Below are 72,089 nucleotides of genomic sequence, written 5' to 3' on the forward strand. Positions count from 1 at the left end.
ACTCATTCATATGTAATTAATGAATTAAATCACTTTCATCCGAGTTAATTATCATAATCAATCCTTAAATTCATCAATTAATGTTAATGATTTGCAGTTCCGGCTTCACAGCCAGAACTCACCCTTGGAACAGACGCAGCAACTGCTGCGCCTTTTCCAAAAGGCGCAGTCCTGCTGCGCCTGTTCCAGGTTGATTTCTGTCTCTGAACTTCCGTTCTGCCTTGACCTAATTAATTAGCTTATGTATAATTAACTATTAACCGTATTATCACCTAATAATCTGTTCGTTAATTTATTTATTCTTTCTTTTCCATATTATCCGTTTTAGAAGTATTTTCGACATAAATCACTAAACCCGATGTAATTATTGTAATTTTTATTAATGTAATTTTCCTTTATTGTATTTATCATTGTACTTTGTATCACTTGTATGTTTTCACATGTAATTGAACCTTAAATCCCTACTTCGACCTAATTGCATGTTAAATTAATTGTTCACCGACTTAGTTTAATTCTCACATGCTAGGATCAAAACTTGAATGTTGCATTGCATGCATATAATCGACGATATATCAAGTATGAATAACTTCTCTAATCATTAGTAGAGGCCGCTATCGAGGCGGGCGGGATTAGGTGTTCGATCAAAATAGCTTCCTAATACGTACCCTCACCCCTTACTCCAGATCTCTGTGAACATCTGTGTTCATTGGTATCCACGAGAGTCATTCTAGACATAGAATGCTAAGGGTAACGAGTTCTTGGTGTTCATGTCTCTACTTTGTGTCTTGACATGACCCGAGGTATTCGAACGGTTCCAATTTCCCATAAAAATTGGTGGCGACTCCACAAATGCAAACGCTTGTTCTCTTCCTTCCCAAGCGCCCCCGTGGGCCCGCGTCCACAAATTCCAACGCAATACTACATGGCTGGGGCTACTTATGACGCCCCCTATAACAATAGTCTTGCCCCCCATGTTTTCATTTGAAACAAAATCCTTCACGCAGACCCCTATTTTTCTTCCCTATTCACAATACACATGATCTAAAACAATCTCATCCCTTAAAAGATCGATCCTTATCTTCGAAACTTCTCTCAAATTTATCCAACCAAGTGAAAAACTAAACCCCTACTTCTAGAAAAATCCACAATCCAATGGAAACTAACCCTTACTCTCGACAATATTGTTAGAATTAAGATTTTAATTTAATTTGGATTGATGGGGTCAAGATTAAGTTTATCAGTATGATCTTTTGAGGTTTCTTGTTATTATTCATGTTACCTATATGTTTTTATACAAACGATATTTTGCTGATAAATAACCTTGTTTATTATCACTTTCCTCGTTAAACTCATCACCCTTCCACAAATGCACCCTCCCTCCACTCCACTAATTTACCCGCAAAATAAAACATCAGCCACTGTGATTAGTTCTTACTACTCGAAACAACCTACAATCCATTACCACTATCACTACCTTTCTGCTACGTTTTACATCTAAGAAGTCATAAATCACATTCACCTCCATGAAACATCAATCTTTACTCCAGATGATATTTATGGATCCTCATCTCCCTTATCGAAAACAATTTATTTCTCTTTCAACAAAAAAAAGTTTAAGAAACAATCTTCCCTCTTATCTCTCTCCATTTCCCTTCCTAGTCTTTTTCTCATCTCTTCCCCTACCTCCATTCCAAATACTCAAACAAAGTGTTTGGATACTATGTTTGTAAACTGAATAAGTTTGAATATTATATATATACACGAACTTTGCTATTTATTTCATTTTGCATATATAAAACTTACTACCTCCATCTTATTTTCATTGTCCTTTTTTCTTCAAATTTTATTATCTCATAATTATTATCTCCTTTTCTAGATCTAGTAAGGAAAAACTTTAGTCAACCAACTCGTCACAATCAACCTCATTCCCACTCGAAACAACCTTTAGCCCACTACTTAATCCCTTCGTTTCACACATAAAACGGTCTAAAATGCAAAGTTTTCATCTCTCTCTTGAAAAGTCCATCTAACTAACAGAAAACTAACCGCTACTTTCTGAACTTCATCATTTTTACATCCCATAAAGATTAAGTTGAACATGACAAAAAAATGTAGAAACTTAGGTTTTGTTTGATAACAACAGATTGAACATGTTTTTAGCATTTTGAGAGTTTTTACCCTATTTAAATAACAAATGTGCTATTTTGAGTGTTGATCATCGACATATTGAAATAGTAGATTGTGGTGTAATTTCCTATTTTACATTATGACCATTAATTAGTATATTATAAGAAAATAAAAATTGAGTTTTTTTAATCTCTGAGAAAATTAAAGATCAAACTTTATCTTTATCATATTTATAATTAATATTCTTCACTTAAAATATATAAATTTAAGCAAGTTCAAATAAGTTAGCTAAAAGTTATAAATCACAAATTGTACGAAGCAGTATAATCATTTTTTTATTAATATGAAATAAATGTCATAAACTTCATGAGAATATTAATGCGGTAGAGAACTATAGAAGATTTCGCAAGTACGTGACCCCCTTTTAGGTTTAAATTTTTTCATTTATTTTTATATTTTTGCCTAAAGGTGGTTAAAGCATCGTATTATGCATGACGAATATGTCTTACCCTTCCCCAATTCGTATCTCTCCCTAAATTATAGCGATGATGTGCTTAATTTACACAAAAAAAAAATTATATAGCATCAACAATAATTAGTTTGCTCCATATAATTGAATAGTACCGTTTTTTATGCATTTAAATTTGTCAGAAGAAAAACTTGAGAGAGACGGTCTTTACTATGTTAGGGAAATGCTACTCTTACCCTTTTATGTGTTTTTCATGACTTTTTTTTAATGTTGATAGTTGCTTGAACTGAATCTTAACCTTATACATATTTCTATAATAAGTGTATCTAAGTTACCTTCAAGCCTCATTCAAATCTATTTTATTACTCGTGGTACCATTTTTACTTTAAATTGTAAAACAATCGCACAATAAAGTTTTTCAAAACATTTACTCATTTGTCATAATATTATATTTCGATTCGCAAATTAGCAGCAACTTTCTTTATCTTTTAATACTCCTTGAAAAATAGATATCAAACTTTGTACTTATCAATAATTTGTGAATATCTTATTTAAATTTTGATTATCATACTTTTATATAATGACAAATGAATGTAAATAATAAATTATCAATAGAAGTTGAAGTGTATTGTGAGAGAAGTAACTTTAAAATTAGTAGGAGAAATACATATGATCATTTGAAAAATAAACATTGTATTATGTATAATTAAATATGACATTAGCAATAACAAAAGACGTAGGGGCATATTTCAGCGTTCATTTTACTCTTTACATGAGTAAATTCCATGCAGTACGTATTATGCATGTACATTTGTCACAACACAGTTCGGCCTAGTGCCTTTTAGCCTCATAATACCTCATTTTTTTTAATCGGAAGTTGTTATAAAATTGGATAATATAAATATATCAAAGGTTTTTTTCCTTCTAATTTAATAAAAAGAGAACAAATACTAATGAATAATTTTTTAATATTAATAAATTGTAGATAATTAATCTATTTTCTCTTTCTAATAATAAAATTGTAAAATAATTAATTAATTCTCATTTCTAATAGGAAAATCATATTCCTAATTATAATAGAAAAATTTCAAATAATTATTATCTACTAATTCTAATAGTATAATTAGGGAAAAAAAGGCATAATAAATTGTTAATTTATTTCCTAATTCTAATAGGAAAATTGTAAAATAATTAATTAATTCTCATTTCTAATAGGAAAGTTATATTCCTAATTATAATAGAAAAATTGGAAATAATTAATTATATCCTAATTCTAATGTTAATAGTATAATTAGAAAAAAAAAGCCTCCTTTAGTTATATACTAGATTTAATGCCCGTGTGATGCACGGGCCTATATGTATTTTTTTCATAGAATGTGCTTGTATATAACTGACACTTCAATATATTAACACAAACTATTTTTGTATTAATCAAACTTCTATTATTATTAAACAATAAAAGCTAAAATCATAAATATGAAGATAATAGTGTTTTTCTACCAAATTAATCTGTTTGACTTAGGTTTAAGTGAAGGATAAGACCAATTACAACACATTTATAATTTATACGTAAATATTTTAAGCTTTACTCGACATAATAATATTAAAACATCTAAATATAAATGTGTCTTTAATTTTTTTTTAGGACTCTCGGTCAAGTTCTTAGGGTAGCTAACTCACAGAATAAAGAAGGCTCATAAGCATCACTACATAAGCAATTTAGATTACTATATTGTCAAACTTACTTAGAAAATACAACGATCAAATTTAAATGAAACCAATATTTTTGTTTCTTTACCAAGTACTCCATCCATCTCATTTTTATTGTTTTCATTTTTCTAAAATTTATCCTATTTTTATTGTTTCCTTACTTAATTTAGTATGATGTCACTCTTATTCTGAATTAGAGGGGTTGATGCCACTCTTATTCTTAATTAGAGAGGTAGAGTAGTAATGTTATCTTATTTGTTAAATCATTCACAAAAAGGAAAGTAGGGCAATAAAAGTCCCCTTAATTTATTTAGGGGTTTTCTAACATGAATGTTTCACAAAAAGGGAAGTAGTACAATAAAAATGGGATGGAAAAATATAATAAATACTATTGAAATACATACCATAAGAAGCGTAGAGAATACAAAATGTCTATCTGAAAAGTCATGTACCGCTAATTTGAAGTTAAGTGGGAGAATGACTCTCGTAAAGCCAAACCAAGTACATAGATTACGGTACATATATAGCACAATGAACTTCAAAACAGTATACTACCATTAATTATAGGTATAAAGTGTCGAAAAAAAAAATACGTAGCTCCTTAATTAGTTTCTAAGAATAATAATAATTAATAGCGATAATTCATTTCTTTTTAGTTGTATCATTTGTATATGCTTCTCACACCCAAAAAAAAAATCATTTGTATATGCTACTACAATTTCAAGGTGCTTCGCAGACTTGCTCGTCTAAAAAATACTCCAAATTATATATTAACATATCGGTTGGCAGGGTCAATTCTTATACTTATGAACAATATTTAATACTGGACTCTCGAAAAAAGCTTCATTTACTAACTATCCGACACACAATTGCATCGACAATGTTGTTACCAAGCAAGAGCTGTTTGTGAAGTTTCGACTTGAATAAAGCAAATATTTCCTGCAAAATAAAAAAAAAAGTTATTAATAACACACCAATAAATGTATAAGCAACCTCTCGAAGTTTGTCAATTATTACTCCGTACTTTCATAATTTTTAATGAATTTTTTCTCAACAATATATACAACGGCAAAATAATCACAGATTTAATATACTCTGTAATAGGAGTATATTAACGAATGAAGTACAACACATTTGTACAATGTATTTGTTGATCAATCAAATAATACGTAGTAACTAATAACTATCATCATCTTAAATTACCTCGGTGATGTACACAACAACTTATATGGTTGAGTTTGCGCACACGTTCTACACATACATTAAAAATTGGTTGTTAATATACCTTTTAGAACGTCAAAACATTAACAAAACCCTATAAAATTACCTTTGTGAGAGATTCAAGCTTTCTCCGTGCCATGATACCTATAAATGAATAAAAATAGGATGTTAAGTTAAACATCAAAATCTAGATAAAAAGAGATCGACACTTAAAATAACAAAATAATACATGCACGAAGTATTGTACTTAAACATTCACATATATGAGAAAACTAAAGACAAATAAAGATAAAAATACTGGTGGTTGAAAATCAAATTAATATATATGGTACTCCGCGTGAGTTATTTTGATGCAAATCAAATTGTTACCAAAGTCCTATTATTTGTGTACTACTAAAGTACCTTGAACAAAAGAGACTTGCAAGGAAAGCACCAAGACTCCTTTTATGACTGACTATGTGCAGTAGTCAGTATCTTGTAGACTTTCTTTAACGTATTCGAACCATGTTTATCTATATTTATTTAATTGCTAAATTAGAAATTAGGTAGTTTTAAAACGTGGAGTCTTCAGAATCGCTTGAAAAAAACTTCCTTTAATAATATAGATAGATATATATTGATTGATTGATTGATTTGGACCACACAACCACATTAACTCACCATATAATTAAATGTGGGTCATACAAACACTTATCAAAAATAAAAATAAGAAAAATTATTGTAAATTGACAGAAAAGGAAATAGGGAAGTTTATTCAGAATTGGAAGGGTAGTAAATATAAAAAATCGATTTTGTGGCTAATTATATACACAAATTCCTATTTTCTTGTGAACTTTTGATGGACCCTTTTCCAATATGCATGGGCTTTATCATCAGATTGGTTATTACTCCGTAGTAGTTAGTGAAGATTAATTTTGACCCCAACGTACTAGAATTACTATAACGTAGCACATCAAGTACATGGAGTCAAGCCTAAACTACGAACTAAAAAAAGTTCAACGTAAAGAAAAGAAAAGAGAAGGATGTATGATTTGGAAGTGACGCAAATGGACTGTCATGCCCGCATAATGTGGTTACGGCCCAATGAGGGCCCATTTCACATATTGTCGAGGTAGGTATACGGTGTCGTCTACTTCTCATTCAGATAAACCATATCTTTAAGTCACGCTCACCCATTATAAAAAGTTCTCACCAATATCCAATATCCAACACAAATTCTTGTTTTAGACGGACACTTTTAGTCTTATTTGTCAGACGGATAAAATGTTGCCATTTTTTAAGAAAATGTAACCAATTAATTTACAAAATGTTATAACAAGAGGTGTCATTTTTTACCCTGAAAATGATGTGAACAATAATGGTAACATGTTATCAAAAAATAACAATATTTTATTGTAAAATGATGACATGTTACCCGTCTTATTTCAGACCAAAAGCAATGGTCTTAAGAAAAACGGACCGGGTCCACTTCAACACTTTTATTTTAATTAATCTGATTTATATTAATTTGTTATTTTCTTGCAAAATTATTTTACTAATTTAACTGATCAATTAATCTAGGTATACCTATGACCCACTTCATAGATCATGGTACTTCCGCTCTAATTTTCTTTCCTTTTAAATAAAGGCTTCTATTTTTTTTTTTTTTTTTATAAAAATCTAGGCCAAAACGGAGATAACATTGTGAAACAAAGAAAGTATATTTGGTATGTATCAATCTAATTTGATCTATTAGTTCTTGAAATTTGTCACATTAATGTTCAATTCAAGCTCGATCAATTGAGTTTGAGCCGGAGGGCAACTTGTGCACTAAAACGAGATTTTGGTTGTTTTGTTATGTAAAGTGACTCGATTGAACACTCGAAATGGTTGTTTAAAAGTGACTAAAACGAAAGGAAAACAAGGATATGACGTGAGCGAGATCACGAAGCAAGCTCAAGACTCGGAATTTCGTTCAAGATCACTAAGCATGAACTAATTTCTCCTGAACACTAAGTAAGGAGGGATTTTCCGCACTAAGCAAGAAGAATTTAAGTAGAAAACTCAGTTTTCAAACTCATAAATTTAATTCAACTCAATCTGATTTTCTCATTAGGGTTGCTTGGTTTATATAGACCAAGCAATACAATTTTATCCATCCATCATACATACATCTAAGGGCCATAAATGGCCTGCCAGAAGGCAATAGAAACGGCCAAAAGGCCTTACACCATTCTGAAACAAAGCTGAAAAATAAAGTATAAAGTAAACTAGTAGGACAACCCTTCTTTGTTTGCTTGCTCTTGCTTATTTAATTATAGAGAGGACTCCTTGATAACTGCAAAAGGACCGAACAAACTGAGTACAAGACCCAAATTGTTGTCAAGAGATCTTTTAGAGCTTGCTTGATCAAAAGGGGAAGGTTAAAGGTGACATTGTACTAGCTCCTTTGAAACCGCACCAATTGTGATAGCTTGGAAGTGTCCTTACGCTAACTCTTGATATAATCAGTTTTAGGACACAAATTCCTAGACAAAAATGTTCAAGACTCTCCCGAGTTATCATATTGACCGGTGATTGCATGACTTAAGTAGTTTTGGTGGCGTTGGACCTCAAATTTCGAGCTAGTTCAAAATCGGGTGTTGCGTTGATCATTGCCGTGGCCTATTTTGTTCCAACTTGTTCGAGTCTTATCTAGAAAACACATTTGGACCTTGTTTAATAATGAGAAATTTTTTCAACTGTTTATTATTATGTCTAAAAAGAAGTTTAAAATATACAAAGAAAACAATGAATTGCCTAATAGAGTTAGGAACGGGCTCCACTCAATCTTCATATTTTTCCGAGCCGAGTTAAACTTGATTCAAGCCAATCTCGAGTTAAGACGAGCAATGGTTGACATCAGTTTGAGTACGTTTTTGTTGAATTACAATCTAATATATCTATTACAGAGTACACTTGTTATAAATTCCTTTTTAAAATAATGTTCAAAAATAAAGTATTTGTCGGTTTGAGTCCGTTTTGAAAATATTTGTCAAAATGGTGTCTACGTAGGCTCAGGTTTCAAAACCTGAAACACGGAACAAACACGCCCGACCTAGCAAAATTAACCCGACCCGATTGACCCGACCCGAAAAGGCTGGCCCGAGACCCGAAATCGACCCAAACTGCCAAACCCAAAAATGACCCGAGCTTTCATGGACCCGTAACAGACCAGACCCGAAACAACTCAACCCGAAAATGACCCGACAAAATATAACTTTAATTGACCCCAAAAGACTTGAAATGCATTTTTCTCTCTTAATCATTAACCCGAAAATGACCCGACCCGAAATAACCTGACCAGATTGACTCGAAACAGATCCGTAAAGCCGAAATGACCCGATCCGACCCGAACCAACCCGAAAATTTGAAAAACCCGAAATGACCCGACCCGAACTGGCGCGACTCGAACCCGACCCATTGACCCGTTTTGCCAGGTCTAATTTACTAATGGCGTGTTTATAGTAAGTAGGGAAAAAAAATCTTCTATAAAATGGACTAAAGCAAACACGGTACGTCATTGGGAAGGAAACACGCCACTCCCATTGGCGTGTCTATATATATATATATATATATATATATATATATATATATATATATAGAGAGAGAGAGAGAGAGAGAGAGGAGTTCTAATGAGTCCTCCTCTCAAATTGAGTCCATAAGTCCCTCTAAGGGCCTTTGGATGGACTCAATGAATGGTTGAGATGCATTTGATTAAGGGCTATTAAAAAGAAAAGGAAAAAAATGTGGATGGTTGGATTGAGATGGGTGGTTGAGATTGAAAATTACCAAAAAAAATTACCACTAATCAAATTTCTATACATTAATTAATTTTTCTTTCTCTCTCTAGCCCCTAATTAATCAGTTTTGAGTTTAAGATTTCAGAAGTGTAAATGTAATGTTGTATGAGTTTTACAAGTGTAAATGTGATGTTTTACGAGTGTAAATGTAACATTTTAAGAGTGTAAATTTAATTTTTTGTGACGGAAATTTTGAATTATATAATTTTAACACTTTACAAGTGTAAATGTGAGGTTTTACGAGTGTAAATGTAACATTTTAAGAGTGTAAATTTGATTTTTTGTGACGGAAATTTTGAATTTATATAATTTTAACATTTTACAAGTGTAAATGTGATGTTTTACGAGTGTAAATGTAACATTTTAAGAGTGTAAATTTGATTTTTTGTGACGGAAATTTTGAATTTATATAATTTTAACATTTTACAAGTGTAAATGTGAGGTTTTACGAGTGTAAATGTAACATTTTAAGAGTGTAAATTTGTTTTTTTTTGTGACGGAAATTTTGAATTTATATAATTTTAACATTTTACAAGTGTAAATGTGATGTTTTACGAGTGTAAATGTAACATTTTAAGAGTGTAAATTTGATTTTTTGTGACGGAAACTTTGAATTTATATAATTTTAACATATTACAAGTATAAATTTGATGTTTTACGAGTGTAAATGTAACATTTTAAGAGTGTAAATTTGATTTTTTGTGACGGAAATTTTGAATTTATATAATTTTAACATATTACAAGTGTAAATGTGATGTTTTCCGAGTGTAAATGTAACATTTTAAGAGTGTAAATTTGATTTTTTGTGACGGAAATTTTGAATTTATATAATTTTAACATTTTACAAGTGTAAATGTGATGTTTTCCGAGTGTAAATGCAGTATTTTAAGTGTAAATTTGAAGGTTTAAGAGTGTAAATTTGGTCCTTTGAGTGTGACTTTGGTCCTTTATAAGTGTAACTTTGGTCCTTTTACGATTAAAACTTTAGTCCGACTCCCAACAAACACCACCAACACCGTCCTCCACCACCAACTCATATCCACGAAAATATGAGTCCAAATATATATAAATTTAACGAGTGTAAATGTTCAGATATACGAGTGTAAATGTAAAGAAATATGAGTGTAAATGTTAAGAAATATGAGTGTAAATGTACACAAATACAAGTGTAAATGTTATGATTTATGAGTGTAAATGTAAAGAAATATGAGTGTAAATGTTAAAAAATATGAGTGTAAATCTGAAAAATGCGTGTAAATGTAAAGAAATACGAGTGTGAATGTACAGAAATATGAGTGTAAATGTGAAGAAAAACCAGTGTAAATGTAAAAAAATCTACTATATATTTATCAGATCTAAAAGTGTAAATACTAAAACTAAATCTGAAAAAACCGACCGCGAACATAAAAACCCTAGATCTAGAATAAGGGAGAGGAAAACAAGTCCATACTTAAAAAAAGAAAAAAAAAATGAAAAACATTTAAAAAACAGTAACAAAAAACATATAAAGAAAAACAAAAAAACAAAAAACAAAAAGAAAACCAATAAAAACAAAAAACAATAACACGACAACAATAACAAACAACGACAACAATAACAAACACTAGAAGACAATCAAATAAAACACCAACAACACGGCGTTGGCGGGGCTGGGCTGGAGCAGATCTGGGGTTGTTGTCGTCGTGTGTGTCGGGTTGCGGGTTGTGGATCTGGTTGGAGGTTGTGGTTGGAGGGAGGAGTCGGGTGGGTGGTGTTGGTGGGTGGTGTGTGGCGTGTTGGTATTTTATGGTGGTGTTGTTGTCGTGGATGTTGTTGGTGGTAAGTGAGGGTGGCGGTGGCAGAAAGGGAGGGAGGAAGGTGGTTGGGGGTTTCGGCCATGGTGGTGTCGGGTGGTGGCGGATCTGGGGGCGTGAGGGAGAGTAAGGAACAGAGGAGGTGGTGTCGGTGTGGTGCGTGAGGGTGGTGGTTGAAGGAGGCGGTGGTGGTGGTGTGTTCGAAAAAGACGGGGGAAGGTGGTGGCTGTTGTGGTGCGTGAGGCAGATCTGGCGTTTTGGTCGGGTCGTGTGTGGTTGTCGCGGGGAGTGGTGGTGACGGGTGTGTGGGTGGATGGTGGTGTGTGAGTGGCCGGCAGGAGAGGTGGGTCGTGGTGGTGGTGGCGGGTGTGTGAGTGGTGGGTGGTGTGTCGTGGTGGTGGCGGGTGATGACTGATGAGGGGGAAATTTTTTTTTTTGATTTTTTTTGAATTATTTAGTTTTTGGTTTTTGTTGGATTTTTGAGAGGAATTGAATTTTTTTGATTTTTAGAGAGATGAGAGGAATGATAATTGTGTGAGATGAGAGAGAAGTGAGTGAAAAATAAATGTTATATAGTAAAATTAGTGGTTGATTAGTGAAGGTAGTGAGGGAAAGTGATTAATTAGCTTCAATCCCCTCCATTTAGCATTAATCCCTCCCTTTTCCCCTTCAATCTCAACCCTCCATCCTATCTTTTCAATGGCCCTTAAGAGGACTCATGGACTCAATGAATTTGGGTGGACTCACTTGATCCTTCTTCTATATATATATATATATATATATATATATATATATATATATATATATATATATATATATATATATATATATATATATATATAGATTTAGGATCCGGTGAGAACGAACATTCGGTGAGAACGACCTTATTAACAATGAGACCAAAAGAAATCATGGCCCACCCTTTATCTTACACGTCAAAATAACCCAAAACACAAATAGCCCAAACAAAAGTCCCCTAACATCAGCCCAAACAAAAGTCCCCCTGCTTCCTTCGTTATTTCGAAATCCCAATCCTCATCTTCTAATTAAGTAAGACAAATCACTTTAATTGGCAATTTTATTTAGTTCACCATTGTTAACGATAATTCAACTACACATTAACGCCTGGTTTCGTCGCCGGCGACCCCGCACCACCAGCAGTACGCTTGTTTGACGGCACCGCACCACCCCCAGATCTCCGACAGCCACCACTACCATAAACCTTCAACATACAGCCACCAAAGGTACTAATTGTCTCGCCGGCGTGATGCTACCAACGGCGACGGAGTTGATTATCCTTCAATGTGTATACATTAATCATTGATGTATCTAACCCCTATTTAAATGTATACACAAAATTAGTCACCGGGTACATCGAAATTGATCGCAGATACATCAATATTTAACCCAGATACACTATTTCGTTAGCTCCAACAATGATGAATTTGATGATAGTGATTGAGAAAGCAAATGTGATAATGATGAGAATATCTCTTGTGATTAGAAGTGGTGTCAGGAAAAAAGGAAATGCCGGAGTCGGGGATGCTCGATGGTGTCACCGGAGTCGGGGATGCTCAATCCTCTCGCTGCTGGCACACATTTTCGGCAGTAATTCATGTCTTGCTGAGCGTATTCTGAAACAAATGCTGATGCTTTCTCATAATATCATTATTCCAGTCCCTCTTACACTGGGCACGTCAGCACGGTACCAAAAGCAGCTATAACCTACAATATGTCCAAAATTCTATCAAAGGATAATGAGCTTGTATGAGTTGTGTTGTGTTATTTGGATATGTTCAGGTGTTTTTCTAGCTTGACAACATTGGTGCTCCGGAGTCACAAACTGATTAAATAGGCTCTGAAAGCCACTCCAAAACTTTAAATTCCAAGATCAAATGCTGGGCCACTCACGAGCATAGTGTTTTCTGTAGATGCTTCGGATATCTTTCTATTTTGCATGGTGCCCCTGATCTCTGACTTATAGCTTTTGCTGCTTGTGCCTCCAATTCATCAAGATCAATCCCCTCGTACATTAAAATTTGTTTGAGATACATCAATATATAAACTAGATACACTAATTTTGATTAAACCAGATGCACTAATTTTGATTAGCTCTGACAGTAATGGGTCTACTCTAATGATTTCTGGTGAGTAATACAGGTAGCAGATTAGGAGAAGGAGATTATTCAGACGATGTCGACGATTGTTGTGGAGGCGATTTTATAAGATGGTCGGTGGTGGTAAAGGGGTATGGTGTTGCTTTTGATGTCGACGGTGATGGTGGCTGCCGGTGATGTCGACAGTACTTGTGGCTACCGTTGATGTCGAAGGCGGTACAGTGGTAGCTGCGGCGGCACAGTGAGAGCCTTTGGGTGGTGACGGTGAACCACAGTGATGAACTTGGTGATGCGTGTGTTAGGTGTGAATAGAGATGAGAGATTTAGTGGGTCAGTTAGGCGTGGGTTATATATGTAGCTTATAGGTGTCGTTCTCACCGTTCTCACCGAGTGATCGTTCTCACCTGATCCCACCTCTATATATATATATATATATATATATATATATATATATATATATATATATATATATATATATATATATATATATATATATATATATATATACAAGGTACACTTTTTTTTTTTTTTTTTTTTATTTACCAAATCTCAGATACACTTTTGACTATCGTAGGTACACTTTTTACCAGAATTCTATATACACTTTTTAATAATGTAGATACATTTTTTTTTATACCAAATCTGAGATACACTTTTGACTATCGTAGGTACACTTTTTACCAGAATTTTATATACACTTTTTAATAATGTAGATACACTTTTTTTTTTTTTTTTTTTTTTACCAAATCTGAGATACACTTTTGACTATTGTAGGTACACTTTTTACCAGAATTCTATATACATTTTTTAATAATGTAGATACAATTTTTTTTTACCAAATCTCAGATACACTTTTGATTATCGTAGGTACACATTTTAATAATATAGATACACTTTTTAAAAATGCGAATTAGCAAGATACACAAACTATTATTCTAGATACAAAAGTGTGTCATCTAGATACACTAAAAATATGTTAAAATATTATTTTTTACCAAATTTCAGTTGCATATCTCGATCAAAATCGCCAACCTTACAACATCTATACAGTTTTCAATGCAATGCAATTCAATCCTTCTCTGCAAAATCTATACAGTTTTCAATCCCATCTTTCGAGGTTCCTTCTCGGTTTGATACTAGAGATCGATATGATCACAACCAATGCCACTTCAATTCAGAGTCTAGAACTACATTGCAGACGAAGAATTTCCAGTTCCTAAGCTCTCTTGAACGAGATCAAAAGAGCGCGACCAACAACACCTAAAAACAAGCTCCCATCTTACCCAACAAAAACACCCAAATGCCCACATCTAAGCATACAAGACGGACAAACACTTGGACAAAACACGATCTTATACTCATATTTCTCGGCCCCAACCTTCTCGATTTGAAACCAGCTGTACACGGTCTTATTCTCGGGATTTCCAATAGCACCCCCTGTCGCCACATACCGTTTTCCTGTCGGTAGAAGCGGTTATTTGGGTATCTTTTTGGGTTTGCAGGGAGGAACTGTAGTAATCCATAATTAATCAGCTAATAAATACAATAACATGAAACGAATCGTATCAGAATGTTAATTAACCTTCAGGCGGTGGAGCTAGGGTTTTGTACGGAACAACAATGTCGTCAGTAGGCGTCTTGATTTTGCTCCAATCTACATGCTCTGCTTCTCCACTTCACATTTTCCGATTCATGCAAATTCATTCATACATCATAATCATCATTATCATCAATTCATCATACATTATCATCATACATCATAATAACAATCAAAATTGCGAGAAATATAATTCAAAAGGAAAAATGAAAGGTTTGTTAATGGCAGTACCTGAGGTAACGAGCAACGAGGTTGACGAATCCAGATTTCTCATTTTCGCTGCGAAGAAAAAAGCGTGAAAAACGGTTATTAGATCAAAACAATAGAATTAAGAGAAGAGATGCTTGTCGGCGTCTGGTGGTGGTTGTCGGCGTCTGGTGGTGGTTACGTCGGCGTCGTCTGGTGGAGGTGGTTGGTCGTGGTGATGGTTGGTCATGGTGGCGGTGGATGGGGATGAGTGCTATTAGATCTGGAGTATGAGTGTGAAAAATGAAATTTGGTTGTGAGGATTGGAACAGGGACGCGTGGAATGTTGGGTTTATTAAGGTCGTTCTCACCGTTCTCACCGAGTGTTCGTTCTCACCGGATCCCACCTCTCTCTCTCTCTCTCTCTATATATATATATATATATATATATATATATATATATATATATAAAGTTAATGAAAGTCTGTCAGTTGGAGAAAAAAATTGAAAAAAATTACTGTAAAACACGCCAATGCTAATTAGTTGTGTGTTTCCTTCTGTGGACAAGGCCCTCGGGAACTGCGTCCGCGGGATCCACACTAGGCATAATCGACTCGAGGTTCTTTCGAATCGAATTAAGACAAATTAGAGTCGCCACCAAGTTTTTTGAGAACTTGGAACCGTTCAAGTCAACTTTACACCTTTCATCGAAAAGCATAAAGCCAATCGACTACGAGTGATTAAAGATAAAGACTTGTACCCTATATCACTCGATTTGAATGACTCTCGTAATCCAATGGTATTTAGACGGATCCACAAACCATAGATCTTGAGTATGGGGTGAGGGTACGTGTTAGGAAGCCCATAAGGACACCTAACCCCGCCCGTCGATAACGGCCTCTACTAAGTCAAGTGTCGGATTTCAAACAAGGTCATAGCTACTACGATATATGATATGCAAACATCGTTTTAAAACCCTAACATGTGACAACAATTTCTATGTCGTTTTAGATGCAACTAAACTAACTTTGTCAAAGTTGTAATTTAGCATGTGGGTTGATTGATCTAACAACATACAAAACAAAGCAAACAAGGCTTAAGGGGGAATGGGGGAGCCGTGGGATCTACCTATTACAAACCAGGCATTTCATGGCGACACAACAATAAATTAAAGATACAACTCAATCTAAATACAATTGCTATATACGACACCATACACGACACATGGCCATTCGGCCTAGGAAAACGTGCACAAAGGGGTGACTCACGGCCTACATGACTCACGGCCTTGGGTCACTCCTCGTAATGCGTGCTTCCACTTAATCTTATCGAATTAGACATTGGGTCACACACCAAAGCATGCATTAGCATAAATCGGGCCATGTTGCTTTAAACAATATGCGATTTACTACGCTCTCACTTGCATTGGGGCACAACCGTCTAACTAAACAAAACTAAGGTTTTTAGAAATCGTTTGACTCGATAAAGGAGAACTAATTACAAACAAGTTACAAAACGCGACTCGATAAACCCAAATTGATTACAAGATACAAACAATGAGACTAAAATAAAAAAATGAGAAAAGGGATACAAAAGACACGGCCAAACACGACCTCATACACGGCTATCCTAGTTCCTAGGTTAGATTCATTAGGTTAGATGGATTTGCAAAGCGATGCGGAAAATACATTAGAAATCGATGACAAAAAGAGGTCAGAAGGCTTCGCCTAAAACCGGGTGTTCTACACGGCCTAAGAGGTCAAATTAGGTCAAGTTCGCTAATTAAATTAACTCGTCGAGTGTTAATAAGAAGGTGCTAGTCACGCACTCTTATACTAGCGAGAAATTAGGTGAAAGAGAGAGATGCGTTCATTAAGTTACAGAATTGTCGATTGATTTTAAAAGCTATGTCGAAGCACCCTAACATGTCTAATTAGGTTATTTAAATGATCGAATATCGTCTAAATAAGTCATATGTTAACAATCAGAGGTCGTATTAACATGTAAATGGTCCAGGGGTAGGTCGAATTACACGAGAGAAGAGAGGGGTCAAAAGCGAAGAGCGAAGTCAAAAATCCGTTTTATTTATGCCCTACCTTGAACACGAGGATATGTAAATGAGACGGGGGTGTACGACCGACTGATGTAGCGGTTTCTTTCCCATCTCAAGTCAACGCGGGTGTTCATGGTGGTACTTTAACTCATACTCGGACTAAACTAGTTTCATAGTTAATAAGAACAGACGATAAACAAAAACGATAAACAAACAAAAACGAACTATAAAAAAACAAACATAAAAAACGAAATAAAAGGGAAGAAAGAGGAGGATTTGATGCACCCTTAACCTACATGTATCATTGACACCGTCTTGGGTCGTAATCGATGGTAGATTTTATCTCGAGAGGCCGTCGTCGACGAAGAAACAAAGCAAACAACACGTTTTTATCGAATCTGGACAACAACTTTCAAACAGCGATTTCTCTCTCGTTTCACGATGAAAATTCAATTTAAAAGATGTTTTGAAAACTAGAAAGAGAGGAGAACAGAGATCCTAAAACAATCCCTGCTCGTTTTGAGTTATTGGGCACGAAAAACGAGCACAAACAGAACTGGACAGACAAGAAAGTCACAAAAACAGAGTGTATAACACTGTTTTTCGAGGGAATTCGTGTACTCTCAAGGGCAATTTGGCTCGTAAATCTTTGTCTAATGTGTAGATGGATGTTGTATGGTTAATTTGGAACAAGAAACTCGAATTTTGATGGAGGTTTGATGGAGGAACGAATTGTTTTTCGAAGAGGACACACAAACTGTTTCAGTTTGTAAGTCGGTTTTGTGGAGGGTTTTTGAGAGGCAATTAGGGTTTGTTTATGGAGTTTAAAGCTTGTAAGTGAAGGTAGTATGTATCGAGAACTTAGAGGAATGAATGTATGGTGAAGGGTGGGTATTTATAGGGAGTTAAAGTAGGGTAAAAGGAGGGAGAGGCAGACGGACTCATGCACGCATAGCTGCTGTCCAGCAGCTTTTGTGAGGGTTTGAGAGGCTTTGTGACGGGTTTTATTGGTGGTTAAGGTAAGGTAATATGGGTAGGATACTAGGGTATGGGTTAGGGTTAATGGGCATGGGTTTTGGTGGTGTTTGGAGCGGGTTTTGGACTCGGGTTTGAGCTGCAAAACAGGGGGGGCTGCTTTGTGTATGCGGGCTGTTTGGGGGTGATTTGGGACGTGGTTATGGGGTTCGAACTGGGGTTGGATGGGTAGAGGCTTAGGTTGGTTAGTGTACTCGATATTCGTGCCAACTCGTAAAGAAAACGGGCTCAAAAACCGAGCTATAATCGAGCTCCAAAACGTGTGGTTAAAACGAGTTTTTTTCGATTTTTAAATCGATTTTTCAAATCGATTAACACATTAAAATAAATGACTTTTCAAATCAAATATACTCATAAAATGATTTTTCAAATCAAATATTTATTTTATTTTCAATAAAATAAACTTGAGAAAATAAATTCAAAATAAGGCAATAAAATGAATTCACCTTAAAAAAACTTTAATTTAAAAATCATTTAAATTAAAATACTCCGTCGACAACGCTCATTCTACATCGTAAAACGAACCCCAAATAATGACAATGACAACTAAAGAATACATGTGTCCTATCATCATCGGGTGTTTGTCGGGTTCTCTATAAATTCCAATATCGACGGATACGGGTATCTACACCTTCATAAAACACGTCATTAGTAATGACGTGTTTGTTCCGTATTTTAAGTTTTGAAAACCCGAGCCTACACCATCTTGACAATTTTTTTTCAAACCAACCCAAAACAACAAATACTTTATTTTTGAGCATTATTTTAAAAACGGATCACTTGTTTTATGCTATAGTTTTTAGCGATCAATATTTTACTGAATAAACAATATAAATTTTTTCACACACAATTATTGTACATTCGTACACAACAACTAATTAGAAAACAAAAGCGAATAAACACATGCAATCGATAACAAAACGAAGGATAATTTAAGTTCAACAAGAAACACTTATAGTGTATATGGTAAATGAAGATCAAAAATATTGGGTGCACTCTTATATACGGAGTAGTATATGGTATATGATCAAATATATTGGGTGCAATCATAAATTCTTTACAAGGAATAAAATTGGCAAATCTACTAATACTCCGTATCATATATGGGCATACCGCATATCTGTCATTGTGCCAATTCATTTTCCTTTTATATATTATCCGTTGTCAACGCACTTTCTATTTGGAAAATGATCATGATCATAAAATCACATGCTCACATTCAACCGACCCACTTTCGCACCATAGCATTCCTATCTCACCCACCAAACTCTACCCTTCACCTACTTCATATATATTTACCCCTCTAACCAACACCCTCCCAGGCAAGCAACACAATTTCAAAATTTATACACCATTCTCATTTATATTTTTAAATTTTTTTTGCATATTTTGTTCATCTCCTAACTCTTATCAACTAATTTCCTCTCACATTTTCTATCATGGAACTTAAACAAGAGCATAACCAAATCCATGATGAAGTTATTGCAAGTAAGCCACAAAAAGAATACATTTTCCGGTCGAAACTCCCTGACATTTACATCCCTAATCACCTCCCTCTCCACACTTATTGTTTTCAGAACTTGAGCGAGTTTAGCGACCGTAAATGTTTAATCGACGGGACAACGGGTCGGGAATGGAGCTATATGGAGGTGGAGAGAACCGCGAAAAAGGCTGGAGCGGGTTTTAGGAACCACTTTGGGGTACAGAAAGGGAGCGTGATCATGCTTCTCCTACAGAACTGCCCCGAGTTTGTGTTTTCCTTCCTCGGGGCATCTTTCATAGGATGTATTAGCACGACAGCTAATCCTTTGTGTACCCCTGGTGAGATTGAGAAACAAGCTCGAGCCTCTAAGGCTACAGCTGTTATCACCCAGTCCGCTTTTGCGGACAAGGTGAGAGCGTACTGTGAAGAGAATGATATACATTTAGTATTGGTGGACCACCCGACAATAAACGGGGTCCACGACAAGTACTTTTGGGACCTCGTGGAAAATGAGTCGAGTGATCCACCAATAATAGACATAGACATATCACCCGATGACGTTGTCGCCCTACCGTACTCGTCCGGTACGACGGGACTACCAAAGGGCGTGATGCTCACACACAAGAGCCTAGTGACAAGTGTCGGACAACAAGTGGACGGTGAGAATCCCAACCTTTATTTCCAACCTGAGGATGTTATACTCTGCGTTTTGCCACTTTTTCACATCTATTCGCTTAACTCTGTTCTGCTGTGTGCTCTACGCGTTGGAGCCGCGATTCTTATAATGCCCAAGTTTGAAATAAATATGTTGATGGAATTAGTGCAAAAATACAAAGTTACGATTGCACCCTTCGTGCCTCCCATAGTTTTGGCTATTGCTAAGAACCAAGACATGGGTAAATATGACCTTTCATCTGTGAGAACAATTATGTCTGGAGCAGCACCCATGGGAAAAGATCTTGAAGATGCTGTGAGAGCTAAACTTCCTAATGCTAAACTTGGTCAGGTACGTACTATCAAAACTTAATCAAATCATAAATGTATATAATTGTCGATTTTTTTTTTCTGAATAAGTTTTATGTGAAACGGTGTTACAATAACTTATTCAGAGATGACATTACAACGTGTCGAAAACTAATCACAACTCCTTTTAAGACTTATATGCGAGAGTCGACACGATGAAAGTAAATAATCAATTTCGTTACTCCGTATAAATTAACTAGCGGTTTCTCTTCTTTTATGATAAAATCCCCTTTCGAGTTTAGTAAGTGGGCTCAATTTTACACTAGTGATAAACTTAGCAAATATTACTCCAGAGTTACTTAAAAATAATAGAAATGGTCCTTGATCATATTAGAATGGTAAAGACAATATAATTTTACAATGAGTTATACCAAGGTTAGCGCAATTTTACACTAGTATTCTGATTTCTATATGTACTTATCTAAGTTAACACGACGTTGATGTAACGTATAATTAAATAATGGTATGTTATCGATTATGATTGAAATTATTAAGGTACTCTAACTATATGCACAAATGAATTGTACTCTTTTTGGCTAATTTAATGACATTTATTTTGCTTATCCCTGTATGCTGATTGTAAACGTATAATTTGCTAATAGTGCTCAGGTTTATTTGTTCAAAATTTGATGTTACCTAGTTTTGTGGTTGACCATGACACTTGTTTATTTAGTATTCTTAAATAGACGAGTGTTTACTTGTGTAATTGATAGCGTGTTAGAGATCAGATCATCTTTGATCTCTCTGTTGCGGTGGTGGTTGGGGTAGACCACACAACATTGCTTGCCCTTACATTTGTCATTCCATAAAATCTATCAAGTGTGGTATTTATACAATGGCCTATCATTATATCCCGATGTAAAAAAGAGAGAGTCGACTTCACACCAATTTTAACGACTACCATACTCCCATATTTGTAAAATGATTTACAATTGTCAATATATATATATATATATATATATATATATATATATATATATATATATATATATATATATATATATATAAATATAAATATATATAATATTATAAAATTAAAGAAAGGAAAACTAAAATAATTGGTGGACGACTCGACAACAAACGGGGTCCACAACAAGTACTTTTGGGACATATCATTCGATGACGTTGTCGCACTATCGTACTCGTCCGGTACGACGGGGAAGGGTGTGATGTTCATGCACAAGAGCCTAGTGACAAGTGTCAGACATCAAGTAGACCGTGAGAATATAAAAATAAAATTATGAAAGAAAGGAACACTAAAATAATAGAGAATGATACTACTAATAACAATGAGACAACAATTTAAGAAAAAAAGTTTAATTAGTTTACTCACAAACTAGTTGACATTAACAGAGTGCGTTTGGATAACAAAATTGTTACAAATAATGTTCTTTTAGCATAACTTTTACTTCAAATTGTCAAATGATGTTTGAATAACTTGGTAAGATATCGTCTTTCAAAAGACTAATACGAACATCGATTAGGGGCACCAGTTCCTACTAACCACCAAGTTAATTATACTCCGTAGTTGACATACAATATACGGAGTACTATAGAAAGTCCGATTATAGACGTAGGTGGTAACAAAATTAATGATGAACATGTACGTTGGTCAGGGTTATGGAATGACAGAGGCAGGGCCAGTACTAGCCATGTGCTTGGCATTTGCAAAGGAGCCCATGGATGTTAAGTCTGGTTCATGTGGGACTGTTGTACGCAATGCTGACTTAAAGATCATTGACCCTGATACCGGCTCTTCTTTGCCTAGGAACCACCCTGGTGAAATTTGCATTCGTGGCGACCAAATTATGAAAGGTTCTTCACTTTCTATTTTTTACATGGTATAGTCATTATTACGCGATATTTGACCTATGGATATTACGATTGCGTTTGTGAGTTTTAACTTCCTTTGTAAATATATAAAAAATCTTCGAATTGGTCATATGCATTCGCGGGTTATAGGTTGGGTAGATGGCCCGGATGAAAGCGACTTCTTAAACAACCATGCGGGTTTAGGATGGAAGAGCGTCTATTTTAATATTGCCTACATGTAAGTGGTCTACATTTGACAAAAATCATGAAAATGTTCTATGTAAGTATAAGAGTACTCCAAGTATAACGAAAAGTAGGTTAATATTAGATGGTTGGTTGAACTACACTACACTTTGGTTACTCCAAAAAGAGATTATGGATATATATCCACAAAAGTGGGTCATGGTGATATTTAAGTAGCGTTTTGACTAAAAAAAATGTTTAAGTAGCGTCTCAGTCTCAATTATTTGAGTCATTTCTTCAAGTCAAAGACAACATAAGAATCTAACTAAACAGACACGTTAAACCAACTAATAAATATGAGTGTATTTTTTCAAAGTATAATTTTAAATGACATCATTGACATGATACAAACTTCATTGCTATTTCATGAATAAAATAATAGGAACAAATATAATTGTTGGGTCTCAATTATCACTTTAAGGTTTTGTTGGAGATGATTCATCTATCATGGTATCAAAGCTGGTGTGACCAAGAGGTCACGGGTTCAAATCCTGGCAGCCTCCAATAAATCACAAAGTTGAAATTCAGCACATGGTATGAGGGGGCCTGTGCACTAACCACTCTTCGAGTCCAATGGACACTCGAGTGAGGGGGGTAATAGGGAATAAATATAGTTGTTGGGTTTCAACTATCACTTTAAGGTTTTGTTTGAGGTGGTTTATTTTAATTTGAGTGTAAAATCATTTTATTTATAGGTTATTTGAATGATCCCGAAGCCACAATGAACACCATAGACAAAGACGGATGGTTGCATACCGGTGATATTGGATATGTGGACGATGATGATGAGATATTCATTGTCGATCGACTTAAGGAGTTGATAAAATACAAGGGTTTCCAAGTAGCTCCGGCTGAGCTCGAGGCAATGCTTCTGAACCATCCTAGCATCAATGACGCTGCTGTTGTAGCGTAAGTCTCATTCACCTCAAAAATACATAGCTTAGATACACACCCTACATGGGGTAATTGAAATGCCAAAAATTCTTATAAGAAACAAAGTAAAATATAAGTAAAAAATAGTGTTTCTCATTAGTTAACAGTTATGGATCTATCGTAATGTGATATATATGGAATGTACAACTATTTTTAAACTTTCATTCGGATTATAGCCAATACTTTACTTATTTTTTCAGGATGAAAGACGATGCTGCTGGTGAGGTTCCCGTTGCATTTGTTGTGAGATCAAATGGGTGTAAAATCACCGAGGATGATGTTAAGCAATACATTTCTAAACAGGTAATTAAACTGTAATCCAAATTAAATTACATATAGTAATAGCATAATACCCAACTCAAAATTCGGTAGCGGTGTAATTTTATTCGTAGGACAGAGTTTTTTAATGTTTAGAACACGCATTTCAGTAGTGTTAGACACTTCTATACCTAAGACAACTTCGTCATACAAATACGATCGGTCCATACTGGATTTATTGTGAAATTAGTCTCAAATGTTTTCCTTGTCAGTGAAGCAAGTAAACTAATTCATTGATTTGTATTTTGGGTAAGTGCAGGTGGTATTTTACAAGAGAATAAATCGTGTTTTCTTCGTCGACTCGATTCCTAAACTTCCATCAGGGAAAATATTGAGGAAAGAGCTAAGAGCAAGGCTTGCAAATGGCATTACTAATTAAGTATGTTGTGGAGAACTATAACGCGAGCTAGCCAAAACAACTACACAATACACCCCAAAGTACATATGATTAATGTCGAAATGAAGTGACCTTTTCAACTGATAACCTCATTTCTACCGGGTTTTTTCCGCTTATCATCAATCATCAATTATGTCTTCTATGCTGTGTAATGTGTTATGTATGTGATTCCATGGACAATTTATATAACAATCTTATATTATTTTCTTGAAAGGATTTACAATTTTTCCGTCTATTAGGATTATAGTCTGGTGTCCCCTTTTCAATTATAGGTGGCAACGGGTCGGGTCAGATCCAGTACCGATCGTTACCGGGTTGGTTCATTTTGGGTCAATTGATGTACCAATTCTGATCGGGTTTGGGTCGGATCATTACCGGGTCTACTACTCTATTGCATTAGTTCAATTTTTTCACAAGAAAATTTAGTTTTCGACAATTACTTTGGTTGGTTAGTTTGTTATTAAGTCAAACATATCTAACAAAACAATTTTTCCATCATCAATCTGTGGACATCGAAAATTTCCGGGGATGTCGCCACCAAGTTTTAGGATATATGTTTCTATAGTCTAAATTAACATGTTCTAATCTCATAATGAACATGTATAAACTGAATGCGGAAGCGATAAAAGAGATTGATTACTTACCTCCAACAATTGTTTGAAATAATTGATCCGTCTTAATGAAGAACCCTAATTCTTACCCCAAATGTGACTTGGCTTCCAAACCCTCGGCCTCACAATTTAGATGGTCTATTTCTTAATGAGGTAGCCTTGTTGAACCTTCATCAGAATAAATATATTCCCCTTATATAGACTCTTGTCATCAAAGAGTTAACTGGACAGTTTCCTAAATTGTGAGTGGTAAGTTATGGGAGACAATAGTGAAAACGGAATCCTAGGTAAATTCCACCATACAATTGACCAATTTAATTTCCATAAAATAACTTAATATAAATATTAATGTAATACTTATTTATTTTATGGAATATCTTACATTCTCCCACTTCGTACATATACTATCCTTAAACATGCAAAAACGAGCTACTCTTCGACTGAAAAACGTATATAACCATACATATACTATCTTTAAACATGTTACTAACCTCTGAAAGCCAAGTAATAACATATAACCATGCTCAAGTACCACAATGCTCAATATATGCAATCATTTACTTATTCCATCCAACAACTTCACAAAGATTATATATATATACAATCCACATTACTTCAACATATAACGATTCCCAAGACACCCCCATGATGACCGGCTCAAAGTTGTAAGGGCCTAAATGCGAGTTCGGGACGTTTACAAAGCCTTTGCGGTAGCTCCAAACAACTTCTATCGGGGTTCATTTTAATTAGACTCCATATGTTCATTTGCTTCATTGGTTTTAGGTTCCAAAATTGTCGCTCTGATACCACTTTGTAATACCCCCATATATCAAGGTGTCTTCCCCCATATATCAAGTTGTCTTACCAAGGACCACCCTAGCATATGATGAAGGTGCTACCATCTCGGTTACCCGAGGTAAGTATATCAATATTAACCATTCAAGAACAATTATTAAAGTATAATGTTTAATGAATACATCGTCTCAACTGAAAACCAAAAGTAAAAGAGTATAAATCTCAATACGTCAAAACAAAGTATCTAAAGTCCTGGCAGCGGAAGCTAGACTCAAAGTGATGACATCCCATCCTCGTCCCCGCAACCAAATGTAATCATCACCTGCCACCACTACTACAGATACAGGCTATAACAACGGTTAAAACCGTTGTTATAAAAAAGCGGACGTTGTTAAAGCGTCCATTGTTAAAGGTTTTAACAACGGTTGGTTTTTCTAAGAAACCCGTTGTGAAAACTATTAACAACGGTTTAAAGTAGAAAAAACCATTGTGGAAAGTGTGACTAATTTTTGGTGGGAAAGTTATAACAACGGTTATAGTAGAAAAAACCGTTGTTATAACTAAAGACAACGGGTGTTTTTTTTAATAACCGTTGTTGTTGATTTTAAAATAAAAATAAAAATAAATTATATATTACTAGATGCATGCATTATTACTGCAATTCCGATGCATGGATGACCATAAAAGAAAGTGCACTTTGTTGATATGAATAGTACTTTCAATCCCTTTAAGCACTAGTCATTTAAACCTATAATTGGACCTCTTCAATTACCGTGGGGTGTTACAATCACCCCCACTTGAAGAACGCAACGTCCTCGTTGCGCCTGGGAGCATAACTGCTAACCCAGAATCCTCCCCCGCTAGGTGTGTGATTACAATGCCTCCAGGAGCGTATAACAACTGCCTCCGATCACCACACGGTCGCAGGGTTGCTCTGATACCACCTGTAACGACCCGACCCGCCACAGTCGTAACACAATCCCAATAAGATGGGATGCTCCATTTAGGCCAATTATTTGTCCTCACTTAAGCCCAAAAGGAGAAGGCCTTGTTACTAAGTGGTGGGTGGAATCTATTATAAGCTTCTCATGATCTCCTTATTCTTTCCATGTGGGACAACTTTCCTCACATTTCATGGGGTGTTACATAAGGCATTATTACTGCCAAATCCTGCATATGAAGGACACAATAATATATGGAATGAGAAGGGTTATAAGATTTGACACAACTTCCTAAACATATTAATTAAAAAACAACTCAAACGACACATTACTAAGTATAAATTCATGCATTATCTCAATAACCATTTCCATTATATCACTATCTCCACGTCCTAAACTCCAAACCCTAAATCTTTAAAACAAACTCCAAACTTCCTTCAACACTTCCTTAATGATACCATCCATAATACATGCATTATGACCGAGTACAACAAGAGTTTCATCCGCCGGTTGCTGGACATCGAGGGCAGGTACATGAGCTACCTTGAGGACACTCGGACCGCACTCAAGGACGCAAAAAAAAAAATGGCTTGACAGAGCAGCAGATGTTGCAGCTATATGACGATGTAACAAATGCGGAACGAAACCTCCAAATAGCAAAGGAGTAGAGGATGGATATCATAGAAGAGAATAAGACTCTCTATGCATATCTAAGAATTGCATTTTTAGCAATGTAATTCGTTTTTTATGTATGTATATATTAATTAATTAATTAAGTTTATTATGCATTATTCCTCTCCATCATCTTCTTCTTTTATTTTATTTTATTTAATTTGTTTTACAAGCTAATAAACGCAGAAAAAAAACAGTGACAAAACTAATTAAGCGAATAATACTTAGAGAAAGAACAATAATGATCGGTAAAAACACATGCAAATGAAATAATTAGAGAAAGAAAATAATGACTGAGATGATGACAAAACCTAAAACCATGCATATAAAGCGATACCTGATAATTAGAGAAAATAAGAGATGGCGACAACAACAGTGTCGGAGATGATAAAGCGACGATGAGAAAGAGAGAAAGAGACGATGAGAAAGTGTGTGTTTGTGTTTGTGTATGTTTGTGTTTGTGTTTGTGTATGTTTGTGTTTGTGTTAAGTTTTTGTGTTTGTGGCTGTAGCTGATCTGTGTTTGTGTGGTTTATATTATGGAAAGTACTGACAACGGTTTTTACACAAAAATCTGTTGTCATTAGAGAATATATTAACAACGGGTCCTTAGAAAACCGTTGTAAACAAGTATTAACAACGGGTTCAAATATAACCGTTGTAATTACTTTTCACTAATTTTGCGCCAAATTATTAACAACGGTTATAATGTATTACAGAGTAAACTATTGTTATTAGTTTTTATATTAACAACGGTTGTGCAAGTTTGACCCGTTGTTAAAACCTATAACAACGGTTATCAACACATAACCGTTGTAGTTAAGTTTAGTAAAATTCGCGCCATCCATTCTACAACGTCTTATGGTGATTTTCTTGAATAAGCGTTGTTAAAGGGGCGTTGTAGTTGCCTGGATTTGTAGTAGCGCACAACCTGCTCACCATCCCCGAATGGATCACCACAGTTTTATAAAACACAACGGGGCCAGTTCACTAAATAATCAAGATAACCTAATCGCAACAAACAACCAAGGCAAACAACTGTACAACCATTCTCGAACTCCAATCATAACTCATATCCGGCTACACACTTATGTGTGTAGCCCTGCCAAATTACCCATCGCAACAGGTAATCCATACCGCCAGTGGAGGACCGCAGCCTTGCCCACCTATGCCCCGCTCATTGCAACAAGCAACAACCCATGTCCATTAATGTGCACACCCCCTTGTGTCGGGAACCACAAGGGGCAAATCAAGAGTGGAAGCCATTCCCGAAAATGACCCAACTCAGCCGAGGACGCACGTCGCAAAGATAGACAAACAACAACAATTCCAACAACCAAGAATTGAAAGACAATGCCAACAGCGATACTAATCATGTCAATACCACAATAAACCATCTTAAATCAATTAAATAGGCAACCGAGTAGGAAAACCCTATCTTATCAATGATCCGAATCACGAGTGTACGCCGGAAGCTAGAAACGTTCCTCTACGAATCCTTCACCTAACAATAACCACAACAATCTAATCACAAACATGCCAATCACTCTTTTTCCCCAAATCCAACCACTAGGGCAAAACCCTAAAAGACAATACTAAACCAAAGATACGGAAGTAGTGACTTACCGATGAAACTGACGCGAAAGAGATGAACAAAAGTCTCACAAACGATCAATTGCCATGAGAGTGATTAAGGATAACTAGAGGAGCGTTGAATGTAATTAGGTTTTGGTAAAATAAAAGTAAACTATAAAACACGATTTATATAACCTTTAATCATCCTTAATCAAACACACGACACTTAGCCCTATTCAGCCGAGAAACAAGACCCAGAAAATCGTGGTATTACACATAACTTACATCAATTTCATGAATCCACCGTTTAAACGAATGTGGAGCAACACCATCATATATTTTTTTTTATACAAATAGAAAGAAAACGTTGCTCATAAAAACAAACTGAAGAAGCATTAATTATACTCGCACGTAATTGGAAAAGATCTGAACTTTCAACTTAAATTTCTCGATTTAAATGGAGATGAAATTTACAATTTACAATCAGAAGGAAACACGCGTAAAATATACCATGCAAGTCAGATTCAAGATTCAATGGAAATTCTAATAAAGTTCCTCTTCGTAGCAAACAAATTCGGGACGGAAACATAATGTTTCGTATGCAAACCCTCTGCCGCACAATTTAGATGGCGTATTTCTTAATGAGGTAGGCTTGGTGAACCTTCATCAGAATAGATATGTTTCCCTTATATAGACTCTTGTCATTAAAGAGTCATCTATAAAATACTATAAAAAGGGTAGATTGAGTATCTACCCTATGCCACGTGTCCACGGAATAAACAAGCACAAGAAACTAATTTGTCACACATAAAACTAACATTCTAAGCGTTATTCAACAATAGAGAAATGGGAGAGGAAGTTTGACTGACTTTTTTACATTTATTTACAAGGCTATACACTGAATTGCCATAAATCTCCAATAATTGAAAACTTGAAACGCTTCTTTAGTCTCCCTCATAAGTCAGATGTCCTTTATTCAACCTCTTCAATAATCGTATAAATGCCCAATTTAAAACGCTTCATAGCTAATACTCTGTACTTAAGTGCCTCGCTTAAATTTCCTTGATTAATATCATAGTCTATCACTCCAGTAGTTCCATCTGCTTTGACATTTTCCGAACTCAATGTTACCTCTCAATTCCTCAACTAATCTCACATGAGAACTGAAATCTCATTTTCCAGAAAAATTGCTAAATTTTAACGGTAATCTACTTTTAATTTTTAATTTTTTAGGTTATTCACGCTCATAATTGAAGATTGGAAATAAGGATCTGCTTTGCGTTTGTTCATCATCTTTGGTTAGTATAATTTGATTTTTGTTTCCTTATATTTCCCCCTTTTACTTTTTATTTGGTTTATTTATTCTTTTGATCATAGCCTTGCTTTTGTTCATAAGTTTTTGGTTTTGATTTTGATTACCTTCTTTTAAAATTCTATTTCGTCATTTCATGTTTTTTGTCTTTTAGGTTTTGATAGATTGATGCTCAGAGATTAGAGCTAAGAGGGAGCGTAAGGTCTGTTATTTATTGATCGAAAGTCGTTATTTATATTTTTAACTTTATAGAGGCTTTCTCCTGAATTTCCTTTTTTTTTCTTTTTTTTTTTATTGTGAGAAATTGTAAATTTTACGGAGTATTACTTAAGTAAAGACAAGGGAGAAATTCGTTTTTACGTTGACTTGATATGAATCGGGTCAATTATTTTAGGGAAAAAGTAGAAATGAATAACGAAAGTAAATTGGGATGGAGTGAGTATAACAATGTTGGGTAGAAGTGTAATATAATCATCATTAATTACCCTCACATACTATTATACTATGTACTCCACAAAATAAAAGGTGGGAGATTATAAATTGAAGAAATGTGGATCGAGTGAGCCACAGAATACAGTAGTATAATGCAATCATTCTTTTACGGTAATTTTTCCTATAAATGATTCTCATTGTAAATTATATTCCAATATTGATTTGCTTTTATTTCAAATGTTATATACTTCATTCTAATTACTCGGTATAATTCCGACAGTACAAGCTCCTTTCGATATATTTTGAAGCCTTATCGAGGACAATGATGTTTGGATTCATTGGATCATAGCATTTTCCCAAGGGTACGAATTGCTTATGAGCTTCGACCATCTCAAGCAGACTCAACGTTTAGTTTGTTCCTCTATTTGTTTCTATATATTCCTACTACCATAATTCACATGTGCAGTTTATTTGATTTCTTATGGAAATGTAAACCTAGGTTAAGGAGTTAAGGAGTAAACTGAGTTAGTACTAACTAATCAAGAGGCTCTTGCTAATTAAGTTTCCACTTCACTACTCACATAAGCTGCTATTCAGCCTTTTTCTTTCCAGTTATGTTTAATTTTTTTTGCTGTGTAGATACTTAGATGCATGTTTCTCACAAGTTCATATTTAACTCTTTGAGTTTTATAGTAATGCATTATATTTGAACCCGTTATGATTATCTCATCGTATTTTTAATCTGCTTAAGTTAACTTTGCCGAACTTCAATATTACATAACAACCTTGCCTTTCTAAACAAGATAGTTAAATAGTGAAGGAGACATATTGTAATTGTAATAACGCTATGCTGATTTGTTTAGTTACTCTCGGTTCCTATTCAATTAGAAAGGTGTTTTTTTATCACATTTGATGAGATGGAAACACAAAAGAAAGATAAAGGAAGGTGGAGGGAAGAGGAAGGCAGTGGAATTAAATTAGGTGAACTAATAAGTTTATGTTCTATACAGTAAGTAGTATATGCAAAGAGAAGTGCTCACTAAAATGAAGTTTTTTAGTGAACTATGAAGCATTAGAGGTTATCAACCATTGTTGCTCTACATCTCACTTATAGGAAGCAGTTGGGTCGGAAAGGACGGGGAGGCTGAAGAAAAAAGGTTCAACAATCCAATAACTTAATTTCACAATCTTCAATCCCGGACACTAGGAGAGGATTCTTCTATCTAGAATGGGCCACAAATAGTCCTCCATCTTCTACTTAATAGTTACTCCGTAAATGGTAGTATACTGCTCCGTATATTGGAGGTTTAATCTATATTTTCAATATGTTACACTATTTTATCTGTTCATTTGCAAAAATATACAAAGTGGCTGGCGACACATGCGTTATAAATGTCAATGGCATACACGCGGCCTACTGCACCAACGCAAGAGAAATAACAATTGTGAAATTTCCAGTGAAATGAATTAATAAAACAAAAGAAAAAATGATACTTAAACAGACCCGTGAGTATCACGGGTCACAAAACTAGTTAAAACTTAAAAGAGTCATTTGTATAGTTTCTTAAATTGTGAGTGGCAAGTTATGTGAGAGAATAGTGGAAACGGAATTCTAGGTAAATTCCACCATACAATGGATCAACTTAATTTTCATAAAATAACTTTATAAAATATTAATATTTACTAATTTATTTTATAGAATATCTTAACTAACAAACTTGAAACCGTACAATGGCCTCTGAGCGGGTCCGCAAACCATAGACATTGAGCTCGTGGTAAATACATTAGATGCGGTAATATTAGCGTAATATGATGCAATACGTACATATAATACAAAGCAAAAATATGTTTATGCTAAGTTAATTTATTGGAATGTACGAACGAACATTCATAGGGCTTTATCCGTTTATATAAGCAAACAATTTCGTAGTGTTGGATTAGTTGTACAATTTGCTTATTACGTATAAATATACCATTGACTTGAGATGTGATACAATAATACAATATTTTATCCTTTTCAATATATAATCAATTTATATATTTGATTATTATTATCTTTATTTAAATTTAATCAACTATAAGTTTTTTTCGAATGATTAAAGAAAGTCGAAATTATTATCTAGTTAATTAATTTAATCTAGTTGTGTCACCGTATTCCACACAAAATAGGCATCTTTTGAAAAAGTTTACATCCAATATTATTAATTAAGCTAACAATCAAGGTTATTATAAATTAATTAATTAAGTAACCATGCTAGGGCATTTGTGTAACCGAATTCCACACTTATTAGGTATCGCTTGTGTATTATATATACACAATTACGTAGAATACATATTTGCATCTTCCAAATAATAAGTAGACATTCAATATAATTATTTAGGTAGTACCACAGAGAAAGATGAGGACGCAAGATGAACAAGAGAGCAATGAAATTGGGCTATCGATGAACAACAATTGCATTCCAACCAATGAAACAAAAACAATGGACAACAACACCAACACAAACACAAACACCCGTAATGGCATGAGTGAGAACCACATTGCGATCATCGTGATTGTTAGTGCTTGTGTATTTATGGGTGGATTCCTCTCAATATTTTTCCTTCCCATCTGGCCTCCTCCGGTGTTTCTCGAGATTGCATCGTTGGATATCAATTCCTTGACAACCACCAACAATAAGACCCTTGACGCGGAGTTCAGCCTCAAACTTGACTTGATGGACTGGAATTATCATCTATTCAAGCCATTCTCTGTGTTGTTCGAGTATCACGAACACCACTTGCCATCGACCATCGTAGACTCTTTTTACGGAAGTAAGAAGAAGAAGATGCTGCAAATGGAGATCCGTGTTCAGACTCCCCAACTCAATGATGTAATCTTTAACTCAATTGCTAACGACTTGGGAACCAACCAAACCTTAAGGTTTACTATTATCGTCGAAACTAGATTTTTGATGATGTCGGATGGCTGGTCTCCTCTAAAGATAACCAAGGACGTTATTTGCAAGGGTTCCCAGGTTAATTTTACCACACCAAGTATGTTTGGTGATAAAGTCGCATGCAATTTCTAGTGTCACATAATCATTATGGAATATTATATTACTAGTTGGAAAATGTTGGAACAGTTTGTAAGTTTGCCCCACATTTGTGAGATAATTGCAAATGAAGAGTTTATAAGTGAAAGTATAAGTACAGCCTTACTGCAAACGCGTTTCAATGATTTGATCTAACAATCGTAAGGAAATTATCCCCCATTATAAAGGATTGTAGGTACCGGAACAATGGTTCCAAGATAGCGTCTGGTTCAAGCACCAACAATATTAATAATTTTAAACTACAAGTCCAGAGTTGATGGCAATGGTGTCAGGCATGCATATTGGTATGATCACTGAATTGCACATAGCTGCTGTTACAACAACGCCAGATTGGTGGCTCGATTTCGATGCTAGAACTCATGTGTGCAACAACAAGGCTATGTTCAAAACATATGAACAAGCGAAAGAAACAGATGAAGTGTTGATGGGAAATCATGTTAGAGCAAATGTTCAAGGCAAAGGAACAATTGAAATTAATTTCACTTCCAGAAAGAAGTTAACTTTAGTTAATGTATTTCATGTTCCAGAATTAAGAAAGAACCTTTTATCGGCTAATTTATTATGTATGAAAGGTTTTAAAATAGTTTTAGAGTCCGATAAAGTTATTATTACTAAGAACAGTATGTATATAGGTAAAGGATATAGTTGTGATGGCATGTTCAAACTATCTATTAATGAAATAAATAGTGTGATTGCTTATGTTGTTTAGTACTCCCCTTCCATTTGGCATTTAAGATTAGCACACATAAATTTTAGAATTTTAAAGTCTATGTCTAAATATGGATATATTGCTTGTCATGGGCATTTTTCTAAAAAATGTGAAATTTGTGTTCAAGCAAAAATGACTATGAAACCTTTCACTAAAGTTGAAAGAAATTCTGAAATTATAGACTTAATACATAGTGATATTTGCGAATTTAATTGTGTATTATCTAGAGGAGGTAAACGTTATTTTATTACATTTATCTATGATTCTTATCGTTTCACTTATGTGTATCTCTTAAGAACTAAAGATGAAGCACCAGAAAAATTCAAAGAATTTAAAGCTTTTGTTGAGAATCAGAAAGAACAGAAGATTAAAATTATTCGTAGTGATAGAGGAAGTGAGTACTTTCCTACATCCTTTAATAAATATTATGAAGATAATGGTCTAATTCATCAAGGGACTGCGCCTTATAGCCCTCAAATGAATGGAGTGGCAGAAGGAAAAATCGAACTTAATTATATCGATATGGTTAATTCTATGTTGTTGAATGCGAGCTTGCCTTTGTCCTTGTGGGGAGAAGCACTCAAAACAGATTGTCTTGTAGGAAATCAGATTCCTACTAAAACGAGTACACATAAATCCCCTTATGAGTTTTGGTACGGTCAAAAACCTAACTTGAATTATTTTCGGGTTTGGGGTTGCATAGCCTACTATAAAATTATCGACCGAAATCTTAAAAAACTTGGACCTATAGGGAAAAGGGGCGTTTTTGTAGACTATGCAGAAAACCCCAAAGCATATAGAGTTTTAGACTTGGAGACAAATGTTATCATTGATTCGATTCATGTCGATTTCTTTGAAAATAAATTCATCAAGGATCCAATTTCTAATGAGCAACAAGTCCCAAATGATCACAGTAATAGTCAAACTGGTGAACTTCCTAAAGATCAAAGTAGTGTCGATATATAAAATAATCGCATTAACAAAAAAACAACTTGTACCAGAACAAGTGGAACAAAGGAAAAGTCAACGACCCAAGAAGTCGAAATTTTTTGGGAAAGACTTTATTCAAATGACCTCTGTTGTTTACCTTGTTGAAGGTAAGAGAGACAAAGTCTTAAACACAGTTCCAATTGTCTTAAATGTTGAGGATGATTCCAAAACATATCAAGAAGCCATAACCTCAAGAGATGCATCATTCTAGAAAGAGGCTATTAATGATGAGTATGAATCATTAGTGTCTAATAGCACTTGGATTTTATCCGATTTACCTCATGGCTCAAAGGCTATTAAGAATAAATGGTTTTTAGGAAGAAATATAATATAGATGGTAGTGTACAAACTTTTAAGGCAAGGTTAAGTGCCAAGGGTTTTACATAAAATGAGGGCATTGATTACTTCGATACTTATGCTCCCATTTCTAGACTATATTCTATAACAACTCTAATATCTCTTGCTTCAATATATGACATATATTTATCAAATGGATGCTAAAACTGTAATACCATGTTTTTATGAGTTCTGTTACTCAGCCGAATAGGGCTAACTCGGCCGAGTAATGTGTTGTGTGTTTTATGGCCAGGCTAATGTCCAAGAACACTTGGCCGAGTATGGTAATGCTCGGCCGAGTAAGGGGTACTCGGCCAAGTATTCCCAATACTCGACCGAGTATCCGGCCTGACGAGTTTTATTTCCGCGGTCTGATTAAGGATGATTAAGATTATAAATTACGTTTTAACAATTTCAGTTTTCACTTTTACCAAAACCTAAAACATTTTTATGTACACTAACAATCCCTAATCTCTCCCAACATCATTGTTTATTCGTGAGTCTTGTTCATCTCTATCTAGCGTCGGCTGCGTCGGTAAGTCACTAGTCTTACACCTTTTGTTAGTTTTGTCTTTGAGTTTAACCTAGTATTGGATTTGGGGAAAAGGGATGATCGCATGTTGTGATTGGATTGTTATGATTGTTTTTAGGTGGAGAATTTGTAGAAGAACGTTTTTAGGTTCCGCTTGTTGTCAGATCTGTGCAAAGGTAGGGTTTTCCTACTCAGTTGATTGCATAATTATGTTAAGATGTGATGATTGTTATTTAATTGGCATGATAAGTATTATCGTTGATTTGTATTCTTAATTGTTGTAGTTTTGGTGGATTGATGATGATGGTGAGGTGCGTCCTCGGCTGAGTAGAGTCACTTGCAAGAGTAGCTTCACGCCCTTGATTCGTCCCTTCTAGAACCCGCCACAAGAGGGGATGTGCACATTAAGGAACATGGGTTGTTGCTCGTTGCGATGAGCGGGGCTTAGGTGGGCAAGGCTACGGTCCCCCACTGGCAGGACTACGTACTTAAGTGTGTAGTCGGTATTGAGGCATGATTGGGAATGGGGAATTGATACCCGTCGTTGTGAGTATCAAAAATAAATTTATAAAACCTATTAAAACTAACAGAAGCTAGTGGTAACAGGGTCGAACCACAGGGAGGCGAATGTAATTAATAATTGTCTAATTTAGTCTAAGGTAACGATTGTGGGGGTTGAATTGATTTGGTCTATAGCTAAAGGCAGTAAAAGACAATAAACTAAATAAACGGATTAAACAAATAATAAAAGGGGGTGAAAGGATGATCGGTTCACTATAGTTTCGGCGGCAGCATACTAAGTAGGTCTAAATCAAACACATGAGACGGGAAAACAAGAGGTCCTCTCGGTCCACTCTTAACAGATAGCATCTTTTGATCTCGCTATAAGTCCCTAATATCACTAATACTGACTCTCGTCCTAAAAAGTGACTGATAATCTAAACTTTACCTATCTTTCGATCTCAGCATAGTTTAGTCATTTTAATTGGTGGTCAATCAACTGTCCCTATCTCTCGATCTAATGGGTCAGTCATATCCTAAACATTCAACTAGTCGTGTGCACTCGATTCGTCGAATAAAGAATTAAAACAATTAGAACGAAGGTAACACCTCACGTGGTCAGTCGATCGACCAGGTATGGCGGTCGATCGACTGACACGCGATTTCAGTCCATGTTAATTCTACGCCGCCTAACCTACAGATCCCCTACATCCTAGCACGATTAAATTAGCTACTCATACTAGGGATGATAACAACAATGAAATTAATGAAATAAACAGAATAATTCATGCTTGAAATAATAGAACAAACAATTAACATAAACGATAAATCGGTTTCGGGAAACTAACTAGCAATTCTATCCTACAAAACGATAATAAAGCAAACTAAATTATTAGCAGAAGAATACCGATTGAATTGCAGAGAGAGATCCAAAAACCGAATGCAAAAGTATTAGTACGAAATAATATTAAGAACCCTAATTATTGAATATTGAAAACTGACTAAAGAACTTAGTAAAAACTTGATAATTTTCTCAATGAATGTATCTCTGAACTAGGTTACGTTATATAGAAAGTATACGTAACATAATTCCTAAACCTAATATCGCTTTGGGCTTTGGAAAACTCGTTCTATATCTTCACGTCTAAGTAGCGGCTTGGTCGATCGACTGAGGTAACCGGTCGATCGACTGCTCTTCAGTGTATAGTGGCTTCTGTAATCGTGGACTGGTCGATCGACCATAGGCATCGGTCGATCGACTGCTTTAGCTGATAATCCGCTTCTAATTTCTCGTGGATTAGTCTTTTGGGCCTCGAAATGCGCACCAAGCTCGTTCCTTGAGTAAGTAACTTCATGTCAAATGCAATGCAAGGTACTCGGGAACGTATTTAGCTTGATTTCCTCTGAATTCTTCACATTTATGCAATAAAGTACAAAAACACGAAAGTAGACGGAAATAGGGGAAATGGTAGCTTAAACTACACAAATGAGCTCTGAAATGCGTGTAAAATAGGGTGTAAAACATCATATAAATGACACGCATCAAACTTCCCCAAACCAAACCCTTGCTTGTCCCCAAGCAAGAACTAGACTCGATCTAATGACCTAATGGGACGAGTTCAATCTCAGAGCGAATTGCAAACTGTAAAGCCTAAACCAATTTAATGCAATAACCAACAATCAATTAGCACATGCGAATCATGCAAACGAATTATGAAGTCGTTAAAAACTGCTGAACTGTCAACTATAGAGACTTATCAAATTGAACTCTCACGGGTCGCTCATATCACACATAAGCACAGGTGAATATATAAGAGGATAGAAATAATTCAATTTTGTAGAGACTCTCACCTAACTACGACCTATAAGAACATGCCTGCAATCTAATATGAAAGTAATCTCTATAACCGTACATACGCATTCCAACCAACAAATGACCATGACACATGCCGAGGTATATATATATATGGAAATGTGAGGTATGGGTAAGAAGAGGCAAAACATTTATGGGAATGTGGGGGTACAGGTGATCAAGCTAGTACCGTAACAGAACCATGTGACAATATCCAACTTCTTGCTCATAATCAATCGAAATGGTGCTATTAGCAAGCACAAATCTCACAATCTCCAAAATAATAGTAATCAACCAACTCCCCATAAGATACTAATGCAACATGGGAGCAAAAATCGCCATAAGATAAAGGCTTGAATTATGCGAATTGATTTTCTTTTTCTTTCGGACCTCAGTCGATCGACCAGAATTGGCAGTCGATCGACTGCTTTGAACAGTACAGAACTCTTTTTTTCTTTATTTTTTGAATCATTTTTTTCTTTCTTCCTTTTTTTTCTTTCAACTTTCCTTTTCCCTCCTTCATTCTTTTTATCCAACTAAATCTCAATAAGAGCATATGCCACCAAAAACAAAGTAACAATCCCAAGAACATAGACTACTAGCTTGACAAGGGCAGGCTAAGTGTAGAATGTAGTAATGGGACAAAAAGGCTGTTTTTGGCAGTGTGGAGCTTATGGGCAAAACGAATAAAGGGAAACCTCTACCACATGTGTCAATAAACCACAAACCGAATGCATACAGGTATTAAGCAGATTAAGTTCATATTTATGCACATTTATGTATTATGTCTCATAAGGAGTACTACTCACAATCCTAGATAAACTGGTCATGAATGTCACCAGTTATAAGCTCTAAACCTCAGAAATATGATGTAGTTTGCCAAAAATCTAAGTCAAGTCTCAAGTCCAGCAAGTAAATTAACGAAAACTCGTAGATATGCATATACGATTCTACTAATAACATGTCAATTAGCAAGGCTTAGGCATAAACAGATGCAGATGCAATGTCATCATGGAAATACTACCGTTCCGACTCGACCTATATGCTTTTTAAAATTTTTGAAATTTTTTCAATTTGTTTTTTTTTGGTATTTTTATATGAGAAATGAAATAAACAATGCAAAACAGAACTATAAACGTGAATGCAAGCAAATGATATGCGACACAAAACCCTTCCCCAAACCAAATCGCACAATGTCCCCATTGTGCATAATCATGTAATGAAAGAAAAGAGAAATGGAAATTTGCGAGAAAATAAATATGACAAGAAGTAAAACTCGGGAACTCACAAGACTTTAAGCTCAGAAAAAGGAAACCTCCCCAAACCAGCGTGAGCTAGGAGGTTTCAGTAGCCAGCAGTGCTACCAATAAGTACCTGAAAGACAAACAAATACCACGCATAAAACCGAGAAAGCAATTTTGAAGCGATATTTTGTGCATAATTGAGAAAAATAGAAGAAATAAATAATATGACGGAAGATAAAGTGGAGTAGAAAATTCCCTCAATTCCGCAAATCGACCAAACATAGCAGGAGAGAGGTCGTGAACAGGTACATCAGTGCAGGGCGGTCGATCGACCACATCACTCAGTCGATCGACCAAGGCGAAAGAAAAGTAGCTCGGAAATCGAGACGGTCGATCGACCAAATAGCGGATCGATCGATCAAGATATCTCTTGTAACTTCTGATTTCTTCGTATTTGCTCAATTACTTGAGCTAATGAGGTCTAAAAACCTGCAAGTGCACAATAATACGCGCCCAAAATTGCGCAAAACCCAAAGCAAAGTCTAAAGTGCTTAAAAATCCTAAGCAAAATAATTAAATGCGAAGTCTCGCTCACACAAAAGCAATAAAAAGAAAGTCTAGCAAAAGCAAATAAATAAAGGTTTTTGATAAAGCATGTGATCAACTAATAGTTGATCAAGAACGGCCTTGGTATGGCCCACTTGGTCGGCTTCTGGCTACAAGAGGTAGCCTCAACGGTGCTTATCTTCTCAGCTGCACCGTTCTTAACTTCAGCATCCGCAGAACTCAACGGATCAACATGTCGGACATCTTCCCACTCAATGACCTCTTCGGACTCGTCAGAATCCAAATCAGACTTCGTTGCTTTGACCGGCTCATCTTCAGGCTCCTCATTAGTGCCATAGCTAAGGCATCCTAGACCACCTCTTTGAATGATCGGCTCCTTCACAACTGGAGCTACATGCGGCTCTTCCTTCCCCAAACCAGCTCCTGCAATATCTAAAACAGAAGAATCTTCCTCCACTTTGCTCCCAGTCTGGGGCGGAGGTGTCACAACAGGAGTAGGAATAGAGACAGGCATATCAGGAAGTATAAAATAAGATTTCTTTTCAGAAACCGTATTGCAAGTGACAGGCCACATGGGGTCTTTCTTCCTAGCTGTATGGGCAAAGACAATGGAATGCTTCCCCACTTTGAAGGTCAAGGTACCTGAACCGACATCAATAACTGCACCAGCAGTGTGCAGAAATGGCCTACCTAGTATGATAGGTATGTGTGCATCTTCGGGCATATCTAGTACCACGAAGTCAACAGGGAAGAAAAACTTCCCTATTTGCACGAGGATGTCCTCTAAGACTCCTATTGGCTGGACCGCAGAGCGATCAGCCATCTCAGATCTTGTCATGTCTCGTGATCGCAAACCTATTCAACTTCAGCTTCCTAGCAAGACTCAAGGGCATAACGCTAATACTGGCTCCTAGGTCACATAAGGCTTTCTCAATAGGAAAGGTGCCAATATTACACGGGACTGAAAAACTACCCGGGTCTTCTAGCTTAAGGGGTGCAGTATGGGACAAATAAGAGCATGTCTCCTCAGTTAATGCGACAGTATGCACAGTTTCAAGTGACTTTTTCTTAGACAAGAGTTGTTTCATGAATTTAGTGTAAGCAGGCACTTGATTGACTAACTCAAGGAAAGGAACTTGCACATTCAAGCTACGAATAACTTTTTCAAATTTATTGAAAGATACCTGTTCCTTCGTCGGCACTAGTCTCTCTGGATAAGGGGCTGTAAGAAGCAACTTAGCCCTCTCCTCTAAATCTCTCATGCCGGCATCGGTGGACTTAGGCTGAAAGTCCACTACCTTCTCCTTGTTGAAGCTTGAACCCTCTTCAGACCGTCTCAAATGGGAACCATTGATCGACATTTGGTCGTACTTCGGATCCGGGACTGACCCATCAGCACTCGGGTCTTGCCCCAATATTTTTGGGACTGTCGTACCCCGAAACAAGTGATCCCTCAAATTATTAGGCATCAAAGGACGAAAAGGTTCACTATCAGCAGCGGCCTCAGTCGATCGACCAGTGAGGTCAGTCGATCGACTGACTTGAACAGACAGGACGAAGCTCTTGTTTGTCGCACTTCGCCGATCGATCGGCCGGGTATGTCGGTCCCGATCGATCGATATACCTGGTAGACGCCTTTTTCTTTCCTTTGTTCGTTCCAGCTTTCTTTTGACTCGGTTCCGCCTCATCTTTTGCAGCATCGTCCTCGACCATGACAGGCCCCTCCAGGGTGGACCCACTCCTCAAAGTGATGGCATTAAGGGTCTCCTTTTGGTCAGTTTGAGTCGGTAAGTGTCCCGGAGCTCGAGTGGTATTCTTGCTAGCCAATTGAGCAATTTGGCTCTCTAGCAGTTTCATCCCGGCCTCTCTAGCTTGGGACTCCTTTTGCAACATATTTTTCAATTCAGCAAAGTCGGAATTTTGGTTTTGTTGCTGCTGCGGCACATAGGGAGGTTTTTGAAACTGTTGTTGCTTATGAGGAGGCACATAAGTCATTCTTTCGCCGCTTCTTTGTGGAGGTTGAGTCGGATTCGGGACATTCGGCTACTCCACCTCAAGTTGGGATGGACATTCGGCTCATAGTATGTGTTTGTCCGCTGTAATGTTGAAAGGCAAAGACAAGACTCGAAGGGACTAGGACAATTTTTCAAACATGTCCCTCGGCTCCACATCTTCTACTGAGGCACGAAAGGACCGTCTCGAAACAAAGCATTCACATGATACATCCCTCCTTTTGAAGCTCCTCCCAACTCGTATTTGTCAAACCTCGCCGTGAGAGCCTCTAATGCGGCTACGAGAAGGGGATTCAAAGACTCCTCTCCGATTGCCTCTGGAATTCCCATATTCAGCCTTATGGGTGGCAAAATCATCAATGATCTTCCACCCCTTAGTCTCTCCCATATTCTCAGCAAATCGGCCATTGGCTGCAGCATCCAAGATAGCCCTCTGATCGTCATACAGCCCGTTATAAAACTGATTGCAAAGACTCCATTTTTCGAACCCATGGTGCGGAATGGTTCGCACCAGCTTCTTGAAACGGACCCATGCTTCATGGAAGTTCTCACCAGGTCCCTGTTTAAAGCTCGTGATCTGAGCTCTAATTGTAGGGAAATATCCGTAAAATTCCCTTATAATAAAGGATTATAACGCAAATTTAACATGTGAATATGGTCATAAACGAAAATACAATAGAAACGATAAAGGTATAAGAATCAACCTCGGGTCCTTGTGAATGCGGCCTAAGAACAGAAATCAAAGTAGATTTCCTCCTAATCGTTGCACCCAAGACCGTCTGAGACTATGCCCCTTGTGCTAGAATGTATTCTCTAATTGCCTTGCAATATTGAGAGAATTGTTGTGAGTTTTTGCTAGATGTGAGATCTAGGTTTCAGAGGAAATTTTTCCAAAACCCTAGTTTTGTTTCAAATGAATCAGTTAGGGCAAAAGGAGAGAGGCTCTCTCCTTTTGTCTTGTTTGGCCAAACCGTGAGCCCAGAGGAGGGAGTGGGCTTTCACTTCCTACTTATTTTAACTCGTAGTTCATCTCGAAATTACTAAAATGTATATGACGGGTTTTCAATTATAAATCGTCATTGGTTATCGGTTATTAACGTATCAACTGGTAACATGACTCAGTTAATATATTAATACACGTCCGACAAAGACAATATTGTATAATTAAATAAATTCAATATACATTAATTAAATATAAATCGTTTATATTCAATTTACGAATTAATTGCTTAATTCATATTAGCCATTATTATTTAATCCGTATTAAATAATTATCTCAACATCGCGTTTGACTAATTACTAGTCAATAACTCCGACTAACTGTTTAGTCAACTTAGGCATCAACATGACTGTATTTTCATACCGTCACATCTCTCAAACGTATCTTATAGGTGTGACTTTTAGGGACCAGTTGATCACCGCCATCTGTATGACAATAACGTCAAACTTATCTAGCAAGCCAACCGTTATTGATAAACGTGGACCAACTGATAATAATACAAAAGTATGCCCTTTGATCCTTTTAGAGATTTATAAGTCCTTGCACTAACTGTAGAGGACACCAGCCCCAACAAGCTCCCACTTGTCCGTACAAGTGTACGTGCAATGACGTTATCCGCACTCACTGGAGGACACAAGCTCCAACAAACTCCCACTTGTCCGTACAAGTGTATGTGCGATAACCGATTCTCATATTCATTTAAAATTTCTCCCACTCAATGTAAAACAATTTGCAGATCCGGATCCGCAAAGGTCGTATTTTACAATCGATCTGTATCAAGAGTGGTTTCCCCGACTAGAGAGTAACTTAACTGATAAAACGAATTCGTATTCGAGCATGGCCATGCATTTCGATTCTGACTCCTCGAGTGGCCCTGAGAAATATCGAGTACCTGATAAAGGCTGAATATTTCCTTCAACTCGACTCCTTCCGAACTAAGCACAGCATGAAATGACCCAGAAAAAATCTACTTGGCCCCCTGTTACGGATGACCGTGAGAAAGAAACCAAAGTCATCCAAAATCTGCCTTAATCTCAAGAGACAGTCGATAGTCAAAAGAATCGACTCTTAGGATCACCATGGAGGTCCTATCCACGACCTGGCACCGAATGTTATAAAACATTTAGGACTCTACGTCGATGTCACAATTGTGTCCTACGAGATATCCATATAAATCGCCTCTGTGATTGGTCAGTCAACCTTTTGACTTATGGCTCGTTGAACCCACCATCAACCAACGTCACAAAATAATTGCCAGAGTTATCAGCTCACGTGGGCAATTAAGAACTAAAAAAAAAAAATATAATGTTTGTTCAGTTCACTTTGTGGTGTTCAAAAATGTCGTACAAATCCACATGAAAAACAAAATATATAAATATCAAAATGATGAGGTCGTATAGAGTACAAAAGAGAATGAATCTAATCCATAAAAGAGTACTACAACTCAGGAACACGTTTAATTCCCATGGAATTAACATGCCCTTCATACTTATCTTGTCGTAATGGTTTAATGAGAGGATCTGCTATGTTATCATCTGTAGCAATCTTTTCTATCACTACCTCCTTTTGCTCCACGTAATCTCGGATTAGATGAGCTTTCCGTTGTACATGCCTAGACTTGTTGCTAGACTTGGGCTCCTTAGCCTGGAAGATGGCACCTCTATTGTCGCAATAGATAGTGATCGGGTCATTCAAACTAGGCACTACAGATAGTCCTTGTAAGAATTGACGCATCCATATCGCTTCCTTTGCGCCTTCGACGCGGCATAGTACTCGGACTCGTCGTAGAATCTCTTTGTAACACTTTGTTTGGAACTCTTCTGATGCAGCGCCATTAAGAGTAAAAACGAATCCAGACTGAGATTTTGAGTCATCTCGATCCGTTTGGAAGCTAACATCTGCGTAATCGGTTGCGCATAGCTTTTGATCGCCTCCATAAGTCAATGCCCAATCTTTAGTCCTCCGTAGGTACTTAAGAATGTTCTTGACAGCCATCCAATGTGATTCACCGGATCTTTGTGGAATCGACTTGTCATACTCAATGCATATGCCACGTGCGGACGTGTGCATATCATGGCATACATGATTGATCCTATAGCCGAGGCATAAGGAATCCGTGTCATGCGCTCTTTCTCTTCCGGTGTCTCTGGTGCCCGAGACTTGCTCAAATGCACCCCTGGAGCCATAGGAAGAAACCCCTTTTGGAGTTAGTCATCTTTGAATCTCTCTAGGATTTTGTCTATGTAAGACTCTGATCGAGAGATAACATCCGACGTGATCTATCTCGATAGATACGGATGCCCGAAATTCTTTGTGCCTCACCCAGATCTTTCATCCGGAAATGGTTCTTCAACCATACTTTTACCGAAGTTAAGAGAGGTATGTCATTCCCAATCAGAGTATGTCGTCAACATACAATATTAGGAAGACAATCTTGCTCCCACTCGACTTGATATATAGACATGGTTCCTCGACCGATCGAGTAAATCCATTTTCTTTTATCACTTGGTCGAAGCGATGATTCCAACTCCGAGATGCTTGCTTAAGTCCATAAATGGAACGCTTAAGCTTGCACACTTTCTTAGGATGTTCAGGATCGATGTAACCTTCGGGTTGTACCATGTACAACTCTTCCTCCAAATAACCGTTTAAGAAGGCAGTTTTCACATCCATCTGCCAAATTTCATAGTCATGAAAAGCGGCAATCGCTAAGATAATCCGAATGGAACGCAGCATGACTACGGGTGCAAAAATTTCATCGTAGTGCAAACCTGGAACTTGGGTGAAACCTTTAGCAACTAGTCGTGCTTTATAGATATCTTGTTGACCTTCCACTGAATGCTTTATCTTGTAAAGCCATTTGCATTGAAGGGGACGAACCTTAGCGGGTAAGTCAACAAGATCCCATACGTTGTTCTCATACATGGAGTCCATCTCGGATTGCATGGCCTCAAGCCATAGCTTTGAGTCGGAACTAGTCATGGCACCTTTATAGGTTGTGGGTTCACTACTCGTTAGGAGTAGAATGTCATCTATATCATGTTCCTCGACCATACCAATGTATCTGTCCGGAGGAATAGAGACTCTTCCCGACCTCCTAGGTTCCTCAGGAATATTAACCGCAGCCGGGATTGAAGGAATTGGTTCCTCCAATGGTTGCTCGGTATTTGGTTCTGGAATCTCCGACAGGTCGAAGGTTCTATCACTCTTTGCATTCTCGAGAAATTCCTTCTCTAAGAATGTCGCACTAGCCGCAACAAAAACACGTTGTTCGGTTGGCGAATAAAAGTAATGACCAAGTGTTCCTTTAGGATAACCTATAAAGTATGTCTTGACCGATCGCGGGCCGAGCTTATCCTCGTGTCTCCACTTGACATAAGCCTCGCAGCCCCAAACCCGTATAAAGGACAAGTTAGGGACCGTTCCCTTCCATAGTTCATATGGAGTCTTGTCAATGACTTTAGACGGACTTCGGTTAAGTATTAGAGCAGCTGACAGAAGAGCATAACCCCACAATGAGTCAGGCAACACGGTGTGACTCATCATGGATCGAACCATATCGAGTAGTGTTCGATTTCTCCGTTCGGACACCCCATTCAACTGAGGCGTTCCAGGTGGAGTTAATCGTAAGGCAATCCCACGTCTCTAAGGTGTTGATCAAACTCGTGAGAAAGATACTCGCCACCACGGTCCGATCGCAGTGTTTTAATCTTTCTACCCAAGAGGTTACGTACCCGATTCCGGTATTCCTTGAATTTCTCAAAGGATTCACTTTTGTGCTTCATTAAGTAGACATAGCCATATCTACTTAAATCATCCGTGAAAGTGATGAAATACCTATAGCCTTCTCGTGCGGTGATTGACATAGGTCCACACACATCCGTATGTATGAGTCCTAATAGGTCGCAGCCGCGCATTCCAACACCTTTGAAGGAAATTCGAGTCATCTTGCCGATGAGACATGATTCACACGTGCCAAATGAGTGAAAATCAAAGGCCGAGATAGCTCCATTCTTTATGAGCTGTTTTACGCGTTTCTCATTAATGTGTCCCATACGGCAGTGCCATAGGTATGTTTGATCTTTGTCACCGACCTTTAACTTCTTATTCATTACGTGTAATATTTCGGTGGTCTGATCTAAAACATAAATTCCGTTCATGGAGACTGCCTTGCCATAAATCATATCGTGTAATGAGAAAATGCAAGTATTATTCTCTATTACAAATGAAAAACCAAGTTTGTCAAGTGCAGAAACTGAAATAATGTTTTTAGAAAGACTGGGTACATAATAGCAGTTATATAAAAATAACTCAAATCCGCTAGGAAGCTGGATCACGTATGTTCCTCTCGAGACGGTAGCCACTCGTGCTCCATTCCCGACACGCAGGTCCACCTCACCCTTTACGAGGGGTTCGATGTTTCGGAGCCCCTGCACATGATTACACAGATGAGAACCACAACCAGTATCTAGTACCCAAGTTCCGTAACTTGCGTGGTTAATCTCAATCATATGAATAAAAGAAGAAGAAGAAGAAGACATACCAACAGGTTTAACGCGACGCTTTTTGTCCTCATGGTAAACAGGACATGTACGCCTCCAATGCCCGTCTTGTGGCGGTGATGGCATTCCATGTTTTCGGTCTTGCTCTTTGTCGCGCCTGATGAGTTACTTGCCTCACCAGGCCCACTCTTACCTGATCCCGACTTCTTAAACTTCGGTTTGCCTACCGCTAGGTCTGCCTGAGCTTTTCCCTTACCCTTGCCCTTGTTTGATACAACGAGAACATCCTGTTTCAAGCTCCCACTGAACTTCATGTCCTTCTCGGTCTGTACGAGAAGGGAGTGTAGTTCATGAGGACTTTTCTTCAAATCATTCATATAGTAATTCGCTCTAAAGAGCGCAAAACCATCATGGAGTGAATGAAGCATGCGGTCAATCACGATGTTCTCGCTGATTTTACAATCAAGCGCCTCCATTCTCTCGACATTCTCAATCATGCTGAGAATGTGTGGGCTAACCGGTTGGCCCTTTCTTCGAGTCTCGCATCAAAGAAGCGAGTGGTATGCTCATAGGTCACGATTCTCGGTGCTTTCGAGAATTCCTTAGTGAGCGTGGTGAAAATCTTGTTTGCACCTTGGGCTATGAAGCGTTTCGGCAAATTGGATTCCATTGCAAAAATGAGTACGTTTTTAATCGCTTTTTGCTTCCATGACGAAGTCGCTATACGTGGAGACCTCGTTAACTCGAGCCGTGGGGCCTGGGGTAGGCGGGAGGGGCTCGTCGGATACTTGAGCTTCCGTCGCGGTGGCGCATTCCGTAATGCCGCTTCCCATTCCGCGAAGTTTGATCCATCATTCTTCGTCTAGTAGACTCGATTCATCGATTCATAAAGATCCGAAGCCAGGACTCACGGTCCAATGTGGCACTTGGCATTGGGTCATCGAGGATGCCAGACCATTATGTTATTATTAGCGAGTTTAAAAATCGTGATCTACGCTGAAAAAGAAAGAAAAACAAAAACGAAATAAGCAACTCATCGAGGTGATTTAAGTCTATTTAAAATTCATTTTAATCGTGTAGACTCATTGCACTTGCATAATTGATCTCCCTCAAGAATAATACAAGTGATCCCAAGACTCAATTTCCGTAAATTGATAAGCCAACTGTTTAGCTAGTTCTTCCGTAAAAACTCTTGGTCGATAGATTTCCGTAAATCCTATCTATAGTCCACCATAATCACAGGATCGCACGAGTGACCATAGTGTTGAGATAAAATAGGTCAATCGGTCCAACTTACCCGACGTAGAAGGGGTCATATTATGCCTACCGACGAAGAAGGGATTCATTGGAGTTTGACCTATAAAGACTATTCTCAATTTTTGGTTATACGAGGAAGATCCCATCAACTTAGTTTTAATTCATTGTAAGTGAACAAATAACTAGCATTACGTGAATGAATTAACTTAGGTGATGGCTTAAAAGATTGTGTGACATAAGAATGTCATAGAAAACTAACGCGTGACCTCTATATGAGTCAGTTTTCATGCAATTATTAGGTGGTTTGGTTTTTAGGCGGAAAATGATGCAATCTATCGTTACGATAAAATAAATAAAAGAATGCAAAAACGTAAATAAAATTCCTAGTGTGGCCTATCCTAGTAAAAAGAACATAATACAACTTTGGAATCCACCGTTGGACCCGAGAAGCTTGTCTTGATGTTCCATCTTTGTCCATGCAGCGGGAGTGAGCATCCGATCTCCATCTTTGGTCTTCTCAAAATTACAATTAAAATTTACGAAATATAAACCTATTTACATTCTAAATAAAAACTGTAATTACAAGTGAAAAATCCAAAACGGAGATGCGAGATCTCAAAATACAACCAAGACCGTGTTCCATCATTACGGTAACACGTTCTACTAAGGCCACACTAAGTTACAACTGTTTGTAAATAAAATAAATACGTAATTAAAAGCATTCAAGGCATTCAACAATAACGATAAATAAAATGCATCAACTAAAACAAATTTATTCGTGACATAATTCCGTAATTATGTTAAATTTATCCAAACCACCTTTTAACGATTAAAATTATGTGACAAAACTGCTTCTATCAACTTAATTTTAATCCATTACAATCCGTTACTTTAAATTCGCTTTAAAATAACTATATGGTACGTGAGTGAACCGTTTCACTATCAAGCGAGTGTACAACATCCGTATGATGTACATATTATGGCCAAAAGAAAAAGTAAAACAAAAGAAATAAATTTTACACGCTGCCAGAACAAAAATTCCTCGATCGAGACACTAGAGTCCTCGATCGAAGAACAAAAGGGCTCGATCGACTGAACTGCTAGTCGATCGAGAGGTGTGCTAAACAGAAGTGCTCGATCGCAGTAATCGGTGGTCGATCGAGGACTTAGATCAAGCAACAAATCGCTCGATCGAGTACGAGGGCTTCTCGATCGAGCAGTCAGGGTTTAAAAAGTGGTCGATCGAGTAAAGCAAGAACTCGATCGAGCAAAAACAAGACAGAAAATCTCTCGATCGAGTAGATACATGCTCGATCGAGAACAAGACATTTCTGAAAACTTAAAACCCTCGTGAAACATTTGTCAAAACAAAAAAAATGGTGATTTTGATCTAAAACGTATAAAATCAAAACAACAAATGACAAAACCTTAACATATTGCTATAATTTCCGTATAAAATAACAATATGCAAAACCGAATTGAAAACAAAATCAGCCGTGTAAAAAGGCCGCACGGTTTTCAATGCACAAAATCATCATTTCAAGATCGTTTTATGAAAAACAACATGAAAAATTTACATGGCCTCGCTTTGATACCACTTGTAGGGAAATATCCGTAAAATTCCCTTATAATAAAGGATTATAACGCAAATTTAACATGTGAGTATGGTCATAAACGAAAATACAATAGAAACGATAAAGGTATAAGAATCAACCTCGGGTCCTTGTGAATGCGGCCTAAGAACAGAAATCAAAGTAGATTTCCTCCTAATCGTTGCACCCAAGACCGTCTGAGACTATGCCCCTTGTGCTAGAATGTATTCTCTAATTGCCTTGCAATATTGAGAGAATTGTTGTGAGTTTTTGCTAGATGTGAGATCTAGGTTTCAGAGGAAATTTTTCCAAAACCCTAGTTTTGTTTCAAATGTATCAGTTAGGGCAAAAGGAGAGAGGCTCTCTCCTTTTGTCTTGTTCGGCCAAACCGTGAGCCCAAGGGAGGGAGTGGGCTTTCACTTCCTCCTTATTTTAACTCGTAGTTCAGCTCGAAATTACTAAAATGTATATGACGGGTTTTCAATTATAAATCGTCATTGGTTATCGGTTATTAACGTATCAACTGGTAACATGACTCAGTTAATATATTAATACACGTCCGACAAAGACAATATTGTATAATTAAATAAATTCAATATACATTAATTAAATATAAATCGTTTATATTCAATTTACGAATTAATTGCTTAATTCATATTAGCCATTATTATTTAATCCGTATTAAATAATTATCTCAACATCGCGTTTGACTAATTACTATTCAATAACTCTGACTAACTGTTTAGTTAACTTAGGCATCAACATGACTGTATTTTCATACCGTCACATCTCTCAAACGTATTCTATAGGTGTGACTTTTAGGGACCAGTTGATCACCGCCATCTGTATGACAATAACGTCAAACTTATCTAGCAAGCCAACCGTTATTGATAAACGTGGACCAACTGATAATAATACAAAAGTATGCCCTTTGATCCTTTTAGAGATTTATAAGTCCTTGCACTAACTGTAGAGGACACCAGCCCCAACACTAATGGCATTTGTCTTCGAGGCAGAGAAGTATTTCTTGTAGAATGCCAGGGCCAAAGAATTCCAGTCGGTGATCCCATGAGCAGCTCGATCCAGATCTCTGTACCAATCCCTTGCAGCATCACGGAGTGAGAATATAAACATAGTCTCCTTTATCTGGTCCTGGGTCACACCGGTCGGCGGGGGTATAGAGCAGCAATAATCAATAAATATCTCCATATGCTTGGCTGCATCTTCATTTGCAGCACCCCCGAACTGGTTTCTCTCAACCAAGTTGATATAGGAAGGCTTCGGTTCGAATTTCCTATCAGCTCCAGGTAAGTCGAACCCCTTGTAAAGATTTGCAGCTGTCGGCTCAGAATGACTTGCTATAGTTGCTTCTTCAGCCATGATTGGAATGTCTGGAGAAGTGACTGTCTCAGCTGATGAATTAGAAACAGGAGATGAAGGTGGATCCTCCTCAAATAGAGCGTTCTCGTAGTAACTTGACAGAGTACTCAGCTCTTCCTCTGTCGGTAATACCCTTGATGATCGTCTCAACTCACGCAAGGATTTCTCAGTCTCAGGATTGAACGGTACTAGTTCACCACCCTGTGACCTGCGCATAAGAAGAAACTACAAAAAGAATATAAGAAAAGTTTAAGGAACGGATGTCCCTTAAACTAAGAAAGACTAAATAAAAACAACTTAAAATTAGAACAATTGCCTCCCCGGCAACGGCACCAAAATTTGATACCCGTCGTTGTGAGTATCAAAAATAAATTTATAAAACCTATTAAAACTAACAGAAGCTAGTGGTAACAGGGTCGAACCACAGGAAGGCGAATGTAATTAATAATTGTCTAATTTAGTCTAAGGTAACGAATGTGGGGGTTGAATTGATTTGGTCTATAGCTAAAGGCATTAAAAGACAATAAACTAAATAAACGGATTAAACAAATAATAAAAGGGGGTGCAAGGATGATCGGTTCACTATAGTTTCGGCGGCAGCATACTAAGTAGGTCTAAATCAAACACATGAGGCGGGAAAACAAGAGGTCCTCTCGGTCCACTCTTAACAGATAGCATCTTTCGATCTCGCTATAAGTCCCTAATATCACTAATACTGACTCTCGTCCTGAAAAGTGACTGATAATCTAAACTTTACCTATCTTTCGATCTCAGCATAGTTTAGTCATTTTAATTGGTGGTCAATCAACTGTCCCTATCTCTCGATCTAATGGGTCAGTCATATCCTAAACATTCAACTAGTCGTGTGCACTCGATTCGTCGAATAAAGAATTAAAACAATTAAAACGAAGGTAACACCTCACGTGGTCAGTCGATCGACCAGGTATGGCGGTCGATCGACTGACACGCGATTTCAGTCCATGTTAATTCTACGCCGCCTAACCTACAGATCCCCTACATCCTAGCACGATTAAATTAGCTACTCATACTAGGGATGATAACAACAATGAAATTAATGAAATAAACAGAATAATGCATGCTTGAAATAATAGAACAAACAATTAACATAAACGATAAATCGGTTTCGGGAAACTAACTAGCAATTCTATCCTACAAAACGATAATAAAGCAAACTGAATTATTAGCAGAAGAATACCGATTGAATTGCAGAGAGAGATCCAAAAACCGAATGCAAAAGTATTAGTACGAAATAATATTAAGAACCCTAATTATTGAATATTGAAAACTGACTAAAGAACTTAGTAAAAACTTGATAATTTTCTCAATGAATGTATCTCTGAACTAGGTTACGTTATATAGAAAGTATACGTAATATAATTCCTAAACCTAATATCGCTTTGGGCTTTGGAAAACTCGTTCTATATCTTCACGTCTAAGTAGCGGCTTGGTCGATCGACTGAGGTAACCGGTCGATCGACTGCTCTTCAGTGTACAGTGGCTTCTGTAATCGTGGACTGGTCGATCGACCATAGGCATCGGTCGATCGACTGCTTTAGCTGATAATCCGCTTCTAATTTCTCGTGGATTAGTCTTTTGGGCCTCGAAATGCGCACCAAGCTCGTTCCTTGAGTAAGTAACTTCATGTCAAATGCAATGCAAGGTACTCGGGAACGGATTTAGCTTGATTTCCGCTGAATTCTTCACATTTCTGCAATAAAGTACAAAAACACGAAAGTAGACGGAAATAGGGGAAATGGTAGCTTAAACTACACAAATGAGCTCTGAAATGCGTGTAAAATAGGGGGTAAAACATCATATAAATGACACGCATCAGGAATGATGGTGGAATTGTTGTCATTGATTTTATTGAAATTTGCTTATGTTAATTATACAGTGAACTGACCCCGTTGTTGTTTTGTAAAACTGTGGTGATTCATTCGGGGATAGTGAGCAGATTGTGACATATGATGGTTGTCTTTAGCTACGGGGACGAGATGGGATGTCACCACTTCGAGTCTAGCTTCCGCTATTACGAGTAGATGTTTTGGTTTCTAGTTGTTTTGAGTTTTGATATACATTTTACTTTGGTTTTCTTTCGAGAAAATGTAATCGTTTAAACTTTATACTTTAATAAATGTTCCGAATAGTTACTTTTGATATACTATCCTCGGGCAATCGAGATGGTAACAACTTCTCAGGCTAGGGTGGTCCTTGGTAAGGCATCTTGATATGTGAAGGTGTTACAAAGTGGTATCAGAACGACAATTTTGGAACCTAAAACCAATGAATCAAATGAAAATAGGGAGTCTAAATAAAATGAACCCGGGTAGGAGTTATTTGGAGCTACCGCAAAGACTTGGGAGACGTCGCAAAGTCACATTGAGGCCCTTACAATTTCGAGCCGGTCAACATGGGGGTGTCTTGGGGATCGTTGTGTGTATAAAGTAATGTGTGTTGTGTCTATAGCTGTAAATCTTGTACAGTTGTTGGATAAATTGAGGAAGTGGATTGCATATCTCGAACTTGGTAGCATTTGAACATGATACATGTTTTATTACTTAGTTTTAGGAAGGAAGTAATATGTTGGAAGTATCGTATGCATGTTTAAATATGTTTCCCGTAATTAGATGGCTCGTTTTTTGCATCATTCAGCCGAGCATGGCGGGTACTCGACCCAGTAGGACATACTCGGCCGAGTAACCAAGAACTTGACCGAGTGTTCGTTTGTGTGTACGAGGCAGTAGCTACTGGTTGTGCTCACTCGGCCGAGTAAGAGGGATACTCGACCGAGTATCGAGTATGCTCGACCGAGTATGTCCTATGTGTTTTGTGGGTTAGGTAATGTAGTGGAATACTCGACGGAGTAGTCCTTACTCGACCGAGTATTTCACCATACTCAGCCGAGTGCTTCTTTGGTGGATGGTTTGTTTATTTTAAGCCGTAGGCTATCTGCTTATGTTTCCTTGGTTACATCAACTCAAAATGCTGCCAAAGAGGTCAGCTGCATACATCCAAGACACCGAGATGTCTGTGGATGAGATTTCCCGTATGATTGAGCAGCAAGATGCGCTCATGGAGGCACTCAAGAATGTGGGTAAGGGAGGTGAAAAATCGGTGGACGCATCCCAACTAAGCACCACCATTTATCGCTTCCACCCCTCTACTTATGAGGGCATCGGTGAGCCAAAGCTGCTCGATAATTGGCACTGCGAGATGGAGAGTCTTCTAGAGGCCATGAAGGGTCCAACAGAGACGGCGGTAGAACAGGTTGCGTTCGACCTAAGGACTGAGGCTGGGGTCTGGTGGCAGAATATGAAAGAGGATGCTAGAGGATACTACAAGGACCAGGGATACGATGCTATATCATGGGTAGGCTTCAAGAATGTTATGAGGGAGCATTTTGTACGGGAACACATCCGTTACAAGCTGAGAGCTGAGTTCGATTCTTTCACCATGGGTAATGATATGACCGTCACGTAGTACTACCACCGGTTCATAGAGGGTATTCAGATGGGTCAACGAGGCTTATCTCTTCGCTTTGAAAAGGGGTTGGCACCAAAGATCATGGATAGACTACCAGCTGGGGTACTCACAGATCTAAAAGAGGTATATGCATGAGCTGGGCACGTTGAGAGATTAGTGGACTTGGCTAAGGGGGCTAAGGAGAGGAATATGGAGAAAAAAAAAGTGGAGAGTGAGAGTGGCAACCAGTCGAGCCACAAGAGGGGCAATAACAGTCAGGCTAGGGCCTTTTCTGGAGGATATGGGTATTCAGAGGGATCTCGAGCTTGCGGAAGCGGAGGAGGTAGGAGTACTAGTGATAACTCCAACCTTACCACCTTCAACTGCGGTGGAGTGGGTCATAAGAGGCATGAGTGCATCAGTGCTAAAGTAGGAGAAGGGTTTCCGGAAACTTATCAGGGGAACTTTTCTCAGGCTCCGAGCCAAAGCTTTGCTAGCAACAGGCCATCTGGGTCGTGGGGCAATCGTGGAGGGAATAACAACAACAATGGCCTCTACAACCGCAACAATGGAGGGTCCTATCATCGTCCAAAAACCAGTGTGACGCAGAACTCGATCGCCAAGCCGACTACTTCGACTACCACGGTCCATGGTGGAGGTCAGAAAAGCAGTGGGAAGCTCTTTATGATGGCAAGCAGGAGGCAGCGAACGATGCTCATGTTGTTACTGGTACTTTTCTTATTCATAATATGTCATCCTTTTTCCTGTTTGATTCGGGGGCAACCCACTCTTTTGTGTCTATGAGTCATGCCTTAGTTATGGGCTTGGGAGAGTATGAGCTGGTAAAAGATAGTGTGTTTATACCTTCAGGGGAGTCGGTGTCATGTTTTAAGTTCTATAAAGATGTATCCATGTTGGTGGGGAGGTAGACTTACCGGTCAACTTGTTAGAGTTTCCTATGGATGGGTTTGAGGTCATCGTCGGGATGGACTGGTTGGGCAAGTATGATGTTAAGATAGACTGCAGACAAAACATAGTCTCTTTAAAGAGGCCTAAAGGAGTCAAGGTACCCTATAGGGTGTTCGTGGTGAGACCTAAACTTAAGTTTAGAGCAGTGATGACTTTAAAGTCATGTTTGAGAAAGTGGTGTCCTTTGATTCTTTGTCAAGTGAGATATATGTGTATGGAGGAGCCGTTGGCATCTGATAAACCAATGGTTAGGGAGTTTATGGATGTTCTTCTAGATGAGATACCGGGGTTACCACCTAAGAGAGATATCGACTTTAATGTTGAGCTCAAACCGGGGACGAGGCTTATATCGAAAGCACCGTACCGTATGGGGCCTATAGAGTGGACGAGTTGAAGAAGCAACTGAATGACCTATTAGACAAAGGGTATATTCGGCCTAGTGTGTCACCGTGGGGAGCACCAGTGTTGTTTGTAAAAAAGAAAGATGGAAGTATGAGGCTATGCATCGACTATAGGGAGCTGAATCATGTCACGGTGAAGAACATGTATCCTTTGCCAAGGATTGATGATCTTTTTGACTAGCTGAGTGGCGTATGAGAGTTTTATAAGATCAATTTGAGATCGGGTCATCGTCAGTTGAGGATAGCAGATGAGGATATTCCAAAGATAGCATTTCGGTCATGACATGGTCATTATGAGGATGTAGTGATGCCTTCTGGGTTGACGAATGCACCAGCAGTTTTCATGGATCTTATGAACCGGATTTTTAGCCCTTTCTTGGATAGGTTTGTGATCGTCTTCATTGATGACATATTGGTCTACTCTAAGACTAAGGAGGAGCAGGAGGAACACCTGAGGTTAGTTCTGCAGACCTTGCGAGGTAATTAGTTATATGTCAAGCTATCGAAGTGCGAGTTTTGGTTGGAGAAAGTGGCTTTTCTGGGTCATGTGATATCTAAGGAGGGTGTGTCGGTGGATCCTAGTAAGATTGAGGCAGTGACTAAGTGGGAATCACCGAAGAATGTTGCTGAGATTTACAGTTTCTTGGGTTTAGCTGGTTACTACAGGATATTCGTGAAACACTTCTCTAAGGTCGCGAGACCTATGACAAAGTTGATGCGGAAAGAGGCTAGATTTCGCTGGGATGAGAGTTGTGAGATGACATTCCAAATCTTAAAGGGACGTTTGACCACAACTCCTATTCTAGATGTACCTGAGGGAAGTGAGAACATTGAAGTATACACCGATTCTTCAAAGAATGGGTTGGGTTGTGTGTTGATGCAGAATGGGAAGGTTATCACGTATGCATCAAGGCAGATGAAGTCGTATGGGGAGAACTACCCCACTAATGTTTGGAGCTGGGTGTAGTTGTTTTTGCTCTAAAGATTTGGAGGCACTATCTTTATGGGCAACCTTTAAGGTGTTTAAAGATCATAAGAGTCCTAAAGTATATCAACACACAGAAAGAGCTGAACATGCGACATAGACGATGGATGGAGTTGATTGAGGACTATAACATGGAGATCATCTATCACGAGGGTAAGGCTAATGTAGTGGTAGATACCTTGAGTATAAAGAGTGTACATTTATTGTGTACAACTATGTCCTTGCTGAAACTGAGGGATGAGATGTCCAAGATGGGGATTCACATGATTCAAAAGAGGGACACCATCGGGGAATTGACTAAAGAACCTGTCTTGTATGATGACATGAAAAGGAAACAGGAGCTCGATCCCAAGATTCAAGAGTGGAAGTCAAGGGTAGATAGTGGCACAGTTTCGAGGTTTTCTATCCACACAGATGAGTGTGTTCATTTTGATGCGAGATGGTGTGTTCCTAGTGATGCGGACCTGAAAAGGGTGATCACGAAGGAGGCTCATTTCACTCCCTATTCAGTTCACCCAGGTGGTGACAAGCATTATAAGGACTTAAAGAAAACGTTTTGGTGGCCTATTATAAAGAAAGATGTGGCTAAGTGTCTAACTTGCCAAAGAGAAAGGGGTGCGCAATGCAGACCACATGGTAAGATTTAGTAACTTGAGGTACCAGAGTTGAAATGGGAGTCGATCTCTATGGACTTCATCGTGGGGTTACCAAAGACTCATCAAGGTAACAATATGATTTGGGTGATCGTCGACCGTTTAACAAAGTCAGCTCACTTCATTCCGATGAAGGATACTTAGACCAAGATACATTTATCTTTGGGTTATAGGAAGCATGTGATTCGGTTACATGGTGTGCCAAAGGACATAGTGTCAGATCGAGATGCGCGGTTTATATCACGGTTTTGGCAATAGTTGCAGGATTTGATGGGAACTACCTTGAAGATGATTACAGTTTTCTTCCTGCGACAAATGGTCAGACTGAGAGGAGTATAATGACTTTGGAATACATGTTTAGGGCTTGTGCCATGGAGTTTGGTGCAAGTTGGGAAGATAGGCTGGACTTGATTGAGTTTTCTTACAACAACAGCTATCACACTAGCATTGGGATGGCACCGTTTGAGGCTTTGTATGGCAGGAAGTGCAGGAGTCCGGTATGTTGAGATGATAGTGCGGAGACAATGGTTTGAGGACCATAAATGGTGCAGGATATGATTGAGCAAGTTCGCATGATTCGTCAAAAGATGAAAGCAGCTCAAGCTCGCCAAAAGAGTTATCCAGATTTGCACCGCAGAGACATTGAGTTCGCAGTAGGTGACAAGGTCCTTTTGAAAGTGTCACCTATGCGAGGAGTGATGAGGTTTGGCAAGAAAGAGAAGTTGAGTCAGAAGTTTATCGGCCCGTATGAGATCCTAGAACGCATACGTGAAGTAGCTTACCGGGTAGCTTTACCACCATCGATTGATCGGGTCGATAACGTATTTCATGTTTCGCAACTCTAGAAGTATGTTAGCGATCCATCACATGTGCTTGAGGCTGAGAAAATAAAGTTAGATCAGTCTTTAGGTTATGTAAAGGTTCCCAAAAAGATCTTAGACCGGAAAGTGCGCAAGACAAGGAACGGTGAAACCGTCTTACTAAATGTGCTTTGGACTAATCACAATGTGGAAGAGGCCACATGGGAACCAGAGGAGTCGATGAGAGAGCGTTTTCCTCACCTTTTCGATCAGGTATATTTGGTTACGGGGACGTAACCGTTGTCTTTTAAGGAGGGGTAGGAGATGGTCGTATGCTTGTTTTTGGGTTAGTTGAGGTTAACAGAGTTGTGTTTTTGTCATCTTCCGAGTTTGAGTTGAGTTTTCTGTCATGTATAGTTGGAGTTGTTGGTACCCTTGAGTTGTTGTGGTTGTTGTCTTTGTTCGGTTAGTGTTGTGTTGGGCGTTTCATTTTGAGTATGGTATGAACTTTGGGGGCGAAGTTCTTTTTAAGGAGGGAAGACTGTAATATCACGTTTTTCCGAGTTCTGTTACTCTGCCGAATAGGGCTAACTCGGCCGAGTAATGCGTCGCGTGTTTCATGATCAGGCTACTGTCCAGGAACACTCGGCCGATTAATCCCAATACTCGACCGAGTATCCGGTCTGATGGGTTTTATTTTCGCGATTTGATTAAGGATGATTAGGATTATAAATTATGTTTTAACAGTTTCACTTTCACTTTTACCAAAACCTAAAACATTTCTACGTACACTAATAATCCCTAATCTCTCCCAAGATCGTTGTTTGTTCGTGAGTCTTTGTTCATCTCTATCTAGCATCGGTTGAGTCGGTAAGTCACTAGTCTTACACCTTTTGTTAGTTTTGTCATTAAGGTTTACCCTAGTATTGGATTTGGAGAAAAAGGATGATTGCATGTTGTGATTGGATTATTATGATTGTTATTAGGTGGGGAATTAGTAGAAGAACGTTTCTAGCTTCGTTTGTTGACTCGTAATCGGATCTGTGCTAAGGTAGGGTTTCTCAACTCAGTTGATTGCATAATTATGTTAAGATCTGATGATTGTGATTTAATTGGCATGATAAGTATTATAGTTGATTTGTATTCATAATTGTTGGTGTTTTGGTGGATTGATGATGATTCGCCCCTTTTGGAACCCGCCACAAGAAGCGATGTGCACATTAAGGAACATGGGTTGTTGCTCGTTGCAATGAGGGGAGCTTAGGTGGGCAAGGCTGCAGTCTCCCATTGCCAGGACTACGCACTTAAGTGTGTAGTCAGTATTGAGGCATGATTGGGAGTGGGTAATGATTGAGGAATTGTTGCCATTGCTTTTATTGTAATTTGTTTATCTTAATTATACAGTAAACTGACCCCGTTGTTGTTTTGTAAAATTATGGTTATCCATTTGGGTTGGTGAGCAGATTGTGACAGATGATGGTTGTCATTAGCTACGGGGACGAGATAGGATGTCATCACTTTGAGTCTAGCTTCTGCCGTTATGAGTAGATGTTTTGGTTTCTAGTTGTTTTGAGTTTTGATATACATTTTACATTCGGTTTCTTTTTAGACAATGGAATCGTTTAAACTATCCTCGGGCAACCGAGATGGTAACAACTTCTCATGCTAGGGTGGTCCTTGGTAAGGCACTTTGGTATGTGGGGGTGTTACAAAAACAACATTCTTGAACGGAGATTTAAATGAGAAAATATACATGGAACAACCAGAAAGGTTTGTGTTGGAAGGAAACCGACATAAAGTGTGTAAGCTAGTAAAGTCACTTTATGGTCCAAAACAGGCACCCAAGCAATGACATGAAAAGTTTGATAAAACCATTTTAAATAATGGTTTTAAACATAATAATGCTGATAAGTGTAAGAACTCAAAACGAACCAGAGATTATATGGTAATTTTCAGCGTTTATGTTGATGATTTGCTAATATTTAGTATTAACATGGTCGGTATACAAGAAACAAAGAAATATCTTACTTCTGTATTCCAAATGAAAGATCTTAATGAAGTTGATACCATATTAGGTATTAAAATAATAAAGCAAAACAATGGTTATGTTTTGAATCAATCTCATTATATAAAGAATTGTTGGAAAAGTTCCAACATCCTAGCCGGAATAAAGGAAGCAAACTCTCCTTTTGATTCTAGTATCAAATTACTTGATCAATGCGATAGAATTTTTGCTTAACTAGAATATGCTAGTGCAATAGGCAGCTTAATGTATATGTTATGCATTATACTAGGTCTGCTATAGCTTTTGCAGTTGGCAAATTGTCTAGACACATGAGCAGACCTGGTAAAGAGCATTGGAAAGCTATTACTAGAGTACTCAGTTATTTAAAGAGTACTATAGACCATGGGCTAGTCTACAGTAACTATCCTCCATCTCTAGATGGATATTGTGATACTAGTTGGATTACTAGTACAAATGACAATAAGTAGACAACTTATGGTTTGACTTTCATTCTTGGTGGAGGTGTGATAAGTTGGTCATCAAAGAAACAAACGATTACTGCTCATTCAACCATAGAAGCAGAATTTATAGCTTTGACAGCCGCAGGCAAGGAAGCAGAATGGCTAAGAAAATTATTACTTGATAGAGAGTTGTGGCCACAACCGATGCCAGCTATTTCCCTATACTACGATAGCCAATCTATGATGTGTAAAGCTTACAACAACGTATACAATGGTAAATAATCAAGACACATTGGTTTGAGGCATGCCTATATATGAGAATTAATTATAAGTGGAGTGATCACGATTGTAAACGTAAAATCTAAGAGAAATCTAGAATATTCATATACTAAAATATTACCAAGATATTTGTTATGTTCAACAGCTAGAGAAATGGGGCTTAAACCCTTTAAGGAGACCAACAATGGGAACCCAACTATGAAGTAGTGTTACTAATTCAAGTTCAAAGGGTAATAACAAGTTGTTGTAATGTTTCTGCATGTCACTTATAAAGCCTCATGAATCAAATAAATAAATAGAAAGGTGATGACTGTTACGATAGTAGGATGAGGATATGCTCTTAATGGAGTTATGATTGTAGTAACAGTGTCTGATATAACTTCACCTATATGAACATAGAAGTGGTACCCCTTCAGTAACAAGATAACGAGTATCTGTTTGTAAATGTTCAGGAAACGGATAGATCAGTTCATGGCCATATACCTGCTAATACATTTAAACCTATAAGCATTAAAGTATTATGTGGAGTATGTCTTCGTTATGACATTGCAAGTTTTGCTTCAATCTTCGGACACCGGAAACTTTGTTAGGATCTTTGACATAGTTTCTAAGTGGAAGTTCAAATCGAGAGATACTTTCATAACACATGATGCTTCATGTGATGAGCGATTACCGACAAAACTCACAAACTAGTGGGAGATTGTTGGAACAGTTTGTAAGTTTATCCCACATTTGTGAGATAATTGGAAATTAAGAGTTTATAAGTGAAAGTATAAGTAACGACAAACTCGTTTCAATTATTGGATCTAACAAACAACTTCTGCGATGCACGGGAGTCCGATTATGAGTATGTTTAACAATATGTATGTTAATATTCTAAGAACTTAATGAACAACATATTGTAATTGCCATGGTTTGAAAGAAAGTCCAACTATGTTGAAAATTGGAACATACAAAACATTGTGGTTGATTTAATTGTATAACACCAATCTTTTAAAGTGAGTTACTGAACTTCAAGTCAAGTGGAACTTACACATAACACATGGTGATGATCTATTATTATTATTGAATTCTTGAACATACATATTCTTTTATGTAAGACAGTTTTATACACAAAGTTTGATTTAACCTTTTGATATTACTAACATGATTTAAGCAAGGTATAATACTAAACACGATGAATAATGAAAAATTTGGTGTGACGAAATGGCTTATTAGTAGTGTGTGTGTCTATATATATATATATATATATATATATATAATTAGGTTCAAATGAGTCCCCTTAGATTAGATGAGTCCATGAGTCCTATTCTAAGCCTTTGGATTAAAGAAATAAAGGGCTAAGATTTAAAAAAAATTAAAGGTTGGGGTATAAAAGACAAACAAACCCTAATCTAACACACTTCCTCCCATTTTCATATGCTATCTCTAAACACACACTATCTCACTCTAAACTCTCATCCCGCCGGCGCCATGCCCTCGCCACCACTCCACCATGTCGACGCCGCCACCTCCCCTTGCTCCACCGCCATCCCCAGCCACCACACATGTCTTCACCGCTTGTCTCCTCACCACCACCACCACCGCGAGCACCTCCTTCCCCACCAAATGCCTGCCTTACTTTCTTCTTTTTCTCTCTTTTCTTTCGAAATTTTCAGATCTACAAAATAACAATATGAGTTCTTTAATTTTTTATCTAAAATTTACTCCTTTTTCTCTCTTTTTTTTCGAAATTTTTAGATCTTCAAATAAAAATATGTAAACTTTCATTTTTTCTGGGTCAAATCTGAGGGATGGTGAGTGGCGGCTGTTAGGTAGTGTTGTTTTTTTTTTTTTCAGATTTGATTTTTTTTTAATGGGTTATTGGTGGTGGTGGTCAGAGTTGTGGTGGTGGCTGTGTGAATGGGTTAGAAGAGTGGTTGTCGTTTTACTTTTTTTTGAGGGGGGTTGTTGGTCGTGGTGGTCAGATTTACCCTTTATTTTTTTTATTTTTTTTTTCGATCTATGTCATGGGAGTGGTGGTGGTTGGGTTGGGTGTTGGTGGTGAGTCAAGCGGGATCGTGGAGGGTCAGGTGGGGGTCGTGGTGAAGGCTGCCGCCTCCCTCCTTATCCTTTCTCTTTTTTTTTTCAGATCTATGTCGTGTGGTGGTTGTGGTGGTGGTGAGTGTTGGTGGTAGGTCATTTGGTGGTTTGCGGGTAGATGACGGTGGATGGACATTAATAAAATCACTGTATACCATTAAAGTTTCATTCTCTGACAATTAAAGTGGCATTCGTAAAGTATAAAAGTTACAAATTTTTACATTATTACATAAATTCAAACTATTATATTGAAGTTTCACTCGTTACCATTAAAGTTTTACTCGTTTAACATTAAAGTTTCATTTATAAGTCAGTGAAAATTAAATAAATATTAGTTGCAATAACATTATTATATGAGTTCAAATTTTTATATTAGAAATGGCAAAAAAAAAATTAAAGTTACACTTTTAAGCGTTAAAGTTACACTCATACAACATTAAAATTATATTCATAAAAAAATGAAATTAAAAAAATTTTACTCACAATTACATTATTACATAAATTTAATTTTTTTTATTATTAAAGGCCTAAAAAAAAAATTAAAGTTTCACTTTTAAGCATTAAAGTTGCACTCGTATAGAATTAAAATTTCAATCAAAAATAAGTTAAATTAAATAAATACTAGTTATAATTATATTATTTTATAAATTCAAATTTTTATATTAAAAATGACCTAAAAAAAATTAAAGTTACACTTTTTAAAATTAAAGTTTTACTCGTAAAACATTAAAGTTATATTCAAAAATACATAAATTTAAATTTCTATTACAAAAATGACTTTAAAAAAATAAAGTTATAATCGTAAAGAATTAAAGTTATATTCCTGGATTAAAGTTTCATTTATAAAGCATTAAAGTTTCATTTCTAAAATTGCTTAGAAATTTCAAATCTCAACCATCAATCTTAGAAGATCTAGGGTTAGGATTAGGACTTAGTGGACTCACCATTTTAGGTGGACTCACCATTTTAGGCAAGTTCAAATGAGTCCACCTAAATAGGTGAGTCCCTAAGTCCTTATCTTAGCCATTAGATCTTCTAAGATTGATGGTTGAGATTTGAGACTTCTAATCAATTTTCGAAATGAAACTTTAATGTTTTAAAAGTGAAATTTTAATCTGTGAGAGCAAATTTAATTCTTTACGATTGAAACTTTAGTTTTTTAAAGTCATTTTGTAAATAAAAAATTAAATTTATGTATTTTTAAATATAACTTTAATGTTTTACGAGTGAAATTTTAATGCTTAAAAGTGAAACTTTAATTTTTTTTGGCCATTTTTAATATAAAAATTTGAATTTATGAAATGATGTGATTGTGCTTAATATTAATTTAATTTAAATGATTTTTGAATGTAACTTTAATAGTATACGAGTTCAACTTTAATGCTTAAAAGTGAAACTTTAATTTTTTTAGGCCATTTTAATAAAAAAAATTGAATTTATGTATTGATGTAATTGTGACTAAAATTTACTTAATTTCATTGATTTATGAATGAAACTTTAATGTTAAACGAGTGGAACTTTAATGGTGACGAATGAAACTTTAATTTTTTTAGGCCATTTGACGAGTGAAACTTTATTTAATATTTATTTAATTTTCAGTGATTTATGAATGAAACTTTAATGTTAATCGTGTGAAACTTTAATGGTGATGAGTGAAACTTTAATGGTTTTCAGGCCATTTTCGAATGAAACTTTAGTGGTTTACGAGTGAAACTTTAATGGTAAACGAGTAAAATTTTAATTCTTGCGAATCGAAACTTTAATACAAGTCCTTTTATATATAAGCAATAACCACCACCACCGCCAACAATAAAACCTCCTTTGTCGCCACCACCGTCAACAATAATAACAACAACCACCAACATCACCCTGACTTCGCCAAAAAAAAAAATAGTAGTAGATCTGAAACACGAGTCCACCCACGACTCCAACCATCGACAAAAGAGAGAGAGAGAGAGAGAGAGAGAGAGAGAGAGAGAGACAGCCACCACACATCTAACCGACACCCACGACCACCACCCACTCACTCATCTAACCAACGCCACCAGCCACACACCCACGACACCACCAGACCAACACCCACGACACGCCACCAGACCCACACCCACGATGCCTACCCCAACACCCACCAGAACCCACGACCCCACTACCACGACCCCACTACCACCACCGCGACACCAGACAAAAAAAAAAAAGATAAAGGAGAACACGAGGGAGACATCAACGCCACTAGCCCAACACTCACGACTACCACCACCGGAATTAATGCCATCACCGCCAACAATAAACAACACCACCAATCACCCAACCACAAATAAAAAATGAGATCTTAAAAAAAACTGACCAAAAACCGTGATCTGAAATGAGCGTGGGTTTGGGGTAGTGTTGGCAGCAGTTGGGGACGGCGTCAGTGTGGTGGCGCGTAGGCAGCAGGTGATGGCAGTGGTATTATTAGGTGATGGCCGGAAATATTAGAGAATAGAGAGTGATGTATGAGAGAATAGGGAGTAGTGGCGGGTGGTGGTGGTGGTACTCGTGTAGTGGCCGAGGGAGGGAGAAGAGGAGAGAGGAGGAAGAAAAGGAGAGAGGAGGGAGTTAGAGAGAGAAGGAGACAGAGAGAATGAATGAGTGAGTGAGGATGGATTAGGGTTTGCTTGCTTTTATATCTCCCTTATTTTTTTGTTTTAATCTTAGGCATCCAATTTCTATGATCTAAGGGTTAGAAATAGGACTTAGGGACTCATCTAAGAGTAGAGGACTCACTTGAACCTAATTATATATATATATATATATATATATATATATATATATATATATATATATATATATATATATATATATATATATATATATATATATATATATATATATATATATAGAGAGAGAGAGAGAGAGAGAGAGAGAGAGAGAGAGAGAGAGAGAGAGAAGGGTTCTAGTAAGGCCCTCATATCATATGAGTCCCTAAATCCTTATAAGGGCCTTTGGATGAAGGGAATGGATGGATGAGATTGCATCTCAATGGATGGCCATAAATCTCCCTCCCTAATCTTCCTTCCTAATCTTGTACAACTCCATCTAATCCTGTATAACTCCTTCACCATTCTAATCTCCCTTCTCACTTCCTCATAATTCACCCTCTCACTTCTCTCTCATTCACTCATTCTCTCTCATTTTCCTCCCATCCTCTCTAAAAAAAAAAAACCAATTCAAAAAAAACTAAAAAAAAAAAAAACCAAACCAGCCCACCATTTCCCAAGCCCGACAGCCACACCCCGCGACCACCCAACAACCACCGCCACACCTCTCCTCCTTCTACCCCCACCACCGTCCTCCACCCGCAACCCAACACCAGCCGGCCTCCATCAACCAACAACAACAACGACAACATCCAACAACAACCAGCAACAACCAACAACAACACCACCAGCCTCCATCAACCAACAACAACAACGACAACAACCAGCAACAACAACCAGTAACAACCAACAACCCAACAACAACTGGCCTTCCCCTCGCCCCCTCCAGATTCGCCGCCTCCTCCTTCCCGCCGTCCTTCCTTCCTTCTCCTCCTTGCCGCGTCTGCCGCCACATCCCACCAGAAACACCACATCCCGCCGTCCTCCCCTTCCTCCTCCTTCTGCCACCTTCATCCTCCGTCCTCCTCTCCTATACCGCGGCTCCCACTACTCTTCTTCTTCTTATTTTTTTTTTTCAATTGTGGTGGTTGATATTATTTGTTTGTTTTGCTTTCTATGTATTCTGGCAGTTTCTTCTTTTTTTTTTGTTTTTTTTATATGGGTCTTTGTTTTGTGTTTGTTGTCTTTGTTTTGGGTTTTTTTTGTGGGTCTTTGTTTTGTATTTTTCAGATTTTATTTGGTTTATTATTTTTTTGTGGGTCTTTGTTTTGTATTTTTCAGATTTTATTTGGTTTATTATTTTTTTGTGGGTCTTTGTTTTGTGTTTATTGTCTATTTCTTTGTATTTTTCTGATTTTATTTGGTTTATTGTGTTTTTTTTTTGTGTTGTTATTTACTTATTTTAGTGGGTTGTTATTTTTTTAGATCTAGTTTTTATATTTTTAGATATGTTTTAAATTTTTTCATATTTTTTTTCATATCTATTAAAGTTATACTATTTACGACTAAAGTTATACCCTTAAAACATTAAAGTTATACTATTTACGACTAAAGTTATACACTTTTTACATTAAAATTACACTATTAACATCTAAAGTTATACATTGTATAAATTGAAGTTATACAACCATTCAAGTTTGTTTTGTTGGTTTTTGTATAACTTTAGTCCATATTTGTATAACTTTAGTCCATATTTGTATAACTTTAGTCCATATTTGTATAACTTTAGTCCTTATTTGTATAACTTTAGTCCATTTTTGTATAACTTTAGTCCTTATTTGTATAACTTTAGTCCATATTTGTATAATTTTAGTCAAGTTTTGTATAACTTTAGTCCTTTTCTGTATAACTTTAGTCAATTTTTGTATAACTTTAGTCCTTATTTGTATAACTTTAGTCCATTTTTGTATAACTTTAGTCCATTTTTGTATAATTTTAGTCAAGTTTTGTATAACTTTAGTCCTTTTCTGTATAACTTTAGTCAATTTTTGTGTAACTTTAGTCCTTATTTGTATAACTTTAGTCCATATTTGTATAACTTTAGTCCATATTTGTATAACTTTAGTCCCTTTTTGTGTAACTTTAGTCCTTATTTGTATAACTTTAGTCCATATTTGTATAGTTTTAGTCAAGTTTTGTATAACTTTAGTCATTTTCTGTATAACTTTAGTCATTTTATATCATTTTTATATAAAAATGTCAAATATAAGATTAAAATCAACAAATTATAAGAATTTTTATATAGCTAAGATTAAAACAACAAATTTTATGAAAAATATTTTAGTAGATCTTAGATGAAAAAAAGTATCTCACAAAAAAAAAAACGAGATTTAAAACCCGAAATCTTAAAAAAAAAACGTATAACAAGAAGAGATTTGAGAAAATGAATAAAAAATGAGAACTAACAAAATAAAAGACAATTAAAATAAAATAAAAGACAACAAAAAAAATGAATGGAAAAAACAACTCAAAACATACAAATTAACACCAAACGAAAAAAAAAAAACCGTGGTGAAAAAAAAAAAAAAAAAACCGAGGCAGCGGCGGTGGGGCGGCGGCGGTGGGGTGGCGGCGGCAGGGGTGGTGGGTGGTTAGTTGGTGTTGGGTGGGGTGGTGGTGGGTGGTGGTGAATGAAGATGAGAGGAGTGGGTGATTTATTTGGGTTTTGGTTTTTTGGGATTTTGGGGTTTTTTTTAGAGAAGAGAGAAAAGTGAGATGTAGAGAGAGGAGGAGGAATTGTGATAATGAGATGATGAATGATTAGTGAGGTTGTTTTATTGAATTGATGAGTTAATTAGAGAAAAGGTGGAGGGATTAATTTGTAGCCACATATTGACATCAAATCCTAGCCTTCCATTGCCTTGATCCAATGGCCCTTAGAAGGACTTATGGACTCAAATACATATGTTGGCTTTAGTAGATCTCTATATATATATATATATATATATATATATATATATATATATATATATATATATATATATATATATATATATAGGGCCGAGATCCGGTGAGAACCACTAATATAATGAGAACCGTGAGAACCCTCGCTAAATCTCCACCAAATCTTGTTTCGAAAGTTTTGATGGATCATTTACCATTAGTTTAGTTTATTCAAACACATTCTTTAGTATAACTAAGCAAAATTTATTGATTTTATTAACAAAATATAAACTTAATGTAGAAAAATTCAATTAGGTATATTAAAACGGCTATAGATGCACGGAAACGAATACTAGGTGCATGAAAAATTTTACATGCATGAAAATGATTACTAAGTGCATGAAAATAACAGGCTCTACATGCACGAAAACGAGTTCTAGGTGCATGAAAATTGTTAGGTACATGAAAATGAGTAGTGGGTGCATGAAAATTAATAAAATGTATCTCGGCTCGATTTCCGTTACTAGTCTATACTTTTTAGACCAAGAAATATGTTATCTAGCCTTAAAATTCTATGCCGAATCCAAATATGTCATTATTTTTTTAAAATAAAATTTGTAAGGTGGAATTCTCAAGGTTCTCATTATATTGGTGGTTCTCTTTGGATCCCAAATCTATATCTATATCTATATATATATATATATATATATATATATATATATATATATATATATATATATATATATATATATATATATATATAGGAATGGGATCATGTGAGAATGACTCATATATTTGAGGATTGAGGATTAATACTATCTGCCAGATCTAAGAGATCCAACGTCCATGATTTAGTGCGGATAAGTAAGGGTAATATGGTAATTTCGCGGGCGCACATATATAGTCCTTATTCCATCGAAACAAATCTAATTCATTCATTCTCACCCAAAGCCTTTCTCTCTCTACCTTCTATCTTCTTCGACGCAATCCCTAATTTTGCTGTTTTCGTGATTTTTTTGTTTCGAATTCAATCTCAGCTCAATCATTTGTCATTCTTCTATTTCTTATCAACGATCATACTCTTTCAATCGAAATCGCGATGTCAGGTACATCTACTTTATCTTTAGTTTTTAATTTCAGTTTTAATTTCATGTGATTATTGTTTCTCTACATATATTTGCAATTACTAGTCATGTTAGTGCGTTTGTTATGATTTTGTAGCTACTCATTGTGATTTCAATGCTTTGTATCTCTTTTTCCTAAATTAGGTTTAATTTGTGAGGATTTCATATGATTTATTGGTCTTCTTTCTCATATATCTAGGTTAATTTAATTCGAACAAGTTACGAATTTGTTATATATTCAGTAATTTTTCCTGATCTATGTTCAACTCACCTGTTGTTATGATTTTTTTGTTCTCGATTTATAATTTTGATGAGATTGATTCATAGTCTTGTTATTTGATTGCGATTTTAAATTATTTCACTTTGTTCGAGTTTTGTTGTCATGTAAACCTAATTTACATGTGTAGTATCTTGTTTCAAATCTTTTTAAATTTGTGTCAGATTGATTTACATCTGTTTTACATTGTTACTCTTTACTGTTAGCTAGTAGTAGTATACATTTTGCCGATTTAGGTCCTAAATTGTTTGACATCTTATAAATATCACGTATTTGCTGCTAAAGTATCCAGTGTGATATTGTTTAGAAGACTATGTGATATTGTTTAGCAGACTGTGTGATATTATTTTATTACATCCCTTTTACTTTGATTGTCAGAAATCAATTACTACTTGTTTGTTTACATTGTATTTTTTTGTGCTATTTTTTGTCAGATCGTGAAAGTTGTTTAGCTTTGAGCGGCCTATTGGACAGAGATATGACTTGGTCCAAATTGGCCTAAGAAGCTTTGGGCTTAAGGCTTAATTTACCTGCCAAATGAGTCTCCAAGTTTGGTGTATGTTTGGTTTTGGTATAGATTTGATGTTGAGTTGTCATCATATGTTTCTGATTTACATTCTGCTTGTTTATTGAGTTGCGGTATTTTGTTTGACCATCACCATTTCAGCTTGTTGAGCAGCAAGCACAACATAAATTTTAAGATATTGTTGTTGGTTCTTCTGATTCCATTGTTTTCATCAGGTATTGAAAAAAATTAGATCGGATTCGTCTAATTTCAGTTGTGGCCTTGCTCATATTTTCTGTGAG

At 36.8% G+C, this 72,089-nt stretch overlaps 1 protein-coding gene, 2 long non-coding RNA genes and 1 other non-coding gene across 5 annotated transcripts; 3 read left to right on the forward strand and 1 right to left on the reverse strand.

Annotated features, from left to right (window-relative positions):
• Positions 1-14,105: 14,105 nt before the first annotated feature.
• Positions 14,106-15,349, reverse strand: LOC141598269 (uncharacterized). The gene is made up of 3 exons (XR_012523382.1): positions 15,087-15,349; positions 14,841-14,932; positions 14,106-14,716 (listed from the first exon to the last, which is right to left on the reverse strand). It is a non-coding gene; the product is annotated as an uncharacterized LOC141598269 (long non-coding RNA).
• A 3,841-nt stretch (positions 15,350-19,190) lies between these two features.
• On the forward strand, positions 19,191-24,551 carry LOC141600042 (4-coumarate--CoA ligase 1-like). Its single transcript, XM_074420217.1, has 5 exons — positions 19,191-20,618; positions 22,252-22,450; positions 23,386-23,599; positions 23,824-23,926; positions 24,201-24,551. The coding sequence occupies exons 1-5, from the start codon at positions 19,569-19,571 to the stop codon at positions 24,318-24,320; spliced, it is 1,686 nt and encodes a 561-aa protein (XP_074276318.1). The 5' UTR covers positions 19,191-19,568; the 3' UTR covers positions 24,321-24,551.
• Positions 24,552-29,791: 5,240 nt separating this feature from the next.
• LOC141598270 (uncharacterized) lies at positions 29,792-31,399 on the forward strand. 2 transcript variants are annotated; one of them, XR_012523384.1, is made up of 3 exons: positions 29,792-30,229; positions 30,398-30,445; positions 30,956-31,399. It is a non-coding gene; the product is annotated as an uncharacterized LOC141598270 (long non-coding RNA). The 2 variants fall into 2 exon arrangements; XR_012523383.1 differs by having other exon boundaries at positions 29,792-30,445.
• Positions 31,400-42,998: 11,599 nt separating this feature from the next.
• Positions 42,999-43,105, forward strand: LOC141603573 (small nucleolar RNA R71). Its single transcript, XR_012525438.1, has one exon. It is a non-coding gene; the product is annotated as a small nucleolar RNA R71 (small nucleolar RNA).
• Positions 43,106-72,089: the final 28,984 nt, after the last annotated feature.

This window comes from Silene latifolia, chromosome 9 (genome assembly GCF_048544455.1).
Source record: "Silene latifolia isolate original U9 population chromosome 9, ASM4854445v1, whole genome shotgun sequence".
NCBI classification, from domain to species: Eukaryota; Viridiplantae; Streptophyta; class Magnoliopsida; order Caryophyllales; family Caryophyllaceae; genus Silene; species Silene latifolia.

Coding starts and splice junctions, on each gene's coding strand:
- LOC141600042 (XM_074420217.1), top strand. CDS start 19,569: ATGGAACTTAAACAAGAGCATAACCAAATCCATGATGAAGTTATTGCA. Junction 20,619..22,251: donor CTAATGCTAAACTTGGTCAG/GTACGTACTATC, acceptor TACGTTGGTCAG/GGTTATGGAATGACAGAGGC. Junction 23,600..23,823: donor AATGACGCTGCTGTTGTAGC/GTAAGTCTCATT, acceptor TTATTTTTTCAG/GATGAAAGACGATGCTGCTG.